Source organism: Sorex fumeus, unplaced genomic scaffold, assembly GCF_029834395.1.
Source record: "Sorex fumeus unplaced genomic scaffold, SorFum_2.1 ptg000183l, whole genome shotgun sequence".
NCBI classification, from domain to species: Eukaryota; Metazoa; Chordata; class Mammalia; order Eulipotyphla; family Soricidae; genus Sorex; species Sorex fumeus.
The window spans coordinates 2,841,314-2,913,402 of record NW_026606240.1 but is presented as its reverse complement, the minus strand read 5'-3'; positions in this window follow the sequence as shown (position 1 = coordinate 2,913,402).

Sequence of the window (72,089 nt, the reverse complement as noted above, 5' to 3'; positions counted from 1 at the left end):
AGCCTACCAGGAGTAATCCCTGAATGCAGAGCCAGGAGTTAGCATTCAGCACTGCCGGGTGTGGTCCCCAACACCCCACCCCCAAAACAAAATGAAACGAAGCAGGCTCAGTAGTGGGAGGGAAGCTGCGGACACTGGTGGAGATAATTGACAGTGAAGGTGGGATTGGTATTGAAATGTTGTATGTGTGAAAATTCAACTTTGAATGACTTTGTATATCACAGTGCCTTAATAAAATATTTATTTAAAAAATACGAAGGAGCCTAGAAAAATAGTACAGAGGGCAGGCACTTGCCTTGCTTTGTAGCTGACCTAAGTTTGATCTTCGCCATCTCATGTGGTTCCCTGAGTACTGCCAGGAGTAATCCCTGAGCACAGAGCCAGGAGTAAATCCCAGCATATATAGGTGTGGCGCCAAAACAAATAAAAAATTCAAATGATTTGTTATTGAGGAAAAAAAGGTTAACTTTTTAATTAAGGGCTGGAGCGATAGCACAGCTGGAGGGCGTTTGCCTTGCACGCAGCCAACATGGCCGACCCGAGTTCGATTCCTCCACCCCTCTCGGAGAGCCCGGCAAGCTACCAAGAGTTATCTCGCCCGCAAGGCAGAGCCTGGCAAGCTCCCCGTGACGTATTCAATATGCCAAACACAGTAACAAGTCTCACGATGGAGATGTTACTGGGCCCGCTCGAGAAAATCCATGAACAACGGGAGGATAGTGGTTCTGGTTCTGATTTTTAAATATTTTCAAGGTCTAATTTATTTATTTTATTACTTAGAGTTATGAAAATTATGGAATGTGAAGGATTTGGCTTCACACTTCTATGTGTGTATATTAACTACATCCACCACCCAAGTTCCATTTCTGATTTATTTTCTCTCCTTATCTTCCTTTCATTTTCACCATGGTGATTGGGAGTTAAACACCTGGTTGTGTTGCTCACACAAAAAGCCACATTCTTTGGTTATGGCACTCAGCATGGATCACTGTGGAGCTCACAAATGAGCCCATTGAGGGGTCACACTCTGGGCAGAGTTTACACACATCTCTTGGGTGCAGTATTATGTGGTGGGGTGTAATACACCACAGTTGTGGCACGGGCTTATGCCTGGCTATGTGTTGGAGATCTCACACTTTGGGGTTCCCAGACAGCAGAGCCTCAGGAACCATGTGCTCTGTAAGAGTGTGGCACTAGGAATCTAACTCATGCCCTCATGCTTGCAAGGCAGGTGAATGCTGCCACAATTAGAATTTTTATTAAAGTACTTTTTATAAAAAAATTATTGGTAACTTCAAAACTTTATAATCATTACAAGAGAGAAAAAGTCACAAATATAACTAAGGATCAGTTCAAATATAGTACTAAAAATATCTTATCATGGGGGCAGGAGTGATAGTACAGAAGGTAGGGCACGTCCCTATATGCAGCCAACCCAGGTTTGATTCCTGGGATCCCAAATAGTCCCCCAACTTTGCCATGAGTAATTCCTGAATGCAGAGCCAAGAGTAATCCCTGAGCACCTTGTCCGTGGCCCAAAAACAAAAACGATAATCCTATCAAACATACATATACATCCCATCAATGTGGAGTTAATTTGCCTTAAAATGATCAGATTAGACTTCAGTTTTAAAGAGACATACTGTCGCCTAATCATGGCCAGGGGTGATCCTGAGCATCACCAGGTATGGTGTAAAAAAAAAAATTCAAGTTAAAGAGGTGTTTTATCAAAAGAGCACAAAAAAACAAACTAAAGGTTTGGTCAAAGGTAAGGAATTTGACTGTGAAAGAATAAGATTCTATTTTCACTAAAACTTCTATCAGTCTCTAAGCCTACTGGGATGAAAGGTGGGATATTGGGTGCGTGGCTGGGTGACACATGGATTTGATTGTATCCAAAACTGTATTTAAATGGTTTCCTGTGATCAGGATACACTACGAGAAACATTTCCAGAGAGATACAAGAACCAGACCTGAAAATAGGCTCTCCAAGAGGAATCGCTACAGGTAAGCAGAAAGAGGGGACGACGAGAGAGGGAGAAGGGATTCGTAATATGGGGGCTAAGTGGTCAAAAGGAATGACAAGTCAGTGGAGCAAAGTTCAAGCATGCACATCACTCAGCTCTGTTCTCAGTAATGGAGCTGATAGAAAGTGTGTAAATTGAGAGCAGAAGGAAAATCAAAAGCTCTCACCACCTCAAATAGTCAGGGGATGAGTGATATTCCTATTATTGAGAGTTTAAGTCTACTTGCTTCCCTCTTAGGCTTTCCCAGTCTGCCAGCCTGGCCTTTTCCAGAATTTAGAATGTTTCACATTAGTTGCTCGATTATGGAAGCAATTTTTGTTTTGTCCATTGGAGAATCACTAACTGTTCATTTATGACAGACAGGCAAAGTATTTGTTAAGTTAATGCAGTAATCCTGCTTTCAATTTTGAAATTGCCAAAACTAACACATGGAAAATGAACATCTCCAAATGTTATTTTGTATTTATTATTATTTTCAGAATATTCTGATATTTTTATTGTATCTTACTACATCATTGTATTATTGCATTTTCTCTAAGGATTATAATGAAAACAGATGCTTAACTAAGTTTAATTTCTCCTCAATTAAGTGCCAGACCCTGACCTATCTTCTATCATTGCTTTTAAAAATACTTTTGTTTTGAGGGTTACATACCCTGCAGTCCTCAGAGGCTATTCCCTGCGCCTTGATATCACTACTGGCTTTGCTTGAGTGACCATGTGATACAAGGGAAGGAATCTGGACAATCTGTGTACTCCAGCCCATTGGGTTGTGTCTCAGCCCCCTGTTCAAAATATTTCAATCTCTATCTCTTTATGTTCTTAAAAGCTAGTAAAGACTCAAGGGCCAGAGTGATAGTTCAATGTGTAAACACTTATTTTACATGTGGGCAACCCAGGTTCCATTCTGGGAATCATATATGATCCTCTGAGCCTCAAGAGAAGTGATTCTTGAGTATAGAACTGTGAGTAAATCCTGAACATCCACTGGGTGTTGATATATGCATATATATGTATATATATATATATATATATATATAAAGTTTATCATACTATTATTATGAAGAAGGCTCCAAAGAACTTTTGCTTCTCTGTTTGGTTTGGTTTGGTTTTGTCTTTTATATTTGGGGCCACACCTGGCTGTGTTCAGGGCTTACTTCCACCTCTGTGCTGAGGAATCACTCCTAACGGGCTTGGGGAACTGAACCCAGGTCTTCTGAGTGCAAGGCAAGCACCTAACTGGTGAATAATCTGGCCCTGTTTCTGTTTTACCTATAAACTTTTACCAGATTGAAACTTTAAACTGACAAATTTTAAGTGGTTTATCTAAAAATAAAATTATAAATGCCTTACAAGTGACCTATGCACTGTAGCACTGTCCTCCCTTTGTTCACCAATTAGTTCGAGTGGGCCCAGTAAGGTCTCCATCGTGAGACTTGTTGTTACTGTGTTTGGCATCTCAAATACGTCACGGGTAGCTTGCCAGGCTATGCCATATGGGCGAGATACTCTGGGTAGCTTGCCAGGCTCTCCGAGAGGGGCGGAGGAATCAAACCTGGGCCGACCGGGTTGCTGCATGCAAGGCAAATGCCTTACCCGCTGTGCTATTGCTCCAGCCCCACAAGTTAACTGTATTTTCTAAAAATAAAGTTCATGAGAAGAAAGTTATTGATTTATATTACACTGACTTTGGCTTAATCAAAGGAAGCAAAATTCTTCTTGCCTTTGCCTCCATTTTTGTGACATGTTTTTGTTGAAACTGGCTTATACATATTATGTTGAGATCTATCTTATGCCAAGATGGTGTTAGAAAAGAATGGAGATTCAAATGGTGTCTGTAATCACTGCAAATCTTTAAAACCATAGACAATATCTACAAGTTTTAATTTTTAAAGATAGTTTTGAGGGCTGAAGTGATAGCACAGCGGGTAAGGCATTTGCCTTGCACGCAGCTGATCTGGGTTCAATTCCTCCGCCCCTCTCTGGAAGCCCCACAAGCTACCCATGACAGATTCGATATGCCAAACACAGTAACAAGAAGTCTCACAATTTGTTGTGAGACGTTACTGGTGCCCACTCGAGAAAATCGACGAACAATAGGAGGACAGTGCTACAAGACAATGCTACAGTTTTGAGGCAAAATTTGAAATTATATTAACAAATTTTTCCTACTCTGTATCATTAAATCCCATTGGTCTTCCAGGAATCTTTTTGTTCCTATTAAGGCAGCAATGATTCCAAATGTGTAAATATTTATTTTTGGAGAGTAAATCTCTTTACCACTTTGTTAGTGGTGAAATCCCTTCATCTCCAAATCCCTTCACTACTAGTCATAGGTCTCTTCCCATAGTTTACTATCCCATCCCCCACCCCCACCCTGCTTGTTAATCTCAATTCTACTGTCAAAGTGTAATGGATTGTTTTCAATGGTGATTCTCTAGTACCATGTTTTGTTTCCTTAAGTACCACGCATAAATGAGGTCATCAAATATTTGTCTTCCCCCTTCTGACTTTTTTTTTAAATTGAAGTGACAATGATTTGTCAGTTGGTGGAAATATTTATGTTTTACATCACATGCTGATTGCTTGTAAAACCTGATTTGCTGAATAATGTGCAACTCTTCCAAATTGATTTTGCTGAAACTCATGATAGAATGAGAGGGTTTTTTTTTAAGATCTTAATTTCATTTTGAATACAATTTTGCCTCAGGAATTTCTGAAAATATCTCAGGGATAAAAAGAACACTTTGAGAACTGCTACACTAGGTTGCCCAAATGTTTAGGAAATTGCTTCTGTTTTACTCTCTCTTTCTCCTCTCTCTCTTTCTCTCTCACTCACTCTTCAGTTCTCTCTGTAAGCTCTTTCCAAGCACAGGCAAAAATAATCTGTATTTTCCATCCACTGACATATCAGCTTTCTATTGCCATTTTTTCAAAATAATAAAATATGAGCAGAAAAATGGATGAGTGAATAAAATTGTAATTGGTTTTAGAAAAACGACAAAGAATGCGAAGAGCTAAGACAACACTGAGGTAGGTTGGAAGGAAAATTCTATCATTTAGATTCTTCTTTACCCTGAGAAAATACAGGAGAGTGAGTGTTGGCTTGGTGTCATGAAGAAGATAATAAAGGGGAAGAGGATGTGTGAACACTTGGAATAAATTCATTTAGGAAATCCAGTGTAGCCAGAACACAAAGCCAGGAGAAGGATGTGTCTGAGGACGTTTACCAGGTCCAGACAAGAGTACAAATGGAGGCCCACGTACCTTTCATCTTAAGTAATTCAGTTTTGTAATAAGAAATCTAAGTAATATGCGCACCTATCAAAGTTTTAAGCATAAAATTCATTTAAGGGACTCAAAATAAGTGCTGTTTTGCCTCAACCTAAGATCAGTACTGGCTGTTTGTTCTGTAAGGGTCCCTAGTACAGGGAAAGTAAGCATGTGGGACTTAATCCCGCAAGCACTGCAGAGTCATGAAGTGTTTGAGCAGTAGAATTACATGGTCTGAATTACTTTTTTAAAGAATGGTAATCCCAATCCCTTGAGTATCCCATTGCAACAGTCTGTTTAATTTACAGAAAGGTACACAGTGAATCATCATCATAGTCATATTTGCTAGAGATTGTAATTTGTGTGCTGCGATTACTGGTTTAGGAACTTTAGCTACCATTTCCTTAAAGTTATGGATGTTCTATTTGGGTGATTTGAGTTTCAAACTAATTGGTCTTAAATGGCTGGAGCGATAGCACAGGGGTTGGGCCTTGCACGCAGCCAACGTGGCCGACCCAAGTTCAATACCTCTGCCCCTCTCGGAGAGCCCGGCAAGCTACCGAGAGTATCTCGCCCACATGGCAGAGCCTGGCAAGCTACCCATGATGCATTCGATATGCCAAATACAGTAACAACAAAGTCTCCAATGTATTCGTTACTGGGCCCACTTGAGCAAATCGATGAACAACGGGAAGACAGTGATACAGTGAAATACTTTGCATCCATAGAAATGCATGAAATCACTGCTTTTCACCCCCAACTTGATTTTTACAGATGTACAAATGCAGTCCTCTTGTGCCCAGATGAACAGAGCGGATCCTGGAACTTCCCAGGCCCTCCCGTAGATCGTCGATTTGCTCGAGCGGGCCCAGTAACGTCTCCATTGGAGACTTTGTTGTTACTGTGTCTGGCATATCGAATACTCTCGGTAGCTTGCCGGGCTCTCCGAGAGGGGCGGAGGAATCGAACTCGGGTCGGCCATGTTGGCCGCTTGTAAGGCGAACGCCCTACCCGCTGTGCTATCGCTCCCTATACTAATTCCCACGATGAAATGGTACAAGACCATGTTAAGTACAGTGAGTAGGACTATCCTCTGCTTTCTCTCTAGTTTGAATCCATCTGCTAGAGCCTACAGCTATCTTTAAAGGAAGGGCAGTTAAAACAACCACATGAATCCTAAATGCCTTAGGCTTGAATTTAATCTCCTTTTCAAAATTGGATTAACTAGAATTACAAAGATAAAAAAAATGAAAGGATGTCTTAGTCTTGATTCCCTAAAGGGCTAGAGCGATAGCAGTAGGGCATTTGCCTTGTACCGACCTGGGTTCGATCCCTCGATCCCTCTCAGAAAGCCAGGCAAGCTACCAAGAGTAACCTGCCCACATGGCAAAGCCTGGCAAGCTACCCGTGACATATTCGATATGCCAAAAACAGTAACAACAGGTCTCACAATGGAGACGTTACTGGTGCCTGATCAAGCACATCAATGAACAATGGGAGGACAGTGCTACAGTGCTACAGATTCCTTAAAGAAGTAGATGTTTAGGTAGGATTTAACCTGTAAGAATTGCATTAGGAAGAACAGGGAGTCAGGGAATTTGGGAGAATTGTCAATGTATGACACAAATCTGACACAAATTTTCCTGGTTTTCATTTTGTTCTAGAGTTATGCAAAACATCACTATTAGAGAAACGAGGTGAAGGGTACACAAGACTTACCTCTCTATAATTTTTGCAAGTTGCTGTGAATCTGCAATCATTTCAAAGTTAAAAAGAAATAAAATACAATGTGATAATTTTTGCTTACATTTTTCATAAATTATTTGAGAAAAAATCTGTTATATTTAACCAAATATGTACTATTTCCGTGGCTCCTACTTTATTGTGAAAGTTCCAACTTTCCCTCTATTATTTTTTATTAACCTCAGGACTATTTTTAAATAAATTTAAAAACTATATTTCTATAGAACAAGACTATTGTCCATGACTTCTCATAGTTCTCTTAATTTCACCCCTTTGTTTTTTTTCTCTTAATTTCACCCCTTGGTTTTGTGCCTTAATTTCTCTTAATTTTTTTTCACCCCTTGGTTTTGTGCCTTAATTTCTCTTAATTTCACCCCTTGGTTTTGTGCCTCACCTGGTAAGACTCAGAGGTACTCATGGAACTCATGGAACTCATGGAACTCATGGAACAGTGCCCATGCACTCAGAGGTACTCATGGAACAGTGCCCAGGCAGTGCCAGTAGAGAACCTGGGCCAACCACAAGCAAAGCATACACACTAGTCCAGTAAGTTATGTACCTGGCCCTCATCTTTATTCTTGTGGTATATTTTCCTGGATATAGAATTCTGATTTGATAGTTCTTAACTTTAAGGATATGTATTCACTGTCAGTCTTTCTTGACTTCTAATAAGAAATAATAGTCATTTTTAAGTATAATCATCTAATTTATTCATCTTTCTGTATATAGTCTGTGTTTCAATAATCTCTACACTGAGTCAAAAAGACACAGATACAAACTTTCCCTTAATATTTTCAACATTTTATTTTTTACTGTAAATCTGGAGGATTTTTTCTAAGGAATATAATATGAACCACTTTCCAACTGATAGCTGTTCTAGCTTTTTTATTACATCTTATTATCTCATTCCTACTTTGGACAAACTTGCAGGCTATCGAATGTAGCCTACTCACAGGGCAGAGTCTGGCAAACTCCCCGTGGCATACCAAATATGCCAAATACCAGTAACAATGATGGGTCTCATTCTCCTAAAGAGCCTTGAATATAATCTCAGGGCTAGGATGAAAGAGACGTTACTGGGGCCTGCTCAAGGCAATCGACGAATAACAGGGTGATGAAATGAAAAAAATGAAAAGCTGTTCTAGCAGTTAATCTCATTTGCCTCAGGTTGTTATAGCAAGCTCAGGCAATTTTTGTTGAGGGCACAGGGTGGGACACTCCCAGAAGGGCTCAGGGATTCAGGATCACTCCTGGCAAAGCTCAGGGGACCATATGGTATGTGGGTTGGCTGCATGCAGGGCAAATGCGCTACCCACACTGCCATCACTTTGAAGCTCGGGCCCCTTTAAAACATCATCTTGTAGAGCTGAAGAGTTAATCAGTTTAAGTGCATACTTGGCATGCAGGAGGCTCAGATTCAATTCCTGACACAAGATGATTCTCTGTGCATTGCCACAGATCCTGAGCAAAAAGGCAGAGTAGCCCCCAAATATAGCCCCCAACAGTGAGCAGCAACAATAAAAAATGTCATTATACACTGAAATAATTACTTCATCAGCTTTCCTTTTCCCTCATAGACTACCTATCACATATTACAGTACCTCCAATTGGAGAGGATGAGTCCAGAGAATTCAGACTCTTTAATCAACGTGAATGAGTCTAGCATACCCTTGATACCACAAACTACAACGGGTCCTGGTGAGTATAGTTCTTCTTAGTCCTAACTCTTCCATTGTTCCCCTCTTCTTATAAGATGCTAGAGGGTATCATGTACTTTATATTTTTAAAGCAGCTACTAATTTTTTCATTCCCTTCCCCCTAATATATTCATAATATGTTTCCATAATTGGAACTGGAGAGATAGTACAGTGATTGAGGTGCTTAACTAGTATGTGACCAGCCCTGTTTCAATCCCCAATACCATATATAGTTCCAAAGCACCATCAGGAGAGACCCATGGCATGTATCAAAAAGACTGGAAACAACTAATATTAGCAGGGATGTGCTGAAAAAGAAATCACAGTTAAATGTTGATAAAGATGTTCTGGTTCATCCTTTATGTAAAATAATTTTATGTAACGGTAAAGGTAAAGGCCCTCCCGTTGTTCGTTGATTTGCTCGAGCGGACCCAGTAACGTCTCCATTGGAGACTTTGTTGTTACTGTGTTTGGCATATCGAATACTTCACGGGAGCTTGCCAGGCTCTGCCGCGCAGGCAAGATACTCTCGGTAGCTTGCCGGGCTCTCTGAGAGGGGTGGAGGAATCGAACTCGGGTCGGCCATGTTGGCTGCGTGCAAGGCAAACGCCCTACCGCTCCATCCCCAGCTAGTCCGAAAGTAGTGAGTGGTCGCAAGGTCAACTTAAAGTCAACCTGCAGCAATTTTATGATTCCTAGGAAAAAAAATAGAAATTCCATATGAACCAGCAATTTCACTTCTTGGCATCTATTCCCCAAACATAAAAAAAATTAATTAAAGAAAGATATAAGCACAACTATGATCATAACATACAGTACTAGGATATGAAACAACCCAGATATCCTCTGACAACTTAATCTATGAAGTGGTTTTGGTATTATGCACAATGGAATACTATGTAACTGCAAGAAAAGATGAAATTATGCAGTTTGCTGCAATTGACTAGAACTGAGGGTATCATGTTATGTGAAGTCAGAAGAGGACAAATACCAGAAGATACAATTCATCTGTGGAATATAGAAAGAAAATATATGCAAATAGTATCAATGACAAACATTTGGTCTTGCGTATATGTCTGTATCCATAGCTTTGTATGTCTTTGTGTCTGTGTCAGTGTGTGGATATGTGTGTATCTGTATCTATGTTTGTGTGTTTGTATACACATGTGTCTGTACGTATATGTCTGTGTCTGCACATGTCTGTGTGTCTGTGTGTGTGGCTACGATTATGTCTGTATGTCTGTGTATATGCCTGTTTCTGTCTATGTGTGCACACATTGTGAGTCTGTTTAAATCCCTATTGTGAGTTGGTGCATGTGGGTATGGGTCTGTGTATGTGTCTGAGTCTTTTCGTGTGCATCTCTGTGCACATGTATTTTTGCATATGCCCATGTGTATCTGTGTGTGCACTGGGTGTGTCTGTATAAATTTATTGTCTGTGTGTCTATCTATAAGTCTGTGTGGGTTTGTATGTGCACATATGTGTGTCTGAGTATAATTCTGTGAATGTTTGTGTCTAGTGTCTGTGATTATGTATATATGTGTGTGTCTTCGTGTCTATGTGTCCCTGTGTCGGTATGTGCACATTTGTGTGTCTTCAAATGTCTATGGATGTTTGTGTATGCGCATCTGTGTGACATATTTATATGTGTGACAGTCTGTGTCTATGTCTGTATCCTTGTGTTCACATGTTGTCTGTGTGTAAGAACGTGTTGTGTGTTGCATGTGGGTGTGTCTGTGTATATGTCTGGGTGGGTCTGTGTGCAATTATGTGTGTGCTTTCTCATATGCCTGTCTGTGTATCTGTCTGTGCACTGGGGTATCTTTAATATCAAATTTATTGTGTGTCTGTGTGTCTATTTCTGTGTGTCTGTGCATTTCTGTTTGTGCATACGTGTGTCTATGTTAGTGTGTTTGTGTGTATACATCTTTGTGTCTCTGTGTACATAATGTGTTTCTGTATATGTATTTTTTCTTCTGTGTGCCCACATGTGTGTATCTGCCTGTGTTGGTGTTGTGTGCATGAGCATGTGTGTATTTGTGGGTATATATCTGTATATTTATATGTCTATGTTCATGTGTCCATGTGCATGTGTGTGTCCGAGCATATGCCCATGTTTTTCTGTGCGATTGTGAACTTGTGTCTATGTATATATCTGTGTGTCACTATGTGTTTGTGTTTCTGTTTGTATGTGAGCATACGTGCCTGTCTCTGTATGTGGGTGTGTGTCTATGTATATGTCTGTGTGTATCTGTTGTGTGTCTGTGTATATGCTGTGTGTCTGTGTCTGTATATATCTAAATGTGTCTCTGTGTGCATGTGCATCTGTGTGTCTCTGTCTGTATATATGTGTGTCTATGTCCGTGTCAATGTGATTGTGCTTATGTATCTGTGTCTCTGTATCTGTGCATCTGTATGTTGTGTCTGTGCGCATGTGTTCACCTGTGTATATATCTGTGTGTATGTATCTTTGCATGTGTCTGTGTCTCTGTCAGTGCGTGTGTATGGCTTGGTAGATGCCTGTGTATCTGTGTGTCCACTGGGTGTGTCTGTGCATATATGTGTGTCTGTCTATATGTCTGTGTCATTGTCTCTGTGTGTTTATATACATATGTGTGTGCCTTTGTTTCTATGTATATATATATATCTATATAAGTCTTTGTGTGTTTCTGTGTGTATGTACCATATGTGTTTTGTATATATGTCTGTGTGTATCTGTATATGTCTCTGTGTGCAAATGTGTCTACGCACATGGATCTGAGTTTGAATATGTCTAGGTAAGTCTGTGTGTATCTCTCTGTGAAATTATGCATGTGTCTTGGTACATGTCTCTCTGTGTATCTGTGTGTGCACTGGGTGTGTCCTTGTATATATATTTGTGCGTCTGTTTATGTCTGTATGTCTGTGTAATGTCCATGTGTGCTTATATGTGCGTGTATGTCATCTCTGTGTCTTGTGTATGTGTGTCTATGTTTAAGCGTGCCTGTGTGTCTTTGTATATATCTGGTGTGTCTGTGTATCTATGTGTCTTATATCAACATGTGCATATGTGTGTGTCTATGCACATGTCTGCGTGTGCACATGTCTGTGAGCATGTGTGTGCATCTGTTTCTATGTCTCTGAGTCTCTGTGTGTATCTTGTGTCATGTTCTTCTTTGCATATGTATATGTGTATATCTGTGTACGCACTAGGTATCTGTGTATATATGTGTCTGTCTATTTCTGTGTGTGCCCTTTGTGTATGAATGTGTCTTTGTGTGTCTGTGAATATGAATGTGCATATCTGAGTCATTGTCTGTATATATATACATATGTATCTTTCTCTCTGTGTATGTGTGTGTCTTTGTGTGCCTTTATGTCTGTCTGTCAGTGTGCGTGCATGTGTGTGGATGTCTATGCCTGGGTATGTCAATTTTTGTCTGTGTGCGCGCGCATGTTGTGAGTCATGCATAAATCTGTTTTGTTACCGTGTGGCATGTGTCTGTGAGAGTGTGTGTATCTGTGTGTGATTCTCAGTGTTTCTTGGTATATGTCTGTGTCTCTGTGTGCATGTCTGTGCATGTGTGAACACCTGTGTGTAAGAGCATGTTGTGACTGTGTTGCATGTGGGTGTGTGTCCGTGTATGTGTCTGAGTCTGTGTGTGTATCTCTGACAGTTTATGATATTTGTGTGCTTTGGTATATGCCTGTGCTTCTGTGTATGCAATGGGTGTGCCTGTGTGTATATATTTGTGTGTCTATCTATATATGTGTCTGTGTTTACATGTCATTCTGTCTTTGAATATGTAAGTAAGCCTTTGTGTCTATGTATATTTGTCTTTATCTTTGTGTCTCTATGTTAATGTGCGCATGTGTGTCTCTGTGTGTGTCTGTGTGTGTGCACATGTATTGGTGTGCACGTGTATGTGGCTGTCTCTAAGTATATGTACATTTGTCTATGTTTCTATTTGCTTCTGTGTGTGTGCATGTTGTGAGTCTCTGCATAAGTTCGTGTTGTGACTGTGTGGCATGTCTCTGTCAGTCTGTGTGTGTATCTGTGTGTAATTATGTTTCTTGGTATATGTATGTTCTTTGTGTGCACTGCATGTGTCTGTGAATATGTATTGTATGTCTATATGTGCCTGCCTATATGTCTCTGTGTGTGTATGTTTTGTATATGGTATTGTGTCTGGGTGTCAATGTATATATGTATGTCTTTGTATCTATGTATATGGTCATGTGTGTCTTTGTGTGTCTCTGTGTATCAGTTCGTACTCATGTGTCTGTACATGTTCCCATTTCATCTCATCTATCTCTTCTCACACTTTCCTTCTTCCATTTCTATCGTCTGGATCCAAGGGTTTAGAGATCTGTGCTTTAAAACATTGCTTTTCTGGGGCTGGGGAGATAGCATAGCGGGTAGGGCATTTGCCTTGCACGTGGCTGACCTGGGTTTGATCCCTGGCATCTTATATGGTCCCCCAAGTACTGCCAGGAGTAATTCCTGAGTGCAGAGCCAGGAATAACCCCTGAGCACTGCTGGGTATGACCCAAAAAGCAAAAAAATATATAATAAAATAAAAAACAAAACATTGCTTTTCTTCATCCAATTACCCGAAATCACTTGATCACTTGACTTCCTGTTAATCATCGATTTGCTCAAGCGAGTGCCAGTAACATCTGCATTTGTCCCTGTCATGTGCTAGTGTAGCCCAATGGAGTCTGTTTGTTCTAGGAACATGAATAGCCTCAAACTGATTGTTCAGGGTCTTGACGAAGAAGTCTGACCATCTTGTAGGTGGGCATCCACGCGGTCTTTTGAAGTCCCGTGGAATCCAGGAGGTAACGGCTCTAGTCCAGCGGTCATCTCCAAATCTCATTAAGTGTCCAGCCCATCTGATTTTCAATGCCTTGGCAAATGAGACAGCGTCCCTGATTCTTGACCGTCGATGGAGGTCGGAACTCCGGATTCTTTATGTTACTTCAAAAGAGAGGTTAGAAAAAACGGAACATGGCTAGAGAGAGTACAGAAGGAAGGGCACTTACCTCACGTTGATGCCTCTGTCTCCAGCTTGATCCCCGGCACCCCATTTGGCCCCTCCAGCACTGCCAGAAGTGATGCATGAGTACCACTGAATGTGGCCCAACAACAGCAAAAATTAAGAAATGTGAACTATCTTCTGAGCCACCAGCAAGGTTCTGTCTCTCTGCTGGAGGATCTTGTACAAAATTGAATATGCGAGTCACCCACGAAGGGAAGAGCCATGAACGGGGGCATCTTGTCATGTGCCACGTGGGGTTGAGATCTTTTCTGCAGCCAGATCGGTCAAGGCCCCCCAGAAGCGTCATGGTGCAGGGTGGAACAGGACACATTCTCCAGCACAACGACCTACGGGAGCCCCTTTGCTCCCCCAAAGCACCAGCTATCCACGGGGGTTCCTGCAGCTACAAGGAGAGTGGTGCCAGCCTACTCCAGGGCTCTCGGGAGGCACCCGACCATCACCTTTGCCCATGTATCACAGGACAGGAGCAGCAGTCTGGTGCTCAGGTGTCATCTTGCGGGAGGTGATGAGGGACGCCTCAAGTCACACCCGAGAGTCTGCAGTAGGCTCTCTGCAAGGAGTGGTCCACTTTGGGGCCCCATCTGCCCCCACCACCTGAAGTATGCATGCCCCCGGTACTATTTGCAGTGTGCCCCCATCCCCGTACTTTCTGCAGTGTGCATACCTGCCTCCACCCCCCCACCCCCACGATGTTCTTTCTGCATGTATTTCCATGGTTCTGTTCCTTCGTCTCAGCTCCCTGGCCTGTTGGCCTCTGTCCCACCCTTGTCCCTTGCCATGCACTGCTCAGAGGACATTCGCTGGAAGGAGCCCAGTCCCACTGAGCCTCGCTTCAGCTTGTTACTAATTTCCAGTTAACTGTTAATTAACAATATCAACAATATTGTTAATACAGTAATACAATAATAATACAACATAGCATGATAATGAAATGATTATACAATATATACATTGTATGCATAAATACATACACATGCATATCTTACACACATTCTACACATATACAATGTCACTGTCCTCTCGTTGTTCTTCGATTTGCTCGAGCAGGCCCAGTAACATTGTGAGACTTGGTGTCACTGTGTTTGGCATACCGAATACGTCACAGGGAGCTTGCCAGGCTTTGCCTTGATAGCGAGATACTCTCAGTAGCTTGCCGGGCTCTCCAAGAGGGGCAGAGGAACTGAACTCGGGTCGACCGGGCCAGCCGCATGCAAGGAAAATGCCCTCCCCGCTCTGCTATCGCTCCAACCCTATATACAATGTACATTGTATATTATATACAGTAATACAACACGCAACCGGGATGAATGGAGACGTTACTGGCACCCGCTCGAATAAATCGATGAATAACGGGGATTAAGTGACTTAAGTGAATACAACATAATATAAGAATACAGAATTATTAATGCAATAATATTGTTAGTCTCAGTATTATAACAATATTAATATCAACATTGACTGCAGTTTCCTGGGTTCTGGAAGGAGAAAAAAACAGGTTTAGAATAAGAGAGCAAGGGTATTAAAAGTGACACCTGGGGACCTTAGCACGACCTCCCTCAGCAGTCCCCACCCACAAGTGCTTCAGTGGTTCCCAGGCTCCCACGATGTCTCCGTGTCCTCCCTGGAGACCCAAAGCCAAACAAATATGTGAATAAGATTCTCCATCCAGAGCAGCTCGGACTGCTTCCTGCCTGGCAGAGCAGAGGCCCCTTCGCGGAGCTGAGCGCTCTCTGGTAGTGTGTGTGAGCAGAGAGACTGGGCTGGCTCTCGGAGGAGTCTTGGCCGGTTGGGGCTATGTCAGGGGCCGGGGTCTGTGAGAACTGGGAGCTGTTTCCTCCTAGAGTACCTGTATATCTCTGTCCAAAACGCTGACCTCAGAGTCATGTTTTTCTCTCTTCTTAACTAGTTCTTTGCTCAAAGAAACAGGAGCTCTGGTGACTCAGTTAGAAGCCAATAAAGTGAGTGGTGTGTATTCTAGAGATGAGATTATACAAGAAATTCAAGAAGCCAATTCAGTGTTCCTGAGATACTTTAAGCTGTTCTCTGTCCTGAGTGCCTCCCCATCCTGAGGGTCTCTCCATCCAGGGACTCTCTGTCCTAAGGGTGTTTCTGTCCCCAGGGTCTCTCTCTCTCCTGAGGGTCTCCCAGTCCCAAGGTTCTCCCCATCCTGAGGGTCAATCCATCCCGAGGATCTCCTCATCCTCTGGGACTCCCCATCCTTAGGGGATCTGTCTTGAGATGCTCCCTGTCCTCAGGACCAGAGCCTCTTCCAGTCTGTCCCCTAGGTCCTCGATCCTGGGGGAAGGAGGTGGGGGCCTCACTCCTGGGGGAGGCTGCTGGGCAGGAAGATTTGCATAGAGGCCTCCAGAAGCAGTTTCTTCCTCTCCTTCTGACCAGAGGACAGTTCTCTTCAGGGGACTCATTGGGATAATAGTCAGCTGTCCACTCCTCATTAGCCCCTATTGTGATGCACCCTAATGGTTCCATTTGAGAATTCCTCTAAAACACAGTGTGAAGACTCTAGGGACAGTCCCAGCTGGAAACAGCAGAATCCGTCCCTTTCTCCGTACATTCAGATCAAAGCAGCTCAGGTCTCAGCAGCTAGGATAGGGCCAACTGCTACATCAGGATGTGGCAGACTTCTCAGAGCATCTGGCAGTGAGGTGGCCAGGAGCTATGTGGCTCAGGGGTGACCAGTTACGTGGTGGGGTTAGCAGCTGGTGCAAAGATCTGAGAGGCGTTTTCTTGGGGACTCTAACTCCTAAGCCCACCCTGGTCTCCTGACCCCAGGACTGTCCACTGTGTCCTGCTTTCAGATTAGACAGGTTTTACTCAGGGGTTACTCCTGGCTCTGCATTCAGGAATTACCCCTGGCAGTCACAGGGGACTGTGTGGGTGCCAAAGATTGAAGGCACGTTGGCCATGTGCAAGACTAGTGCCCTTCCCGCTGTACTATTACTCCGGCCCCTCAGATCTGAAGACCTGGATTCAAATCCAAAGTTGCACTCAGCTTGAAGGCTATATCTGACCCTGTGTATTTAGGACTCACAAGGAAGTGCGAGTGTGTCCCTTAGTCTGATCTGCTAAAACTTAAGTGACGAGAAAGTACTATATGGACAGGGTTGGCTTCTCAAAACTCCTTGCTCCTCAAGTTCAGGTGTAAGGGACAGGGCCAAAAATGGACTACCACCAGAATTAATTTAGCTTAGCTTAATAGTAACCTGCATTGCAAAATAACTTGTTTTTCAAGGAACAGGTCTAGATAAGCTTTTTCAGATCCGCTTTATAGGAGCCTGCACTGCAAAATAGCTGGTTTTTCTGCCCCTGAGCAAGGAATTCAGATACAGGTACTCGAAGGGTGGGGGGTCAGACCAGATAACTGGATGTCTCTCATAAGATCCATGTTGCAAGACCCAGGACTGCCTTAAAAACCTGTCAGTTCCTAAGCACCGACGCAAAATGCTGATCTTTAAACTATAGGCTAAGAAGTGATGTGCCCTTAAGTGAATTGGTTAAGAAAGCATATGTTGTTACAAATCTATTGGCTATGAAATGCACGGGCTTTGCTGTAACGGCCAGTAAGGCCTATATAAGATCCCTTTTGAAGAAGTTCGGGGTCTTGCCTCCACTAATTGACCTGCGTGTCTGTGTAGGCTGCTTGACCCTGGCTAGCCAGTCTTACAATAAACCTTGCTTGCTGTTTGCAGTCTCTGGAGTTTCTTTGTAGTTAAAGGGAGATCACGATCCGCGCCCTAACATTTGGAGGCCCCAGTGAGATCTCCCGACGGCAACCAGGCCCAGAGAGCGGGTTTTGAAAAGGCCTTAAAAATTTTTTTCTGGGGAATATTCCATCTGTTTTGTGGGGGGACAGTGTCCCCTTCTGGACCGTGGCAGGGAAGTAGCTAACCCTGACTGGGAGGACTTGGGGGGACATAGGGTTTCCCCGGGTCCTCGTCTGTTCTGGAGGCCTCGTCTGTTCTGGACCACGGCAGGGAAGTGGCCAACCCTGACTGGGAGGACTTGGGGGGACATAGGGTTTCCTCGGGTCCTCGTCTGTTCTGGAGGCCTCGTCTGTTCTGGACCGCGGCAGGGAAGTGGCCAACCCTGACTGGGAGGACTTCGGGGGGAATAGGGTTTCCTCGGGTCCTCGTCTGTCTGTTCTGGAGGCCTCATCTGTTCTGGAAAATCCAGCGTCGGGAGAAGACCTGGAAGAGCTAAACCCTCCGGAGGTGAAAATCCCGTGCACGCCCTTTGGGCATATTCGGGAGTCCCAGGGTGACTGGTGAGTGTGGTGCACACCTGTGTGAGAGAGTGGACCGGTCCGAGCGTGTGCAGGAGTGTGATCTGTGCGTGTGTCCTTAGTGTGTGTATTTGTCTTATTATCCTTCTCTTAGTTCTGTTTATTGAGATTATTTAATATGGGTCAGAATCAATCGACCCCCAAAGCTTTAATTCTTGATCACTTCTCTGAGATCCACAGGAAAGCTCAGAATCTGGGCTTGATGATCAAGAAAGGTAAGTTTGACAATTACTGTTCATCAGAATGGCCTTCCTTTGGTGTGGATTGGCCCCCAGGAGTTTCCATCTCTCCAAACCTTGTGGCTCGGATAAAGGAGGCAATCTGTGGAAGATCTGCTGTGAAGGTATGCTCCCTTGGAAATCTCTAGGGGGACTGGGGGAGGAATGTGATAACCTCTGTGTGAATGTGTGTGTCTGAGCACCCTGATAGGTCCTCCTATCGGGCGTGATTTTGTAGCTCCATGACCTGGCACTCTTAAAGTCCCTCTAAAGTCAGGGAGCTCGAGTGGGCTGCCTGAGATTCCATGGAGAACATGCGGTCAATGGTGGCACTGGCATAGTTGCCAGTCGCAAGTCACAATGCTGAACCACTAAGGCTAAGTTCTCCTCCGGCCAGGCAAGGATCTGAATGGTCTCTGCAAAGAGGCACCCCTCCTTTGTCTGTCTCGCGTCACCATCCACTATGGGAGGAATGGGAGGAGAGCCCACTAGTGAGAAGATCCTGGGAAACTAAGGCAGATCAATTTCTTGGTAGAAATCCCTTTCCCCAAGCATTCTAACCAGCAGAATCAGCTAGAGGTCAATTCAAATGCTAATGGAGGCAGTCAGCAGATTTAGCCCTAGGCAAAGTGAAGAAGAAAAAAAAAAGAGGTAAAAAGACAGGCAAGAAGTTTGTGGAAGAAAGCTTCAGTAGGGTGCATTGGAATATGTGGCAAGCTAAGAAAGGCAGAACTTTTCTCTTCTCCCCTTAATAGGCTTCTTGGAAACCCATGGCACTCTAGGTATGGCTCCACATGTGCAAGCCATGTTTGTGTGGACGCTCCGGAGGCAGGACCCAGGGACTCCTGGGGTGACTCAGAAATCTCTAAAGGAGACATCCTTTAAAGAGAGATTTTTCTGATGGGCTGGCATGCGGTTGTGGTCGTGTCCGTGCTCTCTCTAGAACCACAACACTAGAAACTATTAGGAGGAGAGCTTGCTAAGGACTTATCCTACCCTAGATTTTTCTTTTCCCTCCCTTTCATAGGTTATTGCTGACACTTAGGAGATATGGGAAATTCTACATCAGTACCTAAATATTCTCCTTTGGGTTGCTCGTTAAAACACCGGAAGAGCTTCCAAGTAGATGGTTTAGATAAGGAGTATCTTGTTGACTTCTGTAACACCACGTGGCCTGAGTATAAGTTAGAATATTGGGAAGGATATACAGTGAATGGCAGTTTGTATTACCAGATCATTCTGCAGTCAGATCTTTGTAGGTAACAAAAGAAATAGGATTATCAAAGCAGAGGAGGCAGGAAAATGCAAGATCATGATTCTAGCTCCCTGCCTCAGAACTAGCCTTGGCCAAAATATGGTAACATCTTTGTCATAGTTTATTTTGCCGGCTTATATTAACAAAAGCGCTTTCTTGACCCATCTTTCTTGACCCATTTTTAACAAGCGGGAGACTGGCTAGTCAGGCTGGGAAATGGGGAGCAGAGTTCCCAATCAGCAATAAGGTTTCTTCGCCCTGGGGACAGTCCCTTCCTTTCTCAGTCCATCAGTTTCTCCCTGTCATTTTTTGAAGGGTCAGATTGATCAATCAACTACAGATGTGTGCACATGTATGTGTGGTGTTTTAGTCAGTTCATTGTCTTGTCTGTCTGTCTGTCTGTCTGTGTCTGACTATCTGTCTCTCTATGTGGAACACTCGAGTGTTGGGACCAGGCTGAAATCTGGAGTAGAAATTCTTGAGAAGTTAGTGATATGCAACCTAGTGACTTAAAAAAATGCAGTTGTTTTTGGAACCTGTCAGACAAGGGTTAAAAGAAGAATCCTTATCAGAAGGTTAAGCCAACAGAGAGAGTAGAATTCTCAATCTAAATTTCTTGGTAGGAGAACATTAATGATTATGTGATTAACAGGTGAAATCCTTTTGAACTTAAGAATCTTGTTCTATTTAGAAGAGCTATGGAACTAGAGACTGAAACTAAAGTGAAATAAGAATTCAGAGAAAGCAAGACCTTATCTTACAAGCCTCAGCTAACTTTAATGAAAAATTAGGCCGCTTTTACAAACTACAGAGGTACAGAAGCCATTAAAATTAAGTTTCCTTGTTTTCCTAAACCGTGGCAATTTATAGGATAACAATTGGATTTGTCCATTCTTCCTTGACAGAAGGAGCTAAGGTTTATCATGTTACACCCATCACAGTGCTCCTGAGTCACTTCCATTCCTTTGTTTTTCTGTAACCACTTCTCTATGCTCTCCTCCCCAACCAGTTAATCAGCTTTCACCCTAGTCAGAATCTGTTATTTTGTAAGACCAGATCCTTCCAGGACACTGAACTTGTATTGTAAATTGTGAGTCGATCTGCTAAGAATCTGTCCTAGAAGAATGTCCTGACTAGTTTGGATGAGGTTAAACATTTTTCCCTTTCAAACTGCCTTCAGTAAATAATTTCAGTATACTGCAAGAGGCAGCTTCCCTTATCTCACAGAGCAGATCTCAGGTGCTAGCCAGGTCTGATCTTTGGGATGTAAATTCCCAGCTCTAGCCAGGCTAGTCTTTGGTACTGGCCTGCAGATGTAAAGAAGCAATGTATGTTTTGCTGCCTCAATGTTCTTTCTCCTTTTTGCCCCTTTAGAAGTACCATGAGATTTTGGGGCTCTCTACTAGGTCTGAGAGAACAGGGGAAAACATGCTTGAGAGAACCTGAGTTCCTTTTATGGGATATAATGAGACTGTAAGAATGGGCGGCTAGGAGAGGCAGGAGAGATACGGGAGTGAATGGAGAGAGGATTGGAATAAACTGCAACTAAGATCAAGCAGCCTGGCCGTAAGATTTCCTTCCTTTTCTTGCCCATCTCCATCTACCTCCCTGGAGTGGGGTAAACTACCGAACGCGGGCGGTGGGAAAGATAGATTGTTGCCATCCTTTTTGTGCTCACACAGCAATTCAAATATTTTCTTATGCTGATATCAAAGTTTGGTAAAAAAAAAAAATCCAAAGGGCTGCTTCTGTGTCTGAAAGCATGTTTGTATTTTTGTGGAATTGTTAAAAATGTCTGGTATAGAAAGTTCATGATTTTAAATAATTAAGGTACAAGAACTATTGAAATTAAGCCAAAGAAGGTTTTATCATGTTTTATAAAAATTGATTGTTTATAGGTCTTATGCTGTTATGTTAATGTACATATTTGTATCTGCATTGGATTAGAATATTTGACCTAGAAGGAGTTAAAATAAATATGACACATGAAAACAGGTTCAAAGAGTAATGGTTTAGTTTAAACTTGAGTTTCTAGAGTTTTAAAATTGATTGCAAAGTTTGTCCTACCAGTGTTCTATATGATCTCTGAGACTCTTGGTAACTAAAATTTCTAGAACTACTAAGAGTTATAAAATGGGTTCACTTCAGATGTCAGCCTTCTGTAATAGTTTCTGAAAATGGAGAATTGCATGGAAAATGTGGGAAATTTTACTAACTATGTTGTTAATCAGCCTGTCTAGTGCTTGAAAGTACATGCTATTATTTTGATAATTTTATTTCATGCCAAGCTTTGTCTCCAGGTATCAACCTAGTCCTAACCTGAGAACTTTGTACCTAAGTGTGAAATGCTTTCTGTTTCATGATAATCTATGAGTGTTTTAATCTTTTTGTATTTGTGTTTTCCTGTAAATCAGAATTTTAAGATGTCTCCTGGTGAATTTCTAATGTAAAGTGATCTTTTGCCCAGTGGATATACCTTGTAAGAACTTTAGTTGTGAGCATCTCTAGGAGACCCCGTGGCCCTCCGTGGAGTGCGAGAGATAGAGCCTGGCTCGGCCATGTGCTAGGCAACACCCCTCCCCATTGTTCTGTCTCTTGGCGGTGTGGCCGGGTTGGAGCACCGCCTGGGGGAGCAGCGCTTGCGGTTCAGCTGGCTTTTGGAGGGTTCCCGCCGGCTGCCTCGAGCAAGTCCGTTGCTAGGAGCGTTGCCAAGTGCCACGCCGTCAACGGTGTCGCCTGCGTAGCAACCAACATGTTACAGGGGAACCTGGGCAGGCCTCAGGTTCCTGGGAATGGGAGGTTCGTGTCCCACGGGTCTATGTCTCCGGCAGCCCCCCTGTTTGCCTAGGCCTAGCAAGCGCCCATGACGCTTCTGGTATGCGGTTCTCTAGCCTCCCACATGGAGCTTTTAATATTTGCCTGCCAGCCTTACTTTTAGTTTAAGTATCGACTACTGCAGAAAACATAATCACTAACCACAGGAATGTAGGGAAATAAGTTCATGGTTTTAGGACAATAGGAATATAGGAATATAAGACTGGGTTAAGACTTATAAGAAGAGGTGCTGTAGTTGCAGTTTAAATTACTTTATTGTCAGTTACCTTAGCTCATGGAAAAGAGGTTTTAAATAAAGTCAGAGTTCATTTTGAAGCTAGACTAAAGCAGAGCCAGTCAAGGCCACTGAAAGTTACCTTTAGAAGAGTGCCAGCCTTAGCTTACAATGCAGTCATTAATGAACAAACAGCAGGCCTACGTGTGGGAGAGAGGGGATGTTGAAAGACCCCTATGCCCTCTTTTGCAAACATCAAACCCCTGCACGTACACTGCAGACATCGGCCCCTGCACGTGCACTCCGTAATTCATTAATGTGAAAATGCTAAACACAGTTTGGTAACCTAATGACCTTCCCTGTCTCTTTAATGTACTGACCTGGTTACAAAAATAAAGCAGAACTTGTAATGGGAAAGATAAGGATAAAAGAACTCTGTAAATTGGATTGTGGTTAAACACCCTTGAACATGAAAGGCCTATGTAAAGATTTACGAGCAGATGCCTTGTCTCAATGTAAAGCAGACCCTGTACCGTTTTTGGGAACTTAATGAAGAGACTAACATAATGTCTGATAAGGACCCCTGGTTCTTTGTTCTGTAACTGTATAATAAGAGGAACTCTGGGCTTAATGAACTCGCAGCAGCACTCAGCCTCTCTTGTGTTGGTGTCTGTCTGTCCATTGCGCCGAACCTCCTGCTTTCCTGCGGACCTTCTCCCCTGTTTTCCCCTCAGCCTGCTGGTCTTCAACCGAGCCAGTCTGCGGCAGCCAAGGCGAGGGAGGGGGGGGGCGGGGGGCAGTGAGAGCTCCTTAATGTGGGCCAGGTGTGTCCAGGTGTGTACATGGAAACCTCCCCGGGGAACACGTGGCCAATTAGAGTGGGACTGGGAGGGCTGTGGGGGCGGGCAGCCGGAGCCGAAAAAAGACGACCTCCAGGCCCACTTCTTTTTTCCTCCCAGCTCTTGGACTTCCTCGCTCTCTTTCCTCGCTGGAAAGCGCCAGGTAGGGCTCCGCGTCCCCAGGGCCTGGAATGGGCAGGCGGCTTGGGGCCAGCTCGGCCAGGTGGAGGTTCCCGTCATGCCGGACTCCTGCGCCTGGGCAGCGATAAGGAGAGGGGCGCAGGGGGGCACCGTGGCCGCGGCTGGGGGCTTGGAGACTCTCGGTGCAGTGTGGGGGGGGGGGTCCCAGCGACAGGCCCAGAGCACGGGGATCGCGTAGAGGCGGCGGGAGACTGGGGGAAAGTGCCCGGGGGACAGACAGCGAAGCGGTGGTGTGGCCCGGGGGTCCGGGAGCCCCCCTGCCCACCCCCTTTATTAAATTGGCTGCTTCCACTCTGAATCTTCCCCCCCCTCCCCTGGCAGTGCCTGGGGACCGAGGGGGCGTCCTGCACCTCAACTGGGTCGCCCACGTGCCAGGCTCAGCCACGCCCACGGGTCTCCATTGCAAGGGCCTGGGGGCGTAGAGACCAGGGTGCCCCCAGCAGGTGGGCCCTGTTCCCCCCACCCACCCCCGCCTGGGGGCCTGGGGGCGTAGGGGCGTGGCCGCATCTTTGAGCTGCCAGTGGGCGTGGCTTCACCTGGGTGCCTCGTGGGGGCGTGGCCCCTGTGAGCCTCGTGCGGGTGTGGCCTCAGCAGCCTGGGGGCATGGCCAGCCTCACCTCTGAAGTGCTGGGGGCGTGGCTTCACCCGTGCTCCTTCTGAGGGCGTGGCCCCCCGTGAGCCTCCTGTTGGTGTGGCCTCGCTCTTGAGCGGCCTGGGGGCGTGGCCTCACCCGTGCTCCTCCTGGGGGCGTGGCCTCCCCATGAGCAGCCTAGGGGCGTGGTCCCCCATGAGCCTCCTCGTGGGGGCGTGGCCCCCGTAAGCCTCGTGTGGGTGTGGCCTCACCCTTGAGCTGCTTGGGAGCGTGGCCTCACCCGTGCTCCTCCTGGGGGCGTGGCCTCACCTCTGAGCTGCGGGTGGGCGTGGCCTCCCCGGGAGCTGCCTTGGGCGCTCAGGGTGGAGTCTCTGTGAAAAGAGCAAATAGAGCAAAGAGCCGCACACATGCCCAAGGCTGCCCCGGGAGGCCCCGCCCCGCGGGTCTGTCCAGCGCCCCTCCAGTCAGTGTGTGTGGAGGGCGCCTGGTCCTCGGGGGGTGAGCGGGTCGTGGCTGCGCCTGGCCCTCGGGGACCGACGGGTCGTGGCTAGGCCAGGCGGGCGCCAGGCCCAGGGCTGGGGCAGGGTCCCCGCACACCCGCCCCCACCCGGTTCAGCACCCAGGGAGGCCCGGTCCACCTTTCCAGTGCCCGGAACTGCCCCTGCCTTTCATTCTTTTAAATCGAGCTCTTTTTTTGCTTTTAATTTTTACTTTTTGCATTGGGTCACAGTGAGTTGTTGTTGTTGATGGTTGGATACCAGCCCCGAGATCCGAGCATGCCCCCCCCCCCACACCCCGGTCCCCTTTGAAGCTCACACTTCTCGCCTCCAGCGTCCCCAGCTTCCCTTCCGGGGCCGGGGGTGTCCTTGCGTGCCCCAGAAGGGCTGGAGCGATAGCACAGCGGGTAGGGCGGGTAGGGCATTCGCCTTACACGCGGCCAACATGGCCGACCCGAGTTCGATTCCTCCGCCCCTCTCGGAGAGCCCGGCAAGCTACCGAGAGTATTCGATATGCCAGACACAGTAACAACAAAGTCTCCAATGGAGACGTTACTGGGCCCGCTCGAGCAAATCGACGATCAACGGGAGGGCCTTTACCTTTACCTTTTACCCTGCTAATATTAGTTGTTTCCAGTCTTTTTGATACATGCCATGGGTCTCTCCTGATGGTGCTTTGGAACTATATATGGTATTGGGGATTGAAACAGGGCTGGTCACATACTAGTTAAGCACCTCAATCACTGTACTATCTCTCCAGTTCCAATTATGGAAACATATTATGAATATATTAGGGGGAAGGGAATGAAAAAATTAGTAGCTGCTTTAAAAATATAAAGTACATGATACCCTCTAGCATCTTATAAGAAGAGGGGAACAATGGAAGAGTTAGGACTAAGAAGAACTATACTCACCAGGACCCGTTGTAGTTTGTGGTATCAAGGGTATGCTAGACTCATTCACGTTGATTAAAGAGTCTGAATTCTCTGGACTCATCCTCTCCAATTGGAGGTACTGTAATATGTGATAGGTAGTCTATGAGGGAAAAGGAAAGCTGATGAAGTAATTATTTCAGTGTATAATGACATTTTTTATTGTTGCTGCTCACTGTTGGGGGCTATATTTGGGGGCTACTCTGCCTTTTTGCTCAGGATCTGTGGCAATGCACAGAGAATCATCTTGTGTCAGGAATTGAATCTGAGCCTCCTGCATGCCAAGTATGCACTTAAACTGATTAACTCTTCAGCTCTACAAGATGATGTTTTAAAGGGGCCCGAGCTTCAAAGTGATGGCAGTGTGGGTAGCGCATTTGCCCTGCATGCAGCCAACCCACATACCATATGGTCCCCTGAGCTTTGCCAGGAGTGATCCTGAATCCCTGAGCCCTTCTGGGAGTGTCCCACCCTGTGCCCTCAACAAAAATTGCCTGAGCTTGCTATAACAACCTGAGGCAAATGAGATTAACTGCTAGAACAGCTTTTCATTTTTTTCATTTCATCACCCTGTTATTCGTCGATTGCCTTGAGCAGGCCCCAGTAACGTCTCTTTCATCCTAGCCCTGAGATTATATTCAAGGCTCTTTAGGAGAATGAGACCCATCATTGTTACTGGTATTTGGCATATTTGGTATGCCACGGGGAGTTTGCCAGACTCTGCCCTGTGAGTAGGCTACATTCGATAGCCTGCAAGTTTGTCCAAAGTAGGAATGAGATAATAAGATGTAATAAAAAAGCTAGAACAGCTATCAGTTGGAAAGTGGTTCATATTATATTCCTTAGAAAAAATCCTCCAGATTTACAGTAAAAAATAAAATGTTGAAAATATTAAGGGAAAGTTTGTATCTGTGTCTTTTTGACTCAGTGTAGAGATTATTGAAACACAGACTATATACAGAAAGATGAATAAATTAGATGATTATACTTAAAAATGACTATTATTTCTTATTAGAAGTCAAGAAAGACTGACAGTGAATACATATCCTTAAAGTTAAGAACTATCAAATCAGAATTCTATATCCAGGAAAATATACCACAAGAATAAAGATGAGGGCCAGGTACATAACTTACTGGACTAGTGTGTATGCTTTGCTTGTGGTTGGCCCAGGTTCTCTACTGGCACTGCCTGGGCACTGTTCCATGAGTACCTCTGAGTGCATGGGCACTGTTCCATGAGTTCCATGAGTTCCATGAGTTCCATGAGTACCTCTGAGTCTTACCAGGTGAGGCACAAAACCAAGGGGTGAAATTAAGAGAAATTAAGGCACAAAACCAAGGGGTGAAAAAAAATTAAGAGAAATTAAGGCACAAAACCAAGGGGTGAAATTAAGAGAAAAAAAACAAAGGGGTGAAATTAAGAGAACTATGAGAAGTCATGGACAATAGTCTTGTTCTATAGAAATATAGTTTTTAAATTTATTTAAAAATAGTCCTGAGGTTAATAAAAAATAATAGAGGGAAAGTTGGAACTTTCACAATAAAGTAGGAGCCACGGAAATAGTACATATTTGGTTAAATATAACAGATTTTTTCTCAAATAATTTATGAAAAATGTAAGCAAAAATTATCACATTGTATTTTATTTCTTTTTAACTTTGAAATGATTGCAGATTCACAGCAACTTGCAAAAATTATAGAGAGGTAAGTCTTGTGTACCCTTCACCTCGTTTCTCTAATAGTGATGTTTTGCATAACTCTAGAACAAAATGAAAACCAGGAAAATTTGTGTCAGATTTGTGTCATACATTGACAATTCTCCCAAATTCCCTGACTCCCTGTTCTTCCTAATGCAATTCTTACAGGTTAAATCCTACCTAAACATCTACTTCTTTAAGGAATCTGTAGCACTGTAGCACTGTCCTCCCATTGTTCATTGATGTGCTTGATCAGGCACCAGTAACGTCTCCATTGTGAGACCTGTTGTTACTGTTTTTGGCATATCGAATATGTCACGGGTAGCTTGCCAGGCTTTGCCATGTGGGCAGGTTACTCTTGGTAGCTTGCCTGGCTTTCTGAGAGGGATCGAGGGATCGAACCCAGGTCGGTACAAGGCAAATGCCCTACTGCTATCGCTCTAGCCCTTTAGGGAATCAAGACTAAGACATCCTTTCATTTTTTTTATCTTTGTAATTCTAGTTAATCCAATTTTGAAAAGGAGATTAAATTCAAGCCTAAGGCATTTAGGATTCATGTGGTTGTTTTAACTGCCCTTCCTTTAAAGATAGCTGTAGGCTCTAGCAGATGGATTCAAACTAGAGAGAAAGCAGAGGATAGTCCTACTCACTGTACTTAACATGGTCTTGTACCATTTCATCGTGGGAATTAGTATAGGGAGCGATAGCACAGCGGGTAGGGCGTTCGCCTTACAAGCGGCCAACATGGCCGACCCGAGTTCGATTCCTCCGCCCCTCTCGGAGAGCCCGGCAAGCTACCGAGAGTATTCGATATGCCAGACACAGTAACAACAAAGTCTCCAATGGAGACGTTACTGGGCCCGCTCGAGCAAATCGACGATCTACGGGAGGGCCTGGGAAGTTCCAGGATCCGCTCTGTTCATCTGGGCACAAGAGGACTGCATTTGTACATCTGTAAAAATCAAGTTGGGGGTGAAAAGCAGTGATTTCATGCATTTCTATGGATGCAAAGTATTTCACTGTATCACTGTCTTCCCGTTGTTCATCGATTTGCTCAAGTGGGCCCAGTAACGAATACATTGGAGACTTTGTTGTTACTGTATTTGGCATATCGAATGCATCATGGGTAGCTTGCCAGGCTCTGCCATGTGGGCGAGATACTCTCGGTAGCTTGCCGGGCTCTCCGAGAGGGGCAGAGGTATTGAACTTGGGTCGGCCACGTTGGCTGCGTGCAAGGCCCAACCCCTGTGCTATCGCTCCAGCCATTTAAGACCAATTAGTTTGAAACTCAAATCACCCAAATAGAACATCCATAACTTTAAGGAAATGGTAGCTAAAGTTCCTAAACCAGTAATCGCAGCACACAAATTACAATCTCTAGCAAATATGACTATGATGATGATTCACTGTGTACCTTTCTGTAAATTAAACAGACTGTTGCAATGGGATACTCAAGGGATTGGGATTACCATTCTTTAAAAAAGTAATTCAGACCATGTAATTCTACTGCTCAAACACTTCATGACTCTGCAGTGCTTGCGGGATTAAGTCCCACATGCTTACTTTCCCTGTACTAGGGACCCTTACAGAACAAACAGCCAGTACTGATCTTAGGTTGAGGCAAAACAGCACTTATTTTGAGTCCCTTAAATGAATTTTATGCTTAAAACTTTGATAGGTGCGCATATTACTTAGATTTCTTATTACAAAACTGAATTACTTAAGATGAAAGGTACGTGGGCCTCCATTTGTACTCTTGTCTGGACCTGGTAAACGTCCTCAGACACATCCTTCTCCTGGCTTTGTGTTCTGGCTACACTGGATTTCCTAAATGAATTTATTCCAAGTGTTCACACATCCTCTTCCCCTTTATTATCTTCTTCATGACACCAAGCCAACACTCACTCTCCTGTATTTTCTCAGGGTAAAGAAGAATCTAAATGATAGAATTTTCCTTCCAACCTACCTCAGTGTTGTCTTAGCTCTTCGCATTCTTTGTCGTTTTTCTAAAACCAATTACAATTTTATTCACTCATCCATTTTTCTGCTCATATTTTATTATTTTGAAAAAATGGCAATAGAAAGCTGATATGTCAGTGGATGGAAAATACAGATTATTTTTGCCTGTGCTTGGAAAGAGCTTACAGAGAGAACTGAAGAGTGAGTGAGAGAGAAAGAGAGAGAGGAGAAAGAGAGAGTAAAACAGAAGCAATTTCCTAAACATTTGGGCAACCTAGTGTAGCAGTTCTCAAAGTGTTCTTTTTATCCCTGAGATATTTTCAGAAATTCCTGAGGCAAAATTGTATTCAAAATGAAATTAAGATCTTAAAAAAAAAACCCTCTCATTCTATCATGAGTTTCAGCAAAATCAATTTGGAAGAGTTGCACATTATTCAGCAAATCAGGTTTTACAAGCAATCAGCATGTGATGTAAAACATAAATATTTCCACCAACTGACAAATCATTGTCACTTCAATTTAAAAAAAAAGTCAGAAGGGGGAAGACAAATATTTGATGACCTCATTTATGCGTGGTACTTAAGGAAACAAAACATGGTACTAGAGAATCACCATTGAAAACAATCCATTACACTTTGACAGTAGAATTGAGATTAACAAGCAGGGTGGGGGTGGGGGATGGGATAGTAAACTATGGGAAGAGACCTATGACTAGTAGTGAAGGGATTTGGAGATGAAGGGATTTCACCACTAACAAAGTGGTAAAGAGATTTACTCTCCAAAAATAAATATTTACACATTTGGAATCATTGCTGCCTTAATAGGAACAAAAAGATTCCTGGAAGACCAATGGGATTTAATGATACAGAGTAGGAAAAATTTGTTAATATAATTTCAAATTTTGCCTCAAAACTGTAGCATTGTCTTGTAGCACTGTCCTCCTATTGTTCGTCGATTTTCTCGAGTGGGCACCAGTAACGTCTCACAACAAATTGTGAGACTTCTTGTTACTGTGTTTGGCATATCGAATCTGTCATGGGTAGCTTGTGGGGCTTCCAGAGAGGGGCGGAGGAATTGAACCCAGATCAGCTGCGTGCAAGGCAAATGCCTTACCCGCTGTGCTATCACTTCAGCCCTCAAAACTATCTTTAAAAATTAAAACTTGTAGATATTGTCTATGGTTTTAAAGATTTGCAGTGATTACAGACACCATTTGAATCTCCATTCTTTTCTAACACCATCTTGGCATAAGATAGATCTCAACATAATATGTATAAGCCAGTTTCAACAAAAACATGTCACAAAAATGGAGGCAAAGGCAAGAAGAATTTTGCTTCCTTTGATTAAGCCAAAGTCAGTGTAATATAAATCAATAACTTTCTTCTCATGAACTTTATTTTTAGAAAATACAGTTAACTTGTGGGGCTGGAGCAATAGCACAGCGGGTAAGGCATTTGCCTTGCATGCAGCAACCCGGTCGGCCCAGGTTTGATTCCTCCGCCCCTCTCGGAGAGCCTGGCAAGCTACCCAGAGTATCTCGCCCATATGGCATAGCCTGGCAAGCTACCCGTGACGTATTTGAGATGCCAAACACAGTAACAACAAGTCTCACGATGGAGACCTTACTGGGCCCACTCGAACTAATTGGTGAACAAAGGGAGGACAGTGCTACAGTGCATAGGTCACTTGTAAGGCATTTATAATTTTATTTTTAGATAAACCACTTAAAATTTGTCAGTTTAAAGTTTCAATCTGGTAAAAGTTTATAGGTAAAACAGAAACAGGGCCAGATTATTCACCAGTTAGGTGCTTGCCTTGCACTCAGAAGACCTGGGTTCAGTTCCCCAAGCCCGTTAGGAGTGATTCCTCAGCACAGAGGTGGAAGTAAGCCCTGAACACAGCCAGGTGTGGCCCCAAATATAAAAGACAAAACCAAACCAAACCAAACAGAGAAGCAAAAGTTCTTTGGAGCCTTCTTCATAATAATAGTATGATAAACTTATATATATATATATATATATATATATATACATATATATGCATATATCAACACCCAGTGGATGTTCAGGATTTACTCACAGTTCTATACTCAAGAATCACTTCTCTTGAGGCTCAGAGGATCATATATGATTCCCAGAATGGAACCTGGGTTGCCCACATGTAAAATAAGTGTTTACACATTGAACTATCACTCTGGCCCTTGAGTCTTTACTAGCTTTTAAGAACATAAAGAGATAGAGATTGAAATATTTTGAACAGGGGGCTGAGACACAACCCAATGGGCTGGAGTACACAGATTGTCCAGATTCCTTCCCTTGTATCACATGGTCACTCAAGCAAAGCCAGTAGTGATATCAAGGCGCAGGGAATAGCCTCTGAGGACTGCAGGGTATGTAACCCTCAAAACAAAAGTATTTTTAAAAGCAATGATAGAAGATAGGTCAGGGTCTGGCACTTAATTGAGGAGAAATTAAACTTAGTTAAGCATCTGTTTTCATTATAATCCTTAGAGAAAATGCAATAATACAATGATGTAGTAAGATACAATAAAAATATCAGAATATTCTGAAAATAATAATAAATACAAAATAACATTTGGAGATGTTCATTTTCCATGTGTTAGTTTTGGCAATTTCAAAATTGAAAGCAGGATTACTGCATTAACTTAACAAATACTTTGCCTGTCTGTCATAAATGAACAGTTAGTGATTCTCCAATGGACAAAACAAAAATTGCTTCCATAATCGAGCAACTAATGTGAAACATTCTAAATTCTGGAAAAGGCCAGGCTGGCAGACTGGGAAAGCCTAAGAGGGAAGCAAGTAGACTTAAACTCTCAATAATAGGAATATCACTCATCCCCTGACTATTTGAGGTGGTGAGAGCTTTTGATTTTCCTTCTGCTCTCAATTTACACACTTTCTATCAGCTCCATTACTGAGAACAGAGCTGAGTGATGTGCATGCTTGAACTTTGCTCCACTGACTTGTCATTCCTTTTGACCACTTAGCCCCCATATTACGAATCCCTTCTCCCTCTCTCGTCGTCCCCTCTTTCTGCTTACCTGTAGCGATTCCTCTTGGAGAGCCTATTTTCAGGTCTGGTTCTTGTATCTCTCTGGAAATGTTTCTCGTAGTGTATCCTGATCACAGGAAACCATTTAAATACAGTTTTGGATACAATCAAATCCATGTGTCACCCAGCCACGCACCCAATATCCCACCTTTCATCCCAGTAGGCTTAGAGACTGATAGAAGTTTTAGTGAAAATAGAATCTTATTCTTTCACAGTCAAATTCCTTACCTTTGACCAAACCTTTAGTTTGTTTTTTTGTGCTCTTTTGATAAAACACCTCTTTAACTTGAATTTTTTTTTTTACACCATACCTGGTGATGCTCAGGATCACCCCTGGCCATGATTAGGCGACAGTATGTCTCTTTAAAACTGAAGTCTAATCTGATCATTTTAAGGCAAATTAACTCCACATTGATGGGATGTATATGTATGTTTGATAGGATTATCGTTTTTGTTTTTGGGCCACGGACAAGGTGCTCAGGGATTACTCTTGGCTCTGCATTCAGGAATTACTCATGGCAAAGTTGGGGGACTATTTGGGATCCCAGGAATCAAACCTGGGTTGGCTGCATATAGGGACGTGCCCTACCTTCTGTACTATCACTCCTGCCCCCATGATAAGATATTTTTAGTACTATATTTGAACTGATCCTTAGTTATATTTGTGACTTTTTCTCTCTTGTAATGATTATAAAGTTTTGAAGTTACCAATAATTTTTTTATAAAAAGTACTTTAATAAAAATTCTAATTGTGGCAGCATTCACCTGCCTTGCAAGCATGAGGGCATGAGTTAGATTCCTAGTGCCACACTCTTACAGAGCACATGGTTCCTGAGGCTCTGCTGTCTGGGAACCCCAAAGTGTGAGATCTCCAACACATAGCCAGGCATAAGCCCGTGCCACAACTGTGGTGTATTACACCCCACCACATAATACTGCACCCAAGAGATGTGTGTAAACTCTGCCCAGAGTGTGACCCCTCAATGGGCTCATTTGTGAGCTCCACAGTGATCCATGCTGAGTGCCATAACCAAAGAATGTGGCTTTTTGTGTGAGCAACACAACCAGGTGTTTAACTCCCAATCACCATGGTGAAAATGAAAGGAAGATAAGGAGAGAAAATAAATCAGAAATGGAACTTGGGTGGTGGATGTAGTTAATATACACACATAGAAGTGTGAAGCCAAATCCTTCACATTCCATAATTTTCATAACTCTAAGTAATAAAATAAATAAATTAGACCTTGAAAATATTTAAAAATCAGAACCAGAACCACTATCCTCCCGTTGTTCATGGATTTTCTCGAGCGGGCCCAGTAACATCTCCATCGTGAGACTTGTTACTGTGTTTGGCATATTGAATACGTCACGGGGAGCTTGCCAGGCTCTGCCTTGCGGGCGAGATAACTCTTGGTAGCTTGCCGGGCTCTCCGAGAGGGGTGGAGGAATCGAACTCGGGTCGGCCATGTTGGCTGCGTGCAAGGCAAACGCCCTCCAGCTGTGCTATCGCTCCAGCCCTTAATTAAAAAGTTAACCTTTTTTTCCTCAATAACAAATCATTTGAATTTTTTATTTGTTTTGGCGCCACACCTATATATGCTGGGATTTACTCCTGGCTCTGTGCTCAGGGATTACTCCTGGCAGTACTCAGGGAACCACATGAGATGGCGAAGATCAAACTTAGGTCAGCTACAAAGCAAGGCAAGTGCCTGCCCTCTGTACTATTTTTCTAGGCTCCTTCGTATTTTTTAAATAAATATTTTATTAAGGCACTGTGATATACAAAGTCATTCAAAGTTGAATTTTCACACATACAACATTTCAATACCAATCCCACCTTCACTGTCAATTATCTCCACCAGTGTCCGCAGCTTCCCTCCCACTACTGAGCCTGCTTCGTTTCATTTTGTTTTGGGGGTGGGGTGTTGGGGACCACACCCGGCAGTGCTGAATGCTAACTCCTGGCTCTGCATTCAGGGATTACTCCTGGTAGGCTCGAGGGAACTTGTTGGGTAGGTGAGTGGGAGACAGAACCCAGGTCAGCTGCATGTAAGGCAAGCTCCCTACCTGCCGTACTATTGCTCTGGATCCTGAGCCTGACTCCTTAGGACTGGCACATTTTAAAGTTTCATTTTGTTTGGGATTTTGTTGTTTGGATTCCATGCTTTTATTGTTGGCTATGTGCTTTAGATGTATAGATATACCACACCTATACACTGCCAATGTACCTCAGGCCCTTGACCCATATCCTATTATCGTCTATCTTTCTCTTCTCCCTTTGGTTTCTTACCTTCTCTGTCCTTTTCCTTCATATACTCTGGGGCCAATGATACTCTCAGAAACCTTCCTTTGATATCTTGCCTTCCCTCATCCAGTTATTGTTTATATCACAGATAAGTGAGATCATTTTGTGTTTATCCTAGTTATGATATACTTCACTTAAGATGTTATCCTCCAGTTCTATCCAAGTTGTCTGAATTGCATGGCTTTTATCATTCCATGCAACTGCATAATATACCATTGTGTATATGTACTGCACCGTCATTATCAACTCATTGTCACTAGACAGCTAGGTTGATTCCACAGCCTTACAATTGTGTTTAGTTCTGCAATGAATGATGGTGTGCAAATGTCCTTTTGAATGAATGTTTTGTGTTCTGGGGATAGACATCAAGAAGTGGAATTACTGCGTTGTATGACAGCACTGTTCTTACTTTACTGAGGAATCTCCATACTATTTTCCAAAGGGGTTGAACTAGATGACATTCCCACAAGCAGTGGGTGAGAGAGAGTTTCTTTTTCACATTCCAACCAACACAGATTGTTCTCATTTTTCTATTTTGATAAGTGTCGTTTTAACTGGTATGAGGTGATGTCTAATTATTATCTGGTTTGTATTTTCCTGATAATAAGTGATGCTGAGCACTTTTCCATGTGCCTATTGACCATCCATTTACTTTCTTCAGAGAAGTATTTGTTCATTTCCTCCCCCCATTTTTGTAGGGTTTTTGAATTTTTTTTGATTTAATCATTGTGAGTACTATTTATATCTTGGATATTAACCCTGTACTGAATGTGTTGAGTGCAAATATTTTTTACTATTCAATTGGATGTCTTTTAGTTTTAACCCATTTCTTTTGCCATGCATAAGCGCTTTAATTTGATGTAGTCCCGTTTGTTTATTTTTGTGTGTGTTACCTTCGCCAATAGAATGAAATCATTGAAAACACCTTTGAGGTCTGGGTGTTCTGCCTGGATTTTCCTAATTTTTTATGGATTCCTGTCTAATCTTGAGGGCTTTGAACCCCTTAGAATTGATTTGTTAAAGGTGTGAGATATGTATTCAATCGACCTACCTGCTATAACTGCTCTCTGGCTTCTCTTTGGATTTTTAACAGTGAATTTTCCCATCTTCAGTCTTCTAAACTGCTATTTTTAAGCACATTTGCTATTATGTCCCCCAAGTGCCATTATTATTTTTTCACAAGTATTTAGTCCTGTCTTTACAAAATTCTCTATCATTAATTTTTTATTCTCCTTTACCTTCCTTGGCAAAGTTTTATTTTCTGTTGTAGAATCATTAGTAATTCTGTTAGTGATGATCTAATATCTGTAAGCATTTTAACTGTTCCTTGTCCACAAATATAGCTATTACCTTGTAGATATTACAAAATAATAGATTATTTGTGTGTAGAGATTATTTCAAAATATGTGATAGTAAAAATTTTATTATTTTGGGAGTTTTATTCTCTACTTTTAAAGGATATGTGCTTTTTACAATGTCTACATTTTTACTTTAAATTGTCTAGGGATTGGGGCTGGAGTGATAGCACAGTGGGTAGGGTGTTTGCCTTGCACGCAGCCGACCGTGGTTCAATTCCCAGCATCCCATATGGTCCCCCAAGCACCGCCGGGAGTAATTCCTGAGTGCTTGAGCCAGGAATAACCCCTGTGCATCGCCGGGTGTGACCCAAAAAGAAAAAAAAATTGTCTAGGGAGAAATTGTTTTATTTAAATTTTTTCCTGTCTTTAACCTAAACGCTACTGAATTTACTCGAGTTTGGACATTTCTGAGCCATTTTATCTTCAAATATTATGTTTTCTTCATAATTACTAACTGCCACTGTGATTTCCGTTCAGTTTCTACAAGACTTTCTAATTCTATTTTTTAATAATTTTAAATTATAGCTATTTTCTTAGCTTTCTGAGCTGTAGCTTGGTTAGTCATAATGGTAAATTCTGATATATATATCATGGTCTTCCCATTGTTCATCGATTTGCTCTAGCGGGCCCAGTAACATCTCCATCACGAGACTTGTTGTTACTGTGTTTGGGATATCGAATACGTCAAGGGTAGCTTGCCAGGCTCTGCCTTGGGGGTGAGATCCTCTCGGTAGCTTGCTGGGCTCTCCGAGAGGGGTGGAAGAATCGAACTCGGGTCAGCCATATTGGCCATTTGTAAGGCAAAAGCCCTACCGCTGTGCTATTGCTCCAGCCCATTATATATATATGTTTTCTATCTATCTACCTATCTACATACATACATAGAATTTTTCATTTCACTCTGGCTTTTGTTTTCTTTTGTTCTATAATTTTATTTTTCTTTGGTGCTTTGCCCAGTCATCCATGTCTCCACCTTCTTCAAATTGACTAAAGTCTTACTTATCCGTTCATGTCTTATCGTTCTTTATTCCCCACATATCCTAACAAGTTTTTATTTTCCTCATTCTCGTTAACATTTAATACTATATTTTAGGTCAGAGTATATTTTTGTATTTTATTTCTCTTATGTATAACATACAATGCTCAGAAGAAAGTGACCCTAGATTGGAAAGTCCTGAGTTCTGTTTGAAACACTTACCTGAGTTGGAACAATATAGTGGAAACTCTTGATGGAATTTAAAGAAAGGGAGACATAAAATTAAATCTTTCTGTTTTGAACTGAATAGAAGAACCATCCTTCATTCTCTTAAATAAGAAAATTTTCATACACGATTATGTAGGGCTGTGTGTTGCTACTTTTATTGACTTAGAATTTGAACAACAGGATTCAGGCCCCCTTCAGTGAGAATATTCATTCCACCAAACTACAATGGACACATAGGTCTTGATCTCACAAACAAGTATTTATTTATGCATTTATGCTTGTGTTTTTTGGGGAGTGGGGCACACCTGGAGATGCTCAATTTTACTCCTGGCTCTGTACTCAGGAATCATCCCTGGTGGCGCTGACAGGATCATATGGGATGTTGGACGCAAGCTGCATGCAAGGCAGTGCCACACCCACTGTACCACAGCTCCGGCCTCACAATAGTTATTTACAAACAAATAAATTGGGCACACCCAGCAGTGCTCAGGGATTACTTCTGGCTCTGTGCTCAGGAGTCACTCCTAGTGGGATTCAGAGGAACTTATGTGGTGCTGGTATTGGACTGGGAGACTGCGCTCAAGGCACTCTACCTGTTACTCTGGCCCCCCCAAACAGATGTTAAAATAGTTAATTAATTACTGGTATTTCGGAAAGAAGTAGAAAAAATTAGATTAATTTAAAACGATTAGTTTACTAGGTGATGTCCGTCTCCTCTAGGTACTACTCGCTTTGAGAGCAGGAGCCATTTCTCAGCGTTGTGTGCTGAGCACACAAATAACAGCCGGGAGCACGCGAAACGGGGAGAAAAATACTTCCTTCGTGGAGCAGTATCTCCACCTTGTGGAAGTTCAGAACGGCGTCGTTCAATTTATTTTTTATAAATTAGGGTTTCACAGACTTGATTTTAAAGCGCCACTTCCCTGTCTTGTATTATTATCATCATTACTGTTACATATTTAAGCTGGTCATTTTGAAATTTCTAATACTGTAGAATCACATTCACTGTCCCGCGAAGTCTTTCACGCACTAGTTTACCTCAGAAGTCCTTTGATTCTACCTTTCCCACCGAATTCTTGACTCAGATTCAGGCGGCATACAGAGGATTGTAGGAACCAGCAGTCCCTCATTCTCTGTCACTTACTTCTCAGTGGATATGACGGTTCTAGTTGAAACTGTGCACAGAGAGAGCCACTGTCAGGCCAACGCAAGGAACCAAGGGCAAATTGTTACATTAGAAAAACCTAAATTTTAGGGGCCAGAGTGATGGGACAGCGGGTAAAGCCTTTGCCTGGCATGCGGCTGAGCATCGCCTAGAGTAACCCAAAAGGCAAGCAACACGAAACAAAACAAAACAAAAACAAACCTAAATTTTATTTGTAGAATGTTTTTGCATTATCTGTGATAATTTAAAAAATATTAATGATAGCTGTTCCCTTTTCTAATGACAAAGAAAAATATATGAGCTGTGGACATATTGAAAAGAAACACAAAGTCCGGGAAAATCATTTTCTAGCCATTTCAAAATGAGCAGAAGTGAAATCTTCAGAAATGAACAGAATTTAAGAAAAAATTTAACATTTTATTTTAGTTTTAGCTTTTCTTTTTCTTTATTTCATCTTATTTTTTGAATATCTTATTTTTTAATTAAATTGCTGTGAGACAGTTACAAAGTTGTTCATGATTGGGTTTCAGTCATACAACGTTCCAACACCTGTGCCTTTACTAATGCACATTTCCCACCACCAATGTCCAATATCCCCAGTTGTATTCCGGCCCCCATTTCCGCTCTGCCCCCCATAGCATTCTCTTCTCTTCCCTTCCCTTCCCTTCCCTTCCCTTCCCTTCCCTTCCCTTCCCTTCCCTTCCCTCCCCTCCCCTCCCCTCCCCTCCTCTTCTCTTCTCCTCTTCTTCCCTCTTCTTCTCTCTCTCTCTCTCTCTCTCTCTCTCTCTCTCTCTCTCTCTCTCCCCTCCCCTCCCCTCCGGTGCTCTCTCCCTTTCTTTCCTCCTGGACCCTGGTTTTTCTGTTCTTGGACATTAGTCTCATACTTTTGTCATTATTTTTTTATATCCCAAAATGAGTGGAGTCCTTTTATGGCTGTCATTCTCTGTCTGTTACATGGAGATACCGAGCAGAGTGAAATTAGTCGGAAGGCGAGGGGCAGCCAGACACTGAAGCTCCCTTTCGAATCTACCTGTTCAGGGTGGTTCTGATGTAGACAGGTAGATAGGGAAAGGCTCTCTGCAACGAAACAAAGTCTCATAGAAGAATTCTAGGACCGACCCACCCTGTGGACACAGAGATTAAAGACTTGATAAGACCATCCCCAGACCCTAAAAATATGGGCCTCCTCCCCATGAAATTCCTCCTTTCCGAAAACCCCCCTTTTAATCCGGTTGACTCCAGCAACCCAGCCCAAAGGAGATTCCAGGACATTCCAAGTCAGAAGATTCTCGAACCCCCTTTCAATCTGGTTGACTCCAGCGACCCAGCCCCAAGGAGATTCCAGGACATTCCAAGCCAGATGATTCTTGAACCCCCTTTCAATCCAGTTAACTCCAGTGACCAAGCCCCAAGGAGATTCCAGAACATTCCAAGTCAGAAGGATCTATAAGAACCAGCTCCAGAGCCCACTTGACGCTCTCTCCACCCTCGGAGAAGCCCGCGTTCCCTCTGGACGCGTTACTCTCTCTCTCTCTCTCTCTCTCTCTGCTTATCCCTTTCTCTCCCTCTCCAAAAGACTCCAAATAAAACCTGTTACTTCACTGCTCGTCTACTCCTGAAATTCTTTTCTGCGAGTGAGACAAGAACCCCAGAAACCTCGGGTAAGGCTTGGGACTGGTCTCTCCTTTCCTGCAAAGAGCGAATTCTCGCCCCAGCTTGAGTCCGTGGCTCCCCGAGCAATCGGGTGGCGGGGATTAACTCCGTGCCGAGAAGATCAAGCGGACTTCAGGTGTGGCTTGACGGCCACCTTGTGGGGCTGGCGGGGCTTAGGCCCGTGCCGAGCAGGTGCTCACTGCAGACTTTACCGGTCCTAGCCTACCCAGGGTCCCGGGAGACAGAGGCGGGTGAGGAGAAAGTGACTGTCTTTCTCCTCCACACTTCACATAAGTCACCCGTGGGGCCCACCGACATCAGTTCGTTTTGTGGTATATCCAGGCTATGAAAACCAGAAATAGACAAAAAAGACAAAACTTCTTCGGTCATCCCGATTACGAAGGCATACTCACAGTGTCTGTGTTTTGCGCCCCCCGCCTCCCACTGGCACCACTCCCCAGCCCAGCCCCACACGCCCCCGGCCCTTTCACATACCGCGGCTCCAGCTCAGCGATGAATGAGGAGAGAGGCTTGCGAGGGTGGTGTTCCACTCAGTGCAGAACCGGTCGCTCCTTCCCCACGATTCTATGGTTCGCAGGTTACTCTCGCCACCGAGAACTCTATGGTTCCGGAGCCAGGCGGGAGGACCGAGTTTGAAAGCGAGGCGGGAAAATGGCGGGCCAAGCTGTCAGCGGACTCGGTTTCTCTCAGCCGGGAGGACGCCAGGGCCCTGGATTTCTCAGAGCCGACGGACGGGGTTTGAGATGAATCTTCCCCGGAGGGCTAGGAAGCGGCGGCGCTCGATGCCGGGCTCCGGTTCCTCAGGGAGCGACGGCGACGGCAGAGACGGCCTGCTGGGCTCCTCCGGGCCGGGACTGAGCCTGCCCGGCGCCGCGCCAGGTACGCCCAGAGGCGGGTCCCGGGCTCCGCGCCGGGCGCTGCCCCCTTCCGCGCCCGCGTCTGCCGCGGCGGGACCCTTCCCCGCAGCCTTGCTGAGGGACTCCGTGGTTCTCACTCCTCAGTAGCTTCGGGGTCTTCCCAGCTTTGCAGGAGCAACTGAACTGACTGGTTGGTCAAACCTCATCAGCTGTAGGCACTCTGCTCCTAAGGCCCGGTGCTCCTCACGGATCCTTATACTGGATGCGCTTTTAAATAGGCTCTTTGGAACACCCGGGAACTTCAAAACGCAATGGAAAGCAGAAGCCCTGTGCTAGAAGTAAATTCAACTCTTGCTGACAGACATTCCCCTTGTTAGGGCGCGGATCGTGATCTCCCTTTAACGACAAAGAAACTCCAGAGACTGCAAACAGCAAGCCAGGTTTATTGTAAGACTGGCTAGCTAGGGTCAAGCAGCCTACACAGACACCCAGGTCAGTTAGGTGAGGCAAGACCCCGAACTTCTTCAAAGGGGATCTTATATAGGCCTTCACTGGCCGTTACAGCAAAGCCCGCGCATTTCATAGCCAATAGATTTGTAACAACATATGCTTTCTTAACCAATCCAATTAAGGGTACATCACTTCCTAGTCTATAGTTTAAAGATCAGCATTTTGCGTCGGTGCTTAGGAACTGACAGGTTTTTAAGGCAGTCCTGGGTCTTGCAACATGGGTCTTATGAGAGACATCCGGTTATCTGGTCTGACCCCCACCCTTCGAGTACCTGTATCTGAATTCCTTGCTCAGGGGCAGAAAAACCAGTTATTTTGCAGTGCAGGTTCCTATAAAGCGGATCTGAAAAAGCTGATCTAGAACTGTTCCTTGAAAAACAAGTTATTTTGCAATGCAGGTTCCTATTAAGCTAAGCTAAATTAATTCTGGTGGTAGTCCATTTTTGGGTCTGTCCCTTACATTCCTCCCTTTCTCCACTTCATACTGAGGAATCTTCCTCAGCAGTCTGTAAAATCTGATACTGTTGTTTTAGTACCAGTAGCTGGACAGTGTTATTTTGGTGCCTAACAAAGTTCACTGGAGTAGCACAGCGGTAGGGCGTTCGCCTTACAAGCGGCCAACATGGCCGACCCAAGTTCGATTCCTCCGCCCCTCTCGGAGAGCCCGGCAAGCTACCGAGAGTATTCGATATGCCAGACACAGTAACAAAGTTCACAAAGCAGTTGAGGACCCAGGGACCAACAGTCACCACAAGCAAGGGGATGACAACCAGTCTGCGTGGAAGCAGGATGGCGGCGGCCTGAGTGGGCCGGCTGGGTATCTGGGTCACCGCAAAGCCATCTCTTCGGAACTGTTGGCAGCGTTGTCGGACAGCAGCTTTGGGCCACTCTGCTGGGGGACTGCGGGTGCACAGCTCCTGCCAGGCCCAGCCGACTATGGCCTGCAGACTGGCTCCACTCAGCAGCCCGCTTGCTTGCTGCCTCTGGCTCCTGGAGCTCGGGCTGTTGATGTGCACCTTTGCACAGCCTGCCAACCACTCTTCTGCTCAGGACCGAGCCAGCAGAGATGAGCATGAGACCCTGCCCCCCAACCACCTGTCCGGGGTGAAGCTCGAGCTGGACGGGCACCTCAACCAGGACTTCCATCAGGAGGTGTTCCTGGGGCTGGACACGGACAAATTTGAGGAGGACACCGAGCCGTGCTGGAGCAGCGGGAGCTGATGGTTATCTTCTCCAAGGTGGAAGCTGACACTGACAGGAGGGTAGCTAGCCAAGGAGACTGGTTAAACCAGGACTTGTGCCACCTTTCCTGGGCCTCCCTTTCTATTCAGCGCTGCTCAAGGCCCTCGCCGAGCTTGGCCGTGGAGTCTCAGACCATCCCTGTGTGATCAGTATAGAGAAACAGCATTTTTCTCCCAACACCACACATAAATCCCCATTCTTCATTACCTTGGGAGGGGGCCTTCCCTGTCTACCTGCCTACATCCTATTGCCCCCCCCCCCCAAGAGATTCCACCACCTTGAATCCTTAAGGGAGAATGGCAGAAGGTCCGTCTTCTGGAGCTGCTTCATGCTGACAATGGGTCGCTGACCCTGCCTACACAAGGGGTGAAATCTCATGCTATCTCAGCTTTTTAGTGACCCTCAGTAATGAATTGGTTGGGTTCCTGAAGTTATCTGAAAGAAAAGATCAGTTCGATTAGACTGAGGGATATCACTTTGAAATGGTTAGACCCTGGAGGAGTAGAAGTTCCTTTCTGACCCAGTAAGGACAGAGTTCTCTACCCACAGGTTTGGCTGATAGAAAAATGACTTCCTGTGTCCAGATTTTTCTACTGGACACAGAAACACCAAGCCATTCTCTGGCTTTCTCAGTGCAGATTGGAAAAGCTTCTGCCCATACACTGAAGCTATCAATAAGAATCAACAGATATTTATACCTTGAACATATGAGCATTTGATCATTTGCATAAAGCCAAGCTGCGATCCTCCTCTAAGTTCCTTGATGCTGAACAGGTGTTAGGAGAGGAGGATCAAGATTTCCACTAGGTTCATTAATGGCACAGAAAGCACAGTTCTGAGTTACTTCTACCTTACTTGCTACTGAGTTACTTGCTACTGAGTTACTTCTACCTAACTTGCTACCTTACTTGCTACTTTAATAATATTCCACTGCATTGGTCCAGGAGTTAGCAACTTTCCTTGTTGGTAAATCATCCATCATCTTCCTTTGGAAACCGCCAATGTCCATCGTTCCTCTTCTGCAGAGCATTCTGGCTTAGAGGAAATATTCTCTGGTGTTAATCCCATGATGCAACAAAAATTAAGAGCTGTTAACATCCTTGTTCTCTTCAAATGACTGTTCACAGAAAATGAGATGCAATACAGAAAGTATAGAAAGAAAATTCACAGTATTTTAGAACTAGATATTAATACAATCTAATTTAACCAGTTTAGATGCCCTTTCTTGGCACTTTGGCCAATTCACAAACTGGGGGGAAGCAATTCTGCACTTTGAGATGTGCTTCACCCTAGTAAGACTCTGACTTCCAATGTTCAGATCAGACAAGTGACAGCATGTATAACATTGAATTCCTTTATAGATTAGGCTGTTTTCCTACAGTCAGTAAACCAAGTTTTATCTAAATTTCCCAAAAGAGGGGGTATCTTTCAGATCAAGATTAGGATATATTTATTCAATCACCTCTGTAGAATTAGAAGCTGGTTCTTACAAAAAAAACCGAATTGCAGAAACATGGTTTTCTCTTCACCTTCATTTTAAAACTTTGCAAGATAGTTTAACAAACCTGGCTTGGTCTTTTGCATACACACAGTAAGATTAGAGATCTCTCCATTTGGGGTACCCCATTATTTACTGAGAAGTCCTGGGGATCGGCTAAAGACAGGAGACACACCAAAAGTGGCATTAATCTTATCTGGCACGTCAGAGCTACCCAGGCCTGGCCAGGAGATGTCCCGCGAGGAACTGGATGGATGTCCTTGAGTCTTCAGGTTGAGCTGGATATGGCTTTGGGCCTCATTTTCCACAGAGATGCCCCGGCAGAAAGGAGTCCATCCCGTCCCTTCTTCAGGGGTGGGAGAAATCCAGGTTTCCAGGTTTTTTCCTTGACACTGAGAGTAGGCCCAGACTGAGTTAGTCATTGCAGAGTCCTAGATTCCTCATTCTCTATAGCAGTGATAATTTCCAGTCTTTTCTTGAGCCGGCCTGCCTCTAGGGTCGCCCTGAGATTTGTAGGGTACTTGAAACAGTACCTGATAAGTCCCTACTCCTGTCATTTAGACAGATCCCCTGACTGGTTCCCTGGAAGAGGGCTTTGGGGTCCCACAGTTGTTTTTTTTCCTGTCTGCATGAGGGGTAGACCCTATTACAGAGAGGGAAGACTTATCTGGATTTATGCAAACCAACATAGAGCCATGAAACATCAAAAACATACTGAAGGTGCAAAAGAAGAGAAAAGCAAGCATTTCACTTTACTCACAGAGATGTAATACACCTGTTTGCTGTGAGTCCTAGTCAAAAGATGCTAAAATCTGTAGAGATAAAGCATACCGTTTAACATGTTTTCAATCCAATGTCAAAACCCTTGATTCCCTGCAACTTTTGAAAAATTCAATTACCTAAGAGCACTGTAACAGGAGTCCGGATAATCCACCTATCGTCTTTTCCATAGATCTTACTGAGAAGGTACTAGAACAATTTTGCATGTGATTTAAAGAGTTTCTTATAACAATACAATTTGATCAGTTCCTTTTCTTATACCAACCTCAAACCTCATATACACATTCCTTTTACAAACATTCCGTAACTGGATTCCTTTTCTTTTCCCCACTGATATCGCCATCAATTATCTTTCTGACTTAAGACACACATCTATATTCCTAATAGTCATCCCACAAGTTTAACCTCTTATTTTACTGAACTTAGTACAACATGATCTCCCAAGTTTAGACACTAGTTACCAATCATCTCATTTAACATTGACAAAAATACTCTGAAGTACCATTTCAAAAGCATTACATCAGTTCTATAGATATTTTAAAAGGCTTTAGAGATGCTCACAACTAAAGTTCTTACAACATATATTCAGTGGGCAAAAGTTCACTTTACATTAGAAATTAACCAAGAGACATCTTAGAATTCTGATTTCTAGGAAAACACAAATACAAAAAGATTAAACACTCAGATTACCATAGAACAGAAAGCATTTCACACTTGTGTACAAAGTTCTCTGAAGGCCAGGACTAGGTTGATACCTGGAGACAAAACTTGGCATGAAATAAAGTTATCATAATAATAGCATGCATTTTCACATACAGGACAGGCTGATTAATAGTAAAAGTTCCCACATTTCCATGAGATTCTCCATTCTTATCTCAAACTCTATACCAAGGCACAATGCTATGGCTTAACTCTATCAAGATGACATCTGAGATCACTTATAATTCTTTGCTAAGTACCTCTAGAAATTTTAGTTACCAAAAGTCTCAGAGATCAAATAAAAACACTGGTAGGATAAGTTTTGCAGCTAACTTTATAACTCTAGAAACTCATGTTTTAAAATAAACATGAACCTGTTTTTATGTACCACATTATTTCAACTCACAAGATTTTCTAGGTCAAATATTCTAATCCAAAGCAGATACAAATATGTACATTGATATAACAGCATAAAACCTTTGAACCACCAATTAATATAAAACATGATAAAACCCTCTTTGACTTAATTTCAATAGTTCTTGTCCCTTAGTTATTTAAATCATAAGCTTTCTACACCAGTTACTATTACTAATTCTACAAGAATACAAACATGTTCTCAGACACAGAAAAAGCCCTTTAGTTTTTTCCAAACTTTGATATTAGCATAAGAAAAGCACTTGGACTGTCAATGTTTGTGGAAACATAAGAAAACTATTTATGAATATGAGGAAACTTTATTTTAGTGGCTTATATACCTCTGATGTTTGTAAAACAGCTAAATTCCTCATTACAATTGGCTGAGGCTTGTAAGATAAAGCCTTGCATTCTCTGAACTTTATTTCACTTTAGTTTCATGTTCTAGTTCCACAGCTCTTCTAGATAGTACAGATTCTTAAAAGAATTACAATTGTTAACCATTAATGTTCTTCTAATAGGAAATTTAGATTGAGAATTCTGCTTTTTCTGTAGGCTCAACCTTCTGATAAGAAATCTTCGTTTAAACCTTGTCGAGCAAGTTCCAAAAACAACTGCATTCCTTAAATCACTGAGTTGCATATCACTGACATCTCTAGAATTTCTACTTCTGATTTCAGCCTTGTCCCAACACTCTAGTGTTCCACATAGAGAGACAGATAGACAGACACAGACAGACAAACAAGACAATAAACTGACTTAAACACCACACATACATGTGCACACATCTGTAGTTGATCGATCAATCTGACCCTTCAAAAAAATGGCAGGGAGAAACTGATGGACTGAGAAAGGAAGGGACAGTCCCCAGGGCGAAGAAACCTTATTGCTGATTGGGAACTCTGCTCCCCGTTTCCTAGCCTGACCAGTCAGTCTCCCGCTTGCTAAAAATGGGTCAAGAAAGCGCTTTTGTTGATATAAGCCGGCAAAATAAACTATGACAAAGATGTTACCATATTTTGGCCAAGGCTAATTCTGAGGCAGGGAGCTAGTATCATGATCTTGCATTTTCCTGCCTCCTCTGCTTTGATAATTCTATTTCTTTTGTTACCTGCAAAGATCTGACTGCAGAATGATCTGGTAATGCAAACTGCCATTCACTGTATATCCTTCCCAATATCCTAGCTTATACTCAGGCCACGCGGTGTTACAGAGGTCAACAAGATATTCCTTATCTAAACCACCTACTTGGAAGTTCTTCCAGTGTTTTAACGAGCAACCCAAAGGAGAATATTTAGGTACTGATGTAGAATTTCCCATACCTCCTAAGTGTCAGCAATAACCTATGAAAGGGAGGGAAAAGAAAAATCTAGGGTAGGATAATTCCTTAGCAAGCTCTCCTCCTAATAGTTTCTAGTGTTGTGGTTCTAGAGAGAGCACGGACATGACCACAACTGCATGCCAGCCCATCAGAAAAATCTCTCTTTAAAGGACGTCTCCTTTAGAGATTTCTGAGTCACCCCAGGAGTCCCTGGGTCCTGCCTCCCGAGCGTCCACACAACCATGGCTTGCACATGTGGAGCCATACCTAGAGTGCCATGGGTTTCCAAGAAGCCTATTAAGGGGAGAAGAGAAAAGTTCTGCCTTTCTTAGCTTGCCACATATTCCAATGCTCCCTGCTGACGCTTTCTTCCACAAACTTGTCTGTCTTTTTACCTCTTTTTTTTTTCTCTGCTTCACTTTGCCTAGGGCTAAACCTGCTGACTGCCTCCATTAGCATTTGAATTGACCTCTAGCTGATTCTGAGGGTTAGAATACTTGGGGAAAGGAATTTCTACCTAGAAATTGATCTGCCTTAGTTTCCCAGGATCTTCTCACTAGTGGGCTCTCCTCCTATTCCTCCCATAGTGGATGGTGACGCGAGACAGACAAAGGAGGGGTGCCTCTTTGCAGAGACCATTCAGAAGTTTGCCTGACCGGTGGAGAACTTAGCCTTAGTGGTTCAGCTTTGTGACTTGCGACCGGCAGCTATACCAGCGCCACCATTGACCGTATGTTCTCCGTGGAGTCTCAGGCAGCCCACTCGAGCTCCGTGACTTTAGAGGGACTTTAAGAGTGCCAGGTCGTGGAGCTACAAAATCACGCCCGACAGGCGGACCTACCAGGGTGCTCAGACACACACGCATTCACACAGAGGTTATCACATTCCTCCCCCAGTGCCCCTAGAGATTTCCAAGGGAGCATACCTTCACAGCAGATCTTCCACAGATTGCCTCCTTTATCCGAGCCACAAGGTTTGGAGAGAAGGAACCTCCTGGGGGCCAATCCACACCAATGGAAGGCCATTCTGATGAACAATAATTGTCAAATTTACCTTTCTTGATCATCAAGCCCAGATTCTGAGCTTTCCTGTGGATCTCAGAGAAGTGATCAAGAATTAAAACTTTGGGGGTCGATTGATTCTGACCCATATTAAACAATCTTAATAAATAGAACTAAGGGAAGGATAATAAGACAAATACACACACTAAGGACACACGCACAGATCACACTCCTGCACTCGCTCAGACCGGTCCACTCTCTCACACCGGTGCGCACCACACTCACCAGTCACTCTGGGACTCTCGAATATGCCCAAAGGGCGTGCACATGATTTTCACCTCCGGAGGGTTTAGTTCTTCCAGGTCTTCTCCCGGCGCCGGATTTTGCAGAACAGATGAGGCCTCCAGAACAGACAGACGAGGACCCGAGGAAACCTTATGTCCCCCCAAGTCCTCCCAGTCAGGGTTGGCCACTTCCCTGCCACGGTCAAGAACAGACAAGGCCTCCAGAACAGACGAGGACCCGAGGAAACCCTATGTCCCCCCAAGTCCTCCCAGTCATGGTTAGCTACTTCCCTGCCGCGGTCCAGAAGGGGACACCGTCCCCCCAGAAAACAGATGGAATATTCCCTTCGAGTACCTGTATCTGAATTCCTTGCTCAGGGGCAGAAAAACCAGTTATTTTGCAGTGCAAGTTCCTATAAAGCGGATCTGAAAAAGCTTATCTAGACCTGTTCCTTGAAAAACAAGTTATTTTGCAATGCAGGTTCCTATTAAGCTAAGCTAAATTAATTCTGGTGGTAGTCCATTTTTGGGCCTGTCCCTTACACCGTTGCCTCCCTTTTTTTTTCTCTCCCTGTTTTCTTTTGAAAGGGGAATGCAAGCTCACAATTCCCGATGACCAAACAGACAAACGACTTTTGGCAAACTGGGGACTTCCTACGGCCGTTCTAGAGAAATATCACAGTTTTGGTGTAAAAAAGATGTTCGAGTGGCAGGCAGAGTGCCTTTTGCTTGGACGCATGCTAGAAGGAAAGAATTTGGTCTATTCAGGTATTCAGATTTGTGGAAATTGATTTATCTAATATTCTAAAGATGCTGTTAATGAGAAGGATACTTTCGGTGGTTAATTCTTTTTTTTTAAGAGGTGGGTGGCAAGTTCTTTAAAATTAAAGAAAACACGTGGGGGCCAGAGGTAGTATAGCGGGCAGAGCACTTTCCTTGCACAGGGGCAAGGTGCTGATCCCCAGCATCACTTAGGGTTCCTGAAGTGCTGCCATCAGTAATTACTGAGTGCAGAACCAGGAGTAATCCTTGAGCATCCCCTAGGGTAGCCCAAAACCAAAATAGCAACAACAACAAACTAGAGCAAAAACAAAAAAGTACATGAAAAGTAAAGTTTGATATACACACTGAAATTAGACACATTCTATTAGTTGACCGAAGAAGCAAGAGAAACAACTTAAAAAGCTCTTGTGCTTGCCAATTCTCCCAACATACTATTGATTGTGCAGTGGGATATAAAAAAAATGCCCTTCTCCCAGTGATTATTTCTTGATTTTCATTGTCTTGAGCCTTAATGTATAAATGAGTGCTCACATGATAAGTCTGTAATATGATTAAGTTGACCTGCTTGTATGAGATTATACACTCAAAACTGTTTGATCTACTTTAGAAGATTTACATGAACCTTCAAGAGCAGCCTTGACATATATTTGTACTTACTATCCTGACTTTAAAACATCATTTGGTCTGGGGATGTGGCTTAGTGGTAGAGTGAGTGTCCTTGCATTGGAAAATCCACTGTCCCTGTCCTCCCGTTGTTCATCGATTTGCTCCAGCGGGCCCAATAACTTTTCCATCGTAAGACTTCTTACTGTGTTTGGCATATCAAATACGTCACGGGTAGCTTGCCAAGCTTTGCCATGTGGGCGAGATACTCTCTTTAGCTTGCCGGGCTCTCTGAGAGGGGCAGAGGAATCGAACTCGGGTCGGCCGCATTGGAAAATAAAAAACAAAAATAAAGAAACCTTTAACTTTCAGCAGTAGGGCTTTTGCCTTGCACGCAGCCAACATGGCCGACCCGAGTTCGATTCCTCCGCCCCTCTCGGAGAGCCCGGCAAGCTACCGAGAGTATCTCGCCCGCATGGCAGAGCCTGGCAAGCTCCCCATGATGTATTCGATATGCCAGACACAGTAACAACAAAGTCTCCTATGGAGATGTTACTGGGTCCGCTCGAGCAAATCGATGATCAACGGGAGGGCCTTTATGGCGCAAAATAACTACTACTAATTAAGCAGTAGAGTCAGACTTTGAAAACTGTGTCCACTACTTACAGACTGTACCCTTACAAACTATTGTGATAGAGTGCTTACAACAATTTTTTAAATGTAGAAAGAGTAAATGTGTACCATTTCAATTTTTGTATCTGGGTGGATCTCGTTTAGTAGTTCCCAATGGATGCTGGGGCCACTCAACAGTGGTATGAGTCTGAAGTTTCACTGCTCGGCCCAGCAACGTGGTGCTGTGGGCTCTTGGGACCTCCTCTGGCAGTGCTCCAGGAGCCACTCAGTACTGGGAATTGAGCCTGGGGTCTCTGGATGCAAGAAATGTGCTCTATAACTCAATTGTTGGAATTATCTCCAATAATTCAACTATTCAATCAAAACTGTAGTTTCACTGATAACTCTGGATACCAGCTCATCTATTCTCCAAAGTAATAATTAAAAAATCACCTCTCTTTTTTGGTGTTTTAAATCCATTACCTAATTTGGTATCATTTTTCTTCCAGATTATGCCATCACCATATAACTCCTGTATCTTTTCTCTCTTCCAGTCTTGACTCAATCTAAAGTGATGTTTAAAACATGAATATAACTTTGTTATGCCTTTTCATAAAATTCATTAGTCCCTCTGCATTGCTTTTGGATAAATTCTGAATTCTCCACATGGTATGATTATGGAACTTTCATGTTTGATACCTTATTTTCTTACTAAATTACTTCTTGTCATTTGACGTCAGGTCTTTGCATATGTTTTCTTTTGTATGGTATTCCTTTCTTTTTCCCTTTTTTATAAGTTCTGTTTTGTTTTCCATAACTTCCTTTCAGTGCCCGTTCCTCAAATTCTATTTTAACTAATTTTAAATTAATATTAAAATTGTTCACCCTCAAAGCAAGGGTTTCTTTTTTTTTTGTTTGATTGTTTTGATATTTTGAGCCACACCCATTAGTGTTTAGGCCTCCTGACTCTGTGCTCAGGGATCACTTCTAGCAGGGCTTTTGGGACAATCTGTGATTTCAAGATTGAAGGTGGATTCGTCACATCTCAGGCAAGTGCCCCACCTGCTGGACTATCTCTCCAGTCTTGAAAAACAGGGCTTTCTAACCATTTAGTACATAAAGGAAGTTTAGTACTCAGTAATATTTATTATTTATTGATTTCTGGTTGATATAAGGATGTTTAATAATTTTCTATTTTTAGAGATAATATGTGGGCTGGAGCGATAGCACAGCAGGTAGGGCATTTGCTTTGCACACAACCAGCGTGGCCGAGTTTGATTCTTCCGCCCTTCTCTGAGAGCTTGGCAAGCTACCGAGAGTATCATGCCCTACTGAGAGCATCTCGCCCCCACAGCCGAGCCCGTCAAGCTACCCTTGACGTATTCGATATGCCAAACACAGTAACAAATCTCACGATGGAAACGTTACTGGGCCCACTTGAGCAAATCGATGAACAACGGGAGGACAGGGACAGTGACAGTGACAGAGATAATATGTAAAGCTAATTAGACATCAGTGACCCATTTTCAGTTCCTAGTGTTTTTGACCATTTGTTAACATATTCTCTTACTATGTTGCTTCGTATGCCACATGACAGAGGTCATTCTCTGATTGTCCATCTTCTTCTAACTTTACTTAGAATTAAAAGTATCATAAATCATTTGTCTAAGATAAAAAAGTCAGAATTTGGGGACATAAAGTCTTTTAAATGCTAGATGTGTCCTTAATGATAGGATAGCCTTTAATTCTATAGTTTTTGGATATATATTATTCTTGTGTGCCAAATATTACTTTTTCCATTATAATCTTGTGGAATAACAATTTTTAGCTCCTACAAGTGCTGGAAAAACTCTGGTTGCTGAATTACTTATTTTGAAGCGTGTTTTGGAAATTCGGAAGAAAGCTTTGTTTATTCTGCCCTTTGGGTCTGTGGCTAAAGAGAAGAAATACTATCTCCAGGTAATGTTCCTATATACTGTTAACAAGTATGATAAGTCCTGTTATTGGCAGTTGTGGCGTCACATATTTGAAACAAGCCTATAACAAAGTAAGTAGAAATAGTTTATTTTATTGCAATCCATATTATTTTGAAAATTGACCATGTATGAAAAAAAACTTATTTCAAAGACCCTAGGTCCTGCAGGCACTTCTCCTCCTCCTCTCTGCCTTTCTCTTCTCCTCCACCTTGCCTTCTTTCCACCCTCCCCTCCTAAAGGGAAAGGGCTCCCTGCCTTAAAGAGGGGGCAGGGGTATACTTGGCTGTTGACCTAGCCCCAAGTGACCGCTGCCTCTTTCCTGACCACACCACAGAGCACCCCCTACCTCAGTCGTCTTTTTGATGTGTAGAGGCAGCATTTCTGGACCCATGGCTGCTGAAATGGATTTTTTGTTTGATTTTGTGCCACACTCAGCTGTGCTCATCAGGGCTTGCTTCCTGGCTTGAGCTCAGGGATCACTTCTGGCAGGACTGTGGACCATATGGGGTGGAACAGATCCAACTCCTTTGGGTTATGTGCAGGTCAAGCGCTTTACCTGATGTTCTAGCTCTCCAACCCTATAATAGAATGTCTAATCATTAAAACAACAAAACAACAACAACAACAACAACAACAACCACTGCTGATGGGATAAAGTTCCAGCCTTTGGTCTCTTCATCTTTTCTTGTAAAAATGAGTAATTATATTTTTTATTTTTATGATGCGGATTTTTTTCCTTTTTTGGGGGGGGTCACACCTGACTCTGCACTCAGGAGTTACTCCTGGCGGTGCTCAGGGGACCATATGGGATGCTGGGAATTGAACCCAGGTCGGCCGCGTGCAAGGCAAACGCCCTATCCGCTGTGCTATCTCTCCAGCCCCTATGATGCGGATTTTTAAGGCATTTAAAATTTACATTTCATTGAATAGTTTGTTATTGTAATTTCTGCATGAAATAAATGTGCAACAAGACTGATGTTGATAGGTTGACAAAGAAATCTGGGTTCTATTCCAGGTTTGTCACTAGATCTTTAGGCTGCATATAATCTATTTGGCCTGTTTTTTCAGTGATAAATGAGGATGTTAACTCTTCTATTGTGGGTTAGCTCAGAAAATACTCAGAAACTTGATTAATGAATAATTCTAAACTTCCATGATTCTGTAAATATTTTTAACAATATTTCAGAGCCAGTGGCCGTTAAAAACAGCCCTGGTAACTAAATCTAACAGATTGATGAAAGGATCTTTTTAAATCTTTTTAGTTAAGAAAACACTTTTCAATGAACTTCCAAAGGTCCTTTGCATTTGACTTTTAAAAACCTTCATATTTTGAAAATCTAGGCATCAATGGGATAATGAGAATAATTTCTTAATGATGTATACATTTATGTCTTAAACTTCGTATTTCATTATGGAAAAAACTTGTATTTTGACCTTTCGATTAAACTGTTAGGATTTAATATAGTTTTTCTCCATTTTTAAAAATTATTTATTTATTTATTTTAATTTTTATTAGTGAAACACCATGAGGTACAGTTGTAGACTTACAATTTTTTTTTACTTGAAAGTGTACTTCATTTATTTATTTATTTATTTTATTCTCGGGTTTCAGTTATACAATGATTGAGTACCCATCCCTTCACCAGTGCCCATTCTCCATCACCAATGATCCCAGTATCCCTCCCACCCCCCATCCCCCCAGTTTTTCTCCATTTTTAAGTTTGATAAGTCACTCTTAAAATTGCTTTGTAAATGCTACCATTTAAATGGCATCCTTAGCTTTATTGGAATCTGCCTTAACAGAAGACCTCTGTATCGAGTTCCATCAATTCTCACCTTTGTATTTTTAGTTTGTAATTCTAAAATGAATCAGTGTGTTCTTCTCTCATTGTCCTGGTCAGAAATAATTAATAGCAGTCTGAAAAAGTGTCTTTAGATAATCTGAAGTCTGTGTTCTGGGATAGAATCAATTTACAAATCATGAATTTAAAATAATTTCACCTGTATTGCTTCTTTGTATTCTATTTAGAGTTTGTTTCAGGAAGTAGGAATAAAAGTAGATGGGTATATGGGCAGTACTTCCCCAGCAATGCATTTCTCTTCCTTGGATATTGCTGTCTGCACAATTGAGAGAGCCAATGGTCTGATCAGACCATCGCCTTATAGAGGAAAATAAGCTGGATTTGCTAGGTAAGAAAATCAGAAACTAAGCAAATACTTTCTATTGCTGTTTCTTGAAGGAATGGAGTAGAGCTGTTTTTATTTCTCTGTGTCATTTATTCTTTTCCTATGGTCATTTACTTCTGGAATTGAGAATCAACATCTATAATGTTAGGGTCTCTGTGTGGACTGAAAAAAATGTTTTGTGGAAGAGATAGTGCAGCAGGTAAGATATTTGCCTTGCATGCTACTGACTGGGGTTGATCCCTGGCACTCCATATAGTCCCCAAGTATTTCCCTGAGTTTTTCCTGAGGACAGAACCAGGAGTGAGCTCTGAACACTGTGGGGAATGGCCCCAAAACCAAAGGGAAAAAAAAGTTCTGTGTCTTCTGTGAAGTTGGTGTAATTTAGTATTGAGTCACTGTCACTGTCCTCCCGTTGTTCATCAGTTTGCTCAAGCGGGCCCAGTAACATTGTGAGACTTGTTGTTACTGTGTTTGGCATATCGAATACACAACGGAAAGCTTGCCGTGCAGGCAAGATACTCTCGATAGCTTGCCGGGCTCTTAAAATGTCCCACTAACGCCTAGATTTTCAAAATATGAAAGTTTTTAAAAGTCAAATGCAAAGGACCTTTGAACTTCATTCAACATATTTTTCTACAAGACTACCAGTTATGTAGTATCTAAATAAGGAGAGGCAGTTTTTTCTGAGTTGGCTAGTTGTTGATTTTTAGTTCCAGAATACATTGTATAGGATACCTGAAATATCCTGGAAGAAAGAAAATTTGCCCAGTATGTAGAATCTAATTTTTGTTGTATGGTTAAAACTGCATCATCTGCAATGCATCATAATGACAGCCATTTAATGTGTAAGATAGATACTAAATCTTGGGACCCTGAGGAATAGCTCAGTGCCTTAGAACACCTGCCTTATAAATTGAAGGTTGCAAGGTCCATCCCCAGAGCTGCCCCATGAACCACAGTGTTAGCAGCTCTCTACTGTCAGTGATCCCAGTGGTATAAATGATTCAGGGCTGTACCACAGTCAGGTCTGTGTAGGCTCCACAATTAAGAGACTTTGACCCCATTTAAAAGATGTGCAAGCATCAACAGCAAGGAGTGCGATCTCTATTGAGCATCTGTGGGCACTGTAACCAGAATGTGTGAACACTAGCTCCTAAAGCACGCAGCACGTGTGCAAGCACATCAGCACATGTGCAAGCACCACTATTGAAGGAGCACTGCAGCCAAACACATGAGCACTGTCCCTGATGTGCTACCCCTGGTGAACACCACAACTCTTACAGCCAGGCGTGTATGCAACCCCTAGTCATTCCAGCAACACAGGGAAGGGAAGTGGGGTGGTGGTGGACAAGAAGATCTGAATCTTAAAAATTCTTGGGATCACAATATTTTCTGAAATCAAGTATTCAAAAAATTATTTTAGGAATAGAGGTTATGGATGAATTGCATATGTTGGGAGACTCTCACCGAGGGTATTTGTTGGAACTTTTGCTGACCAAGATTTGCTATATTACTCAGAAATCAACATTTTGGTAAGTACCTGAAACAAGCAACTTCATGAGGCTCCACACAGTGCAATAATGCAGTGAGAAGATGTTTGAAAAGTGCATAACAAGCTCATATGGAATAGCTAATTTTTATTCCAAAATCAGGGATGAGAAGATAGCTCAAAGGACTGCAGCCCTGGGTTTGATTCCCGTCATACATGCTCCACAGAGCACTGAGTTGGGATTGTCCTCCCTTCTCCAGCACCGCTGAGTGTGGCCACAAACCAAAACTAAAAAGGACTTATAAACATTTAAAATTTTCTGACTGCTCGCACTTTTTATGAATTAAAATCCTGTTTTTGTGTTGTCTATTGTATGTGTGCTTTTAGTAAAGCTAAATGAATTTTTTAATTTTACACATTCTATATTGATGTTTTATTGAAGATCTAGCTACTTCCCCATTGGTGCTCAGGGGATACTTCTGGCTTATTGCTTATAGGTTACTCCATGGGTGCTTGGCAGGACTATTTGCCGCTGGACATCAAGCTTGGCCTTTTACATGCAAGGCTGTGTTCCAGATTTTTTGAACTATATCTCAGGCCTTTTTTCTTTCTCTGTTTTTTTTTTTGGCGGGGGGGAGGAGGGCTCGAGCAGTAGCATAGCGGGTAGGGCATTTGCCTTGCATGCAGCATACCCGGATTCTATTTTTCTGTCCCTCTCAGAGAGCCCAGGAAGCTACTGAGAGTATCCCGCCCACACCGCAGAGCCTGACAAGCTCCCCGAGGCAAATTGGATATGCCAAAAACCATAACAACAAGTCTCACAATGGAGACGTTACTGGTGCCCGCTCGAGCAAATTGATGAACAACGGGAGGACAGTGCTACAGTACTACACAGTAGTTATATCTTAGAATCTCTGTCACTAATGGTTTGTTCCCACTGGTTTTTGTTAAGAGTTAAAAGCCCCCTTTTTGCTTCACGCATATTGTATTTACTTCCTCATTTTGATGGGAATGTCTTTCACGAACATTTTTTCTAACTTGAAAGTGTATTTCAACATCATCCTATTGTATTTATTTTTTGAAAACTTACATATCAGAAATTGTCTTTTGGGGGTATAGTGCTGTCAGCAGGTCAACCTGTACCTGCAGGGTGAGTGCATCAGCAACTTGATGGTGCCTTCAGACTTCCTGACACCCCCAAATTGCTGTTGTACCTTAGGTCGGACCCCAATAAATTGGAACCAAGTTTACCGAGAAATTAAACAGCCAAAAGTTAGGTATGTGGGAGCTGTGTCGACAAACCACCTCCGGTTCAGTTGTACAAGCTCATTTATTGGCCTTATTTCAGAGACCCATATATAAATCTTGAAAGAAATCCAAAGTCACAGTTAATCTCGGATCCACGCATGGCTGAATAGACAGTGGTAAGTTGGAGGGGGGCAGGTTGGCCTGGTGGCCCGCCAAGCAGAGCCCCCAGCAGCTACTTGCTTCCACAATTTAAGATCGCTATATACCCCTAGTCTGACTGCACAGTCTCAGGACAGACTGCACCAAGATATAATTTGTTGAAAATTCTGGTATATGGGTTTTGTGACTGAAATTTCCAGGCTTTCTCAGAGTTGGGGTGGGCTACCTCCCCTTCCCAATACTCAAGGAAGCACTGGCAGTCACCCCCATGAACCAACTCGAGCGACACCGTGTAGGCTCTACTTCCGTCCTTGTTTCAGAGACCCATAAATAAATCTCAAAAGAGATCAAAAGCCGCAGTTAATCTCTTACCCGAGCATGGCTGAACAGACTGGGGTAAATCGGAGGGCGGTGGGTTGGCTTGGGACCCACCCAAGCAGAATCCCTGGCAGCCACTTGCTTCCACAATCCAAAATCGCTGCCATACTCCTGGCCTGATTCCACCGTGTCAGGATGGACCTCACTGAGATATAGTCTGCTGAAAATTTTGGTATGCAGGTTTTGTGACTCAAATCTCCAGGCTTCCTCAGGGTTGAGATGGGCTACCAAACTGTCATTTCTGTACTTCCAGAAGCCTATGCAGTCACATCCACCCCCCCAAAGCTTCCACCCAGTTGAAAAGCTACTCCAGCTTTACCATCCTGATAAAAATACTGAATGCGCTGGACAAACACCAGTATTGCAAACCATAATGCACAAAAGGAAAAGGAGAGAGAGCAAGAAGGAAAGTGCCTCCCATAGAGGGAGGCTGGAAGTAGGGGGTTGCAGGATGGTGATGGGGAAACGGGGGACATTGGTGGTGGGAGGTGTGCACGAGTGGAGAAGTGGGTGCTGGATCATTGTATGATAGCTTTGTAATGGTCTAAATTACAGATATCCAACTTAAAAAATTTTAAAAAGGTAATGTGTTCATGCCTAGCTCAATCAGCTTAATCAATGGCTGAATAAATAGCCACACTCCTACATTAAAAAAATTATTTTACAATAGTACATTGTACAGATGTAAATGTCAGGATTGTAAATTTGTGGGAGTTCCTCTTTTAAGATTTCTTTTTGTTCCTCTGTATTGTAATCTTTTACACTGATGTAGGCATGGGTCTATTCTCTTTTATCTGCCGGATGCTCAGCAGTATCGGGAGATTTTAATACAGTATGGAAGAAAAAATACAGATAAATCATATATATCCATTCCAAATTTGTAGGGTTATAAAAGATGCTGACTAATAAGGTTAGATAATTGACCTAGTTGAAGTATATATAACAGTCGTCAATAAAAGTAGACTATATCTTTTCATTTACATATAAATGAATACATTCTCTTTTAAGAAAAATGTTCTCTTTTTCTAAATAGAATATTGAATATTTATTTTAATAATTTGCCATATGCTGAGTTATAGACAACATATTTGAAAAATTTAAGTGATATATTAGAAAATTCTCATATTTGGAATGTATGAAACACATTTTGACCTATTTGGGGGGCAGAACAGTAATCATAACAGAGATTAGAAAATAGTTTGAACTGATTTATTAAAAAAAACTAACAAAATTTGTAAAATTCTGCTAAAGTTTTTCCTAAAGAGAAATTGAGGAGAGTTGTGGAACTATTAAAAAAAAGATTCATTGTGGGGGTTATTACTTTGAGTAACGTCAGGTAAAATTGAAGTTTTGTGACTTAGGAACTATACTTCTAGGTGTATATCTTAGAGAAATGTGTGCTATGGGCCATGATCAAAAATATTGTTAGTGCCATTGTTAATAATTAATATCATGTATCTTAAAACATTTTCATTTGTTTTACAGCCAAGCATATTAGCCAACCCTGACTCTAATGCCATACAGATTGTTGGTATGAGTGCAACTGTTCCTAATTTGAAACTTGTACCTTCCTGGTTGAATGCTGAACTCTACCACACTGACTTTCATCCTGTACCACTATTGGAGTCCATAAAAATTGGAAATTCCATATATAATTCTTCAATGAAGCTTGTGAGGGAATTTTAACCCATGCTACAAGTGAAGGTAAGTGATTTTGCTTTTTAGAAAGTTGCTAGCAACTTTTATGTGAATTAGGAATTGCCAAATAAGGAATCTCAGTAGTAGCATTGCATGTCTAAGGATGTTACTATTATGCTATTTGGTTTGATCTTAAAGAATTTGTGGTGATAGGGAAAGAGAAAATGTGTTCTTATGGCTTAGTTTACACTCAGGTGGAACACTCAGCCTTTTTAAACGGTGGGGTTTGGGCGAATCTGGAATTCATCTGAATCTGAACTCCAAACAGCCTTTCCTTATACCACTGGAGACTGTCCTAGTAATCAAATGCTGGTTTTCAGCGGCGTGTTCAGACTAGCAGCTGTGCAGTTCAATCAGCTATCCACGTTATCCTGGTCAGCTGTTCATTTTTGTGACCCAGCAACCCAGCCTTCAGAAATCATTGTTATCTCCACTACAGAATGTTCCATTCATTCACTGCGAATCTGGAATTCATATGAATACGCACTCCAAACAGGCTTTCATTACACCACTGGGGAATGTCCAAGTAACCCAATTCTGGTTTTCAGCGGCATATTCAGTATCACAGCTGTGCTGTTCAATTCGCTATGCAATTACCCTAGTCAGCTCATCATTTTTCTGTACACACAACCCAGCCTTCAGAAATCATTGTTATCTCCAGTAAAGAATGTTCCATTTATTCACTGCGAATCTGAAATTCATCTTAATCTGTACTCCAAACACTCTTTTGTTACACCACTGAAGACTGTCCTCATAACCAATGCTGGTATTCAGCGGCATGTTCAGACTCGCAGCTTTGCTCTTCAATTGGCTATACACTTAACCCTGCTCAGCTCTTCATTTCTCTATCCACAAGATTCAGAAATCATTGGAATCTCCACTGTAGAATGTTCCAGTCATTCAATGCGAATCTGAAATTCGTCTGAATCTGCACTCCAAACACGCTTTCATTACACCGCTGGTGAATGTTCATGTAACCCAATACTTGTTTTCATCTGCATGTTCAGACTTGCAGTAGTGTTGTTCAATTGGCTATGCACTTAACCCTGGTTAGCTCTTCATTTTTCTGTCCACAAGACCCAGACTAGAGAAATCACTGGAATCTCCACTAAAGAATGTTCCATTCACTCAATGCGAATCTAGAATTCATCTGAATCTGCACTCCAAACAGTCTTTCGTTACACCACTGGGTGACTGTCCTATGCTGGTTTTCAGCGGCATGTGCAGACTCGCAGCTGTGCTGTTCAATTGGCTATGCACTTAACCCTGGTCAGCTCCTCATTTTTCTGTCCACCAAACTCAGACTTCAGAAATCATTTTCATCTCCAGTAAAGAATGTTCCATTCATTCACTACAGGTCTGGAATTCATCTGAATCTGCACTCCAAACAGGCATTTGTTACCCCACTGGAGACTGTCCTAGAAACCCAATGCTGGTACTCCGCGGCATGATGAGACAAGCAGCTGTGCAGTTCCATTGGCTATCCTGTTTACCCCGGGTAAGCTCTTCATTTTTGTGTTCCCGCAACCCAGCCTTCAGTAAACTTTGGAATCTCACTTAAAGAATGTTCAGACTAGTAACAGTGCAGTTCAATTGGCTATCCAATTAACCATGGTCAGTGATTCATTTCTCTGTACTCACAACCCAGCCTTCAGAAATCATTTTTATCTCCAGTAAAGGCTGTTCCATTCATTCACTGCCAATCTCAAATTCATCTGAATCTGCACTCCAAACAGTCTTTTGTTACACCCCTGAAGACTGTCCTAACCAATGCTGGTATTCAGCGGCATGTTCAGACTCGCACCCTGCTCAGCTCTTCATTTTTCTATCCACAAGCTCTGGTGCACCCGCCGGCGGAGGATAGGGCCACGCGCCCTAGTCACCCCACGCCTGGCCCAGCCCTCGACCCCGCTCTGGGCCGCTGCCGACCCCGGGGATTAGCTCCGCAGTACCCGCCGGCCGAGGGACGGGCCGTGCGCCCGGGCCGCCCCACTCCCGGCACATACCTCGGCCCCGCTCCTGGCCGCTGTGACGCCGGGGCTTAGCTCCGCGGCACCACCCGGCGGAGGGCAGGGCTGCGCGCCCGAGCCGGCCCGCTCCTTTCCCGACACTCGGGCGCGTTCCGGGCCGCTGCTGACCCCAGGACTTAGCTCTGCGGCACCCGCCGGTGGAGGGGCGGGCCGCGCGCCCTGGCTGCCCCGCGCCCGGTTCGGCACTCGGCCCAGCTCCGGGCCGCTGCCGACACCGGGGCTTAGCTCCACGCCACCCGCCAGCGGAGGGCCTGGCCTAGCGCCCGGGCCGTCCAACGCCCAGTTTTGCCTTTGGCCCCAGTCCGGGCTGCTGCCAACACCGGGGCTTAGCTCCGCGGCACAGGCGGGCCGAGGGCCGGGCTGCGCCGGGGCCGCCCCGCGCCTGGCCCGGCCCTGGCCCCGCTCCGGGTCACTGTCAACCCTGGGCCTTAGCTCCGCGGCACCAGCAGGCCGAGGGCGGGGGCGTGCGCTTGGGACTCCTCGGTGACGCTCCAGGCCACTGCTGACCCCTGGACTTAGCTTTGCGGCACCCGGGGGCCGAGGGCCGGGACGTGCGCCCGGGCCGCAATGCGCCCAACCCAGCCCTCGGCCCCGTCCCGGGCCGCTGCCGACCCCTGGGATTAGCTCCGCAGCACCCGCCGGCGGAAGGCCTGGCCGCGCGCCCGGGCCGCCGCGCGCCCAGCCTGGCCCTTGGCCCCGCCCCGGGCCGCTGCTGACCCCGGGGCTTAGCTCCGCGGCACCCACGGTCCGAGGGCCGGGCCGCCCGCCCGGGCCGCACAGTGCCCGGCTCGGTCCTTGGCCCCGCTCCGGGCCGCTGCTGACCCCTGGGCTTAGCTCCGCGACACCAGTGGGCCGAGGGCGGGGCCACGTGCCTGGGCCTCCCCGCGCCCCGCCCGGCCCTCGGCCACGCTCTGGCCCGCTGCCGACCCAGGGACTTTGCCACGCGGCACCCGCCGTCGGATGGCCTGGCCGCGCGCCCGGGCTGCCCCACGCCCGGCCCAGCCCTTGGCCCTGCCCCGGGCCGCTGCTGACCCCAGGGCTTAGCTCAGTGGCACCTGCGGACCGAGGGCCCGGTCGCGCGCCCGGGACCCACAGCGCCCGGCCGAGCTCTCAGCCCTACCGGGGGCCGCTGCCGACCCCAGGGCTTAGCTCCACGCCACCCTCCAGCGGCGGTCCTGGCCACGCGCCCGGGCCGTCCAGCACCCGGTTCATCCTTCGGCCCCGCTCCGGGCCGCTGCAGACCGCGGGGCTTAGCTCCGCGGCAACTGCCGGCGGAGGGCCAGGCCGTGCGCCCGAGCAGCCCCGCTCCCTTCCTGACCCTCGGCCGCGTTCTGGGCTGCTGTCGACCCCGGTGCTTAGCTCCGCGGCAACCGCGGGCCAAGGGTCGGGCCACGCACCTGGGCCTCCCCGCACCCGGCCCGGCCCTCGGCCACGCTCCGGGCCGCTACCGACCCAGGGGTTTTTGCCCGCGGCACCCACCGGCGGATGTCCAGGCCACGCGCCCGGGCCACCCCGCACCCATCCCGGCCCTCGGCCCCGCCCCGGGCCGATGCCAATGCCGTGGCTTACCTCCGTGGCACCTGCCGGCGGAGGACCGGGCCGCGCGCCCGGGCTGCCCCGCAACCATCCCGGCCATCAGCCCCGCTCCGGGCCGATGCCAATGCCGTGGCTTACCTCCGTGGCACCCGCCGGCGGAGGACCGGGCCACGGGCCTGGGCTGACCCAATACCGTCTGGACACTAGGCCGTGCTCCAGGCCGCTGGTGACCCCGGCGCTTAGCCCCACGGTACCCGCTGGTGCAGGACCTGGCCGCCTCGGCCCTCGGCCCCGCCCCGGGCCGCTTCTGACCCCGGGGATTAGCTCCGCGGCACCCGCGGTCCGAGGGTCGGGCCGCGCGCCCGAGCCGCGCCGCTCCCCTCCCGAACCTCGGCCGCATTCTGGGCCGCTGCCGACCCCGGGGCTTAGCTCTGCGGCACCTGCCGGCGGAGGGTTGGGCCAGGCGCCCGTGCCATCTCGCACCCGGCTCGGCCCTCGGCCCTGCTCCGGGCCGCTGCCGACCCCAGGGCTTAGCTCCGTGGCACCAGTGGGCTGAGAGCCGGGCCGCGCACCTGGGCAGCCCGGCACCCGGCCCGGCCCTCGGCCACGCTCCGGGCCGCTGCTGACCCCAGGGCTTAGCTCCGCGGCCCACAACGGCGGAGGGCTGGGCCCCGCGCCCGGGCCGACCCGCGCCCGGCCCAGCCCTCAGCCCCGCTCCGGGCCGCTGCCGACCCCAGGGCTTAGATCCTCAGCACACACCAGCCGAGGGCCTGGCCGCATGCCTGTGCCGCCCCGCACCCAGCATGGCCCCCGGCACCGCTCTGGGCCGTTGCCGAACCCGAGGCTTAGTTCCTCGGCACCCACGGGTCGAGGGCCGGGCGGCGAGCCGGGGGGCCCCGCTCCCGTTCCGGCCATGGCCCAGCTCCAGACCGCTGCCGACCCCGGGTCTTAGCTCTGCGGCACCCTCCGGCAGAGGGCCCGGCTGCTCGCCCGGGCCACCACACGCCCGGCCCAGCCCTCGGTCCCGCTCTGGGCCGCTGCCAACCACGGTGCTTAACTCCGCGACACCAGCGGGCCAAGGGCTGGGCCGCGCGCTTGGGCCTCCCCGTGCCCGGCCCGGCCCTCGGTCATGCTCCGGGCCGCTGCCGACCCAGTGGTTTTTGCCCGCTTCACCCGCCGGCGGATGTCCTGGCCATGCGCCCGGGCCGCCCCGCGCCCGGCCCGGCACTCGGCCCCGCCCCGGGCCGCTGCTGATCCTGGGGCTTAGCTCCGCCGCACCCGCGGATTGAGGGCCGGGCTGCGCGCACGGGCTGTCCCGCTCCCGTCCCGACACTTGGCCATGCTCCAGGCCACTGCCGACCCCGGGCTAAGCTCCGCTGCACCCGCGGGCCGAGGGCTGGGTGGCGAGCCGGGGGTGCCCCGCTCCCGTTCCGGCCATGGCCCAGTTCCGGGCCGCTGCCGAACCCGGGGCTTAGCTCAGCTGTAACCCCCAAAGGAGGGTCAGTCCACGTGTCAGGGCCAGCCGCGACCGGCCCGGCCATCAGCCCCGCTCTGGGGACCTGCCGATCCCGCGGCTTAGCTCCACAGCACCCGTGGGCCGAGAGACAGGACCGCGCGCCCGGGCTGCCCCGCCCCTTGCACGGCCCTCGGCCCCGATCCCGGCCGCTGCCGACCCTGGTGCTTAGCTCCGTGACACCAGCGAGGCGAGGACCGGGCCGCGCGCCTGGGCCTCCCCGCGCCCGGCCCGGCCCTCGGCCACGCTCCGGGCCTCTACCGACCCAGGGGTTTTTGCCCGCGGCACCCACCGTCGTATGTCAAGGCCGCGCGCCCGGGCCGCCCCACGCCCAGCCCAGCCCTCGGCCCTGCTTCGGGCCGCTGCCGACCCCGGGGCTAAGCTCCGCGGCACCAGCGGGCTGAGGGCCGGGCCGCGCACCCGGGCCGCGCCGCACCCGGACCAGCCCTCGGCCCCGCTCCGGGTCGCTGCCGACCCCGGAACTTAGTTCCGTGGCACCCGACGGCCTAGGGCCGGGCCGCGCACCTGGGCTGCCCCCTGCCTGGCCCGGCCCTCGGCCCCGCTCTGGGCCGCTGCCAACCCCGGGGCTTTGTTCCGTGGCACCTGCGGGAGAAGTACCCGGCCGCGCGTATGGGCCACCCCGCTCCCGTCCCGACACTCGGTCGCGCTCCGGGCCACTGCCGACCCCGGGGTTAAGCTCCGCGGCACCAGCGGGCCGAGGGCCGGGCCGCGCCGGGGCCGCCCCACACCCGGCCCGGCCCTGGCCCCACTCCGGGCCACTGCTGACCCTGGGGCTTAGCTCCGCAGCATCCGCCGGCGAAGGCCCAGTCCGCGCACCTGGGCCGACCGCGCCCTGCATGGCCCTCAGTCCCGCTCCAGGCAGCTGCCGACCCCGGGGCTTAGCTCCGCGCCACCCGTGGGCCGAGGGCTGGGCCGCGCGCTCGGGCCATCCCACGACAGGCACATCCCTCGGCCCCGCTCCGGGCCGCTGCCGACCCCGGGGCTTAGATCCGCGGCACCCCCCTGCGGAGGGCCTGGCCACATGCCCGGGCCGTCCAGCGCCCGTTCCGGCCTCCGGCCCCGCTCCGGGCCGCTGCCGACTCCAGGGATTAGCTCCGCGGCACCCGCCAGCGGAGGACCGGTCCATGTGCCCGGGCTGCCCCAATCCCATCGGGACCCTCGGCCTCGTTCTGGGCCGCTGCAGACCCCAGTGCTTAGCCCCACGGCACCCGCGGTCCGAGGGTTGGGCCGCGCGCCTGAGCCGCCCCGCTCCCGTCCCGCCCCTTGGCCCCACTCTGGGCCGCTGCGGACCCCGGGGCTTAGCTCCGCGGCACCTGGGGGCCGACGGCCGGGTGGTGAGCCGGGGGGGTCCCGCTCCCATGCTGGCCATGGCCCAGCTCCGGGCCACTGCTGAACCCGTGACTTAGCTGTGCGGTACCCATCGACGGAGGGTCAGTCCGCGTGCCAGGGCCGGCTGCGACCGGCCCGGCCGTCGGCCCCGTTCCGGGGTGCTGCTGACCCCGTGGCTTTGCTCCACGGCACCAGCGGGCCGAGAGAAGCGCCACGCGTCCGGGCCGTCCCGCACCTAGCCCGGCCCTCGGCCACGCTCGCGGCCGCTTCCGACCCCGGGGCTTAGGTCCTCGGCACCCACCGGCGGAAGACCAGGCCGCGCGCCCGAGCCGCCCCTCTCCCGTCCCAAACCTCGGCCGCAATCTGGGCTGGTGCCGACCCGGGGCTTAGCTTTGTGGCACCCGCCGGCGGAGGGCGGGGACGCGCGCCCGGGCTGCCCCGCTCCTGGCCAGGCCCTCGGCCCCACTCCGGGTCACTGCCGATGCCGGGGCTTAGCTCCACGGCATCCGCGGGCTGATGGCCGGTCTGTGCGCCCGAGCCGCCCTGCTCCCTTCCTAACCGTCGGCCGCGTTCCGGGCTGCTGACGACCCTGGGGTTTAGCTCCGCGGCACCCGCGGGCCGAGGGCCGGGGCGATCGCCCAGGCCGCTCCGCGCCGGTACGTACACTCGGCCGCGCTCCAGACCGCTGCCGACCCCAGGGCTTAGCTCCGCGGCACCCGCCGGCAGAGGGCCCGGCCGCTCGCCCAGGCCACCACACGCCCAGCCCAGCCCTCGGACCCGCTCCGGGCTGCTGCCGACCGCGGTGCTTAACTCCGCGACACCAGCGGGCCAAGGGCCGGGCCACGCACCTGGGCCTCCCCGCGCCTGGCCCGGCCCTCGGTCACGCTCCGGGCCGCTGCCAACTCAGGGGTTTTTGCCCGCGGCACACGCCGTCAGATGTCCTGGCCGCGTGCCCGTGCCGCCCCGCGCCCGGCCCGGCCCTCGACCCCGCCATGGGCCGCTGCTGACCCTGGGGCTTAGCTCCGCCGCACCCGCGGGCGTAGGGCCGGGCCGCGCGCCTGGGACTCCCCGCGCCCGGTCCGGCCCTTGGTCACACTCCGGGCCGCTGCCGAACCCGGGACTTAGCTCTGCGGCACACGCCGGCGGAGGGCCGGGCCGTGCACCCGGGCTGAGCTGCGCCCGGCCCGGCCCTCGGCCCCGCTCTGGGCCGCTGCCGATGCCGGGGTTTAGCTCCGCTGCACACGCGGGCTGAGGGCCAGGCCGCACCGGGGCCGCCCCGCGCCCGGCCCGGCCCTGGCCCCGCTCCGGGCCACTGCTGACCCCGGGGCTTAGCTCCGCGGCATCCACCAGCGAAGGCCCGGTCCGCGCACCTGGGCCGACCGCGCCCTGCACGGCCCTCAGTCCTGCTCCGGGCAGTTGCCGACCCCTGGGCTTAGCTCCGCGGCACCCATGGGCCGAGGGCTGGGCCGCGCGCCCGGGCCATCCCGCGACCTGCACATCCCTCGGCCACGCTCCGGGCCGCTGCCGACCCCGGGGCTTAGCTCTGCGGCACCCTCCGGCGGAGGGTCTGTCCACGAGCTCGGGCCGCCCAGCGCCTGGCCCGGCCCTGGGTCCCGCTCTGGGCCGCTGGAGACCCCGGGGCTTAGCTTCGCGGCACCCATTTGCGGAAGCCCGGTCCTCGTGCCAGGGCCGGCCTCGCCCGTCACAGCCCTCAGCCCCGATCTGGGCCGCTGCCGATCCCGGGGCTTAGCTCCGCGGCACCCGCGTGCCGAGGGTCGGGCCGCGAGCCGGGGGGACCCCGCTCACGTCCCGGCCATGGACCCGCTCCAGACGGCTGCCGACCCCAGGGCTTAGCTCCACGGCAACCGCGGCGGAGGGCCGTTCCACGCGCCCGGGTCGCCCAGCGCCCGGTCCGGCCCTCGGTCCCGCTCCGGGCTGCTGCTGATCCCGGGGCTTAGCTTCGCAGCAACCACATGCGGAAGCCTGGTCCTCGCGCCCGGGCCGGCCTAGCCCGTCACAGCCCTCAGCCCCGATCCGGGCCACTGCCGACCCCGTGGCTTAGTTCCACGGCATCCGCGGGCCGAGAGACAGGACCGCGCGCCCGGGCCGCCCCGCGCCTTGCCCGGCCCTCGGCCCCGATCCTGGCCGCTGCTGACCCTGGTGCTTAGCTCCGCGACACCAGCGGACCGAGGATCGGGCTGCGCGCCTGGGCCTCTCCGTGCCCTACCCGGCCCTCGGTCATGCTCCGGGTCGCTGCCGACCTAGGGGTTTTTGTCCGCTTCACCTGCCGGCGGATGTCCTGGCCGTGCGCCCGGGCCGGCCCGCACCCGGCCCGGCCCTCGGACCCGCCCCGGGCCGCTGCTGCTCCTGGGGCTTAGCTCCGCCGCACATGCGGGCCGAGGGCCGGGCCGCGCGCCTGGGCCACTCCGCGCCCGGCCCGGCCCTTGCCCCGCTCCGAACCGCTGCCTAACCCGGGGCTTAGCTTCGCGGCACACGCGGACCGAGGGTCGGGCTGCGAGCCGGGGGGGCCCCACTCCCGTCCCGGCCATGACTCCGCTCCAGACCGCTGAATAAACCCGGGGATTAGCTCCACGGCACCTGCAGGCCGAGAGATGGGGCCATGCGCCCCGGCCGTCCCGCGCCTTGTCCAGCCCTCGGCCCCACTCCCGGCTGCTGCCGACCCTGGGGCTTAGCTCCGCAGCACCCGCCGGCGGAGGACCAGGCCACGTGCCCGGGCTACCACGATCCCATCGGGACCCTCGGCCACGTTCTGGGCCTCTGCGATCCCCAAGGCTTAGCCCCGCGGCACCCGCGGTCCGAGGGTTGGGCCGCGCACCCGAGCCGCCCCGCTCCAGTCCCGACCCTCGGCCCCGCTTCGGGCCGCTGCCGACCACGGGGCTTAGCTCCGCGGCACTCGCTGGCATAGGGCCGGGCCGTGCGCCCGAGCTGCCCCACACCCGGCCCGGCCATCGGACCTGCTCCGGGCCGCTGCCGACACTGGGGCTTAGCTCCGTGGCACCCGCCAGCGGAGGGCCTGGCCACGCGCACGGGACTCCCAGCTCCCGGCCCGGCCCTCGGCCCTGCTCCGGGCCACTGCCAACCCCGGGGCATAGCTCTGTAGCACACGCGGGACAAGGGCCCGGCCGCGCGCACGGGCCGCTCTGCTCCCGTCCCGAAATTCGGCCACGCTCCGGGCTGCTACCGACCCCAGGGGTAAGCTCCGCGGCACCAGCGGGCCGAGGGCAGAGCCGCGCGCTCGGGCTGCCCCACGCCCGGACCGGCCCTCGGCCCCGCTCCGGGCCGCTGCCGACCCCAGGACTTAGCTCCACGGCACCTGCCGGCGGAGGACCGGGCGGCGCACCAGGGCTGTCCCGCGCCCGGCCCGGCCATCGGCCCCACTCGGGACACTGCCGACCCCGGGGCTTAGCTCCGCGGCACACGTGGGCCGAGGGTTGGGCTGCGAGCCGGGGGGGCCCCACTCCCGTCCCGGCCATGGCTCCGCTCCAGACCGCTGAATAAACCCGGGGCTTAGCTCCACGGCACCCGCGGACCGAGAGATGGGGCCGTGTGCCCCGGCCGTCCCGCGCCTTGCCCGGCCCTCGGCCCCGCTCCCGGCTGCTGCTGACCCTGGGGCTTAGCTCCGTGGCACCCGCCGGCGGAGGACCGGGCCACGTGCCCGGGCTACCACAATCCCGTCGGGACGCTCGGCCACGTTCTGGGCCTCTGCGATCCCCAGGGCTTAGCCACGCGGCACACGCGGTCCGAGGGTTGGGCCGCGCATCTGAGCCACCCCGCTCCAGTCCCGACCCTCGGCCCCACTTCGGACCGCTGCCGACCACGGGGCTTAGCTCCGTGGCACACGTGTGCCGAGGGTCAAGCTGCGAGCCGGGGGGGCCCCACTCCCGTCCCGGCCATGGCTCCGCTCCAGACCACTGAATAAACCCGGGGCTTAGCTCCACGGCACCCGCGGGCCGAGAGATGGGGCCGTGCGCACCGGCCGTCCCGCGCCTTGCCCGGCCCTCGGCTCCGCTCCTGGCTGCTGCCGACCCTGGGGCTTAGCTCCACAGCACCCGCCGGCGGAGGACCGGGCCACGTGCCCGGGCTACCACGATCCCGTCGGGACCCTCGGCCACGTTCTGGGCCTCTGCGATCCCCAAGGCTTAGCCCCGCGGCACCCGCGGTCCGAGGGTTGGGCTGCGCACCCGAGCCGCCCCGCTCCAGTCCCGACACTCGGCCCCGCTTCGGGCCGCTGCCGACCACGGGGCTTAGCTCCGCGGCACTTGCTGGCGTAGGGCCGGGCCGTGCGCCCGAGCTGCCCCGCACCCGGCCCGGCCATCAGACCTGCTCCGGGCCACTGCCGACACTGGGGCTTAGCTCCGCGGCCCCCGCCAGCGGAGGGCCTGGCCATGCGCGCGGGCCTCCCAGCTCCCGGCCCGGCCCTCGGCCCCACACCGGGCTGCTGCCAACCCCGGGGCATAGCTCTGTAGCACACGCGGGACAAGGGCCCGGCCGCGCGCACGGGCCGCCCTGCTCCGGTCCGGAAATTCAGCCGCACTCCGGGCCGCTACCGACCCCAGGGCTAAGCTCCACGGCACCAGCGGGCCGAGGGCAGAGCCGTGCGCTCGGGCCGCCCCGCGCCCGGACCGGCCCTCGGCCCCGCTCCGGGCCGCTGCTGACCCCAGGACTTAGCTCCACGGCACCTGCCGGCGGAGGACCGGGCGGCGCACCTGGGATGTCCCACGCCCGGCCCGGCCATCGGCCCCGCTCGGGCCGCTGCCGACCCCGGGGCTTGGCACCCGCGGGCCGAGGGTCGGGCTGCGCGCCCGGGCCGCCCCGCGCCAGTCCGGCCCTCGGCCCCGCTCCAGGCCGCTGCCGACCCCGGGGCTTAGCTCCGCGGCACACGGGGGCCGAGGGTCGGGCTGCGAGCCGGGGGGGCCCCACTCCCGTCCCGGCCATGGCTCTGCTCCAGACCACTTAATAAACCCGGGGCTTAGCTCCACGGCACCCGCGGGTCGAGAGATGGGCCGTGTGCCCCGGCCGTCCCGCGCCTTGCCCGGCCCTCGGCCCCGCTCCTGGCTGCTGCTGACCCTGGGGCTTAGCTCCGCGGCAGCCACCGGCGGAGGACCGGGCCACGTGTCCGGGCTACCACGATCCCGTCGGGACGCTCGGCCACGTTCTGGGCCTCTGCGATCCCCAGGGCTTAGCCCCGCGGCACCCGCTGTCTGAGGGTTGGGCCGCGCACCCGAGCCGTCCCGCTCCAGTCCCGACCCTCGGCCCCGATTCGGGCCGCTTCTGACCACGGGGCTTAGCTCCGTGGCACTCGCCGGCGTAGGGCCGGGCCATGCGCCCGAGCTGCCCCGCGCCCGGCCCGGCCATCGGACCTGCTCCGGGCCACTGCCGACACTGGGGCTTAGCTCCGCGGCACCCTCCAGCGGAGGGCCTGGCCACGCGCCTGGGCCTCCCAGCTCCCGGCCCGGCCCTCGGCCCCGCTCCGGGCCGCTGCCAACCCCGGGGCATAGCTCTGTAGCACACGCGGGACAAGGGCCTGGCCGCGCGCACTTGCCGCCCTGCTCCCGTCCCGAAATTCGGCCGCGCTCCGGGCCGCTACCAACCCCAGGGCTAAGCTCCGTGGTTCCAGCAGGCCGAGGGCAGAGCCGCGCGCTCGGGCCGCCCCGCGCCCGGACCGGCCCTCGGCCACGCTCCGGGCCGCTGCTGACCCCAGGACTTAGCTCCACGGCACCTGCCGGCGGAGGACCGGGCGGCGCACCAGGGCTGTCCCGCGCCCGGCCCGGCCATTGGCCCCGCTCGGGCCGCTGCC